General features: G+C 42.0%; 1 protein-coding gene across 2 annotated transcripts; it reads left to right on the forward strand.

Moving 5' to 3' along the window:
• The first annotated feature begins 1621 nt into the window (after positions 1–1621).
• Positions 1622–57596, forward strand: wipf3 (WAS/WASL interacting protein family member 3). 2 transcript variants are annotated; one of them, XM_073024482.1, is made up of 9 exons: positions 1622–1808; positions 32540–32682; positions 34612–34688; positions 38920–39052; positions 40060–40173; positions 41643–42416; positions 49447–49635; positions 52166–52270; positions 56258–57596. In XM_073024482.1, the coding sequence occupies exons 3-9, from the start codon at positions 34620–34622 to the stop codon at positions 56296–56298; spliced, it is 1425 nt and encodes a 474-aa protein (XP_072880583.1). In that variant the 5' UTR covers positions 1622–1808; positions 32540–32682; positions 34612–34619; the 3' UTR covers positions 56299–57596. The 2 variants fall into 2 exon arrangements, with proteins under 2 accessions (XP_072880583.1, XP_072880584.1); XM_073024483.1 differs by lacking the exon at positions 32540–32682.
• Positions 57597–63755: the final 6159 nt, after the last annotated feature.

The following is a 63755-nucleotide window of genomic DNA, read 5'->3' on the forward strand; positions in this document are numbered from 1 at the left end:
GACCATCAGCACTCACCTCAACGCTGAACTGGCTCTGTGGCTGTGGCCTGCGACCATCAGCACTCACCTCAACACTGAACTGGCTCTGTGGCTGTGGCCTGCGACCATCAGCACTCACCTCAACACTGAACTGGCTCTGTGGCTGTGGCCTGCGACCATCAGCACTCACCTCAACACTGAACTGGCTCTGTGGCTGTGGCCTGCGACCATCAGCACTCATCTCAACACTGAACTGGCTCTGTGGCTGTGGCCTGTGACCATCAGCACTCACCTCAACACTGAACTGGCTCTGTGGCTGTGGCCTGTGACCATCAGCACTCACCTCAACACTGAACTGGCTCTGTGGCTGTGGCCTGCGACCATCAGCATTCATCTCAACACTGAACTGGCTCTGTGGCTGTGGCCTGTGACCATCAGCACTCACCTCAACACTGAACTGGCTCTGTGGCTGTGGCCTGCGACCATCAGCATTCATCTCAACACTGAACTGACTCTGTGACTGTGGCCTGCGACCATCAGCACTCACCTCAACACTGAACTGGCTCTGTGGCTGTGGCCTGCGACCATCAGCACTCACCTCAACACTGAACTGGCTCTGTGGCTGTGGCCTGCGACCATCAGCACTCACCTCAACACTGAACTGACTCTGTGGCTGCAGATTCACTTTCAGGGACACTCTGGTTAATATTCTGTGTGTAATTGGTGTTTTATTAAAAAGGTTTGCACGATTTTGTCATTTTTCACACTTCAGATGCCTGATGATCTTTGTAATGTGTTTTTTTAAAAATGGATTCTACTGTGTTTCTTTGTTTTGTGGCTGTTTGCAAGAAGACAATTCTCAAATTGTATGCATTATACTTTCTTTGATAATAAATGTAATTTGTCTTTGATAGGGAGCCTGTAGGTCACTGGTTCGAGCCTCAGCTGAGGCAGCGTGTTGTGTCCTTGAGCAAGGCACTTAACAACACATTGCTCTGTGACGACACCGGTGCCAAGCTGCTTGGGTCCTAGTGCCATCGCCACAACATCGGTGGCGTGGAGAGGGGAAGGCTTGCATCTTGGGCAACTGCCGGTCTCCCATACAACCCTGCCCAGGCCTGTGCCGTGGAAACCTTCCAAGGCGCAAATCCATGGTGTCATGAAACTAACGGATGGCTATTTATTTAGGGAGGCTCTACAATAGATAGTCAAAACTACCAATGCAGCACTGGCACCAGCCTACTGTTATCAAGGAGGTCTATACAGGAAGGTGCTGGATAAAGGCCGGCAATATCATGAAGGGTCCCACCCAGTCTACTCATGGACTGTTTGTCTCACTCCTATCAGTGAGAATGCACGTCGCATCCACGCCAGGACTATATGGCCATACATACAATCAATCTATGTATATAAACTATCCTTATGTGTTTATGTTTATTGTGTTCTTTATTATTGTTTTTTTTTGTGCTGCATCGGATCCGGACTAACAATTATTTCGTTCTCCTTTACACTTGTGTACTGGAAGTGACATTAAAACAATCTTAAATCTTGACAGCTCGGGGAGGCGGAGCCACGCGGTTGCCCCACCTACTTGGTTTGAATGACAGCCGCGGGCGAGCGGCTGTGCTCCGCCTCTCCTGCGTGATTGACAGTTGCGGCTGCCCCGGGGCTTTGGTGGGCAGCTGCGGGGAGGCTGGTCGGTTTCTCAGCGGCATCCAACGTGGTTTTAATCCGCTTTGCCTTTATCTAATTCCCACCTGCCACAGACAGCAGGGACGTGTTTAGTTACTGCGGACAGGCCAAGCGGTGTATCAGACTTCCCTCACTCGGTAAGCGCACTCCCGTCTGTTTCTTTGTGAGTTCATTAATCGTTAATGCCAGCAGGTTCTTTATTGTTGTATATATTGTTACTTAATTTCATACGGTGGCAGTGGAATACTGCGCGCTTGGAGCAGGTCGGTCGTGTTTGCCAAAGCCGTTTTCCTGGTTTGGGGAAAGTTGGAAGGGGGTTTGTCCGTGAATGTGAACGGTAGGACTGTCCGGGGAGGGACTGAGCCAGCGGCCGTGCCGACAGCGGGGAGTTCAGCACCACCACCCCCCGTTATCCACACGTTGCTGAATAGCTGATGTGTTTTTCAAAGTTATTTCAGTGTCTTGAGAGGGAAATCTTAGAAAACTATTCTTGCACATTTTTTAAATGTACCTTACATAATAATTTGATTTTAACATCGACATTTCCAATACCGAAGTGTAAAAGAGAACAAAGTAATTGTTACTCCCGATCCGATACAGCACAAAAAAACCAGATAAAGAACACAATAATTAAAATAAAGCAGAATAAATATAGCTTATATACATTGATTGTGTCTATAAAGTAGAGGACCGTGTGTACAGAAGGCGACTCAGAAAGGAAATGATAAAGTAGAAAATTGATCAACATTTCCCTTATCAAGAAATGCTTCCAGTGGTAATCAGGTAGTTGTGTTGCAGGTACATTTACAGATCTGGGGGATAACGCGGTTATTTCCCGGTCTCTCAATATAAATGTCTTTGTTGCCAGTAGTGGGGTTCCCCGGCCGTTCCCTTCGTCCCAGTAACGCTGGAGATAAGCCAATGGGAATCCAGTGTTACCTGCCATTTCCCGAGGTTTCGGTGGCCTCCCCACCCCATTATCCGGACCCGGGTGTAATTAAAGCGGAGGTTGATAGATTCTTGATCAGAAAGGGCGTTCAGAGTCAAAGTAAATTTGATTATCAAAGTATATGTATGTCTCCTTATATAACCCCGAGATTCGTTTGCTAGTGGGCATACTCAATAAATCCATAGAATACCAACAATAACAAAATCAATGAAAGGCCGTCCAATTAGGGCGTTCGACCAGAGGGCAGAAGACAACAAAATGAGCAAATACAGGAAGTTACGGGTGTCAAAGGTTACGGGGAGAAGGCAGGAGAATGGGGTTGAGAGGGATAATAAATCCGCTATAATGGGTGGCAGAACAGACTCGTTGGGCCGAACGGCGTATATCTTTTATGATCTAAGTCTCACACGGAGAGGGAACAGAATCCTCTAACCTTGCCAACAGAGAGACGTGAATAACTTTAGTATTCCAGTAACAGAGTATCACAGTTAAATCTGGACACTGTTTACTGTCAAACTGATCAGCAATTAATCAGATCGTAAGTAAAGTCATACATTAACTTATCAAGGAGTAAGTAACTTTTTAAGAAATAATAAAACCCAAATTATGAATTTATTAGACAACAGCTATTAATAGAGTCAACCATACCAACAAGAGTCAGATGTTTTTGATATGCTGATTTTTTTTTCTAGCTGGGATAAACATTCTTGAAAATAAGTATGCTGCACATAGGGTGTAAAAATGATGCAATTTCTGAAAAAAAAGAAAATACTTTATAACTGTTTAAAACGTCCAAAGTTATTTAATTGGTCTTGAGTTTGTGTTCATGACAACAGCTGAAAGAAAAGGTTCACAATTGCCAACAGTCCACAGAATGCAGAATGGAGAAAACTCTGAGTGTGGGCCACGGGAACAATCTGTGTAGTCACTGGGGTAGCCTGTGAGAGATCAATGTTTCCCTCGCATGCTTTGGCATCTGAGGTAGATTTCAGTGAAGACAATTGTATGGATTTTTGATTATAATGATTTGAGGAGTTACTTTCCCCAAGCAGTAAGGCTGATCAACACCTCCACCCAGTAACCCACCCCTCTACACCCTCCACCACCACTATTTATCATTTCCTGTCAGAGTCACCTCATGTACAGGCACTACTGTGCCTAGCGTCACATTATGGACATACAATCAATCTATGTACAGTACTGTGCAGAAGTCTTGGGCAGATGTAAAAAAAAAATCTCCAAAATGAAGATGCTTTTAAAATAATGGAACAAGAAGTTTCTAAATATCAAAAATTTACTATAAAGAGCAGTAAACAGTAAAAGACTAAATCATATCAATATTCCGTGCAACCACCCTTCGCTTTTAATACTGCATCAATTCTCATGGTACACCATGGTACAGCTTTATAAGAAAATTGGCTGGTAGATTTTTCCAAGCATCTTGGAGAATTTGCCACGTTTCTTCAGCTGTCTCGCTTGCTCCAGTCTCTTGAGTCAGCCTCGGTAACGTTGAGATCAGGGCTCTGTGGAAACCATCCCATTTGAAACCATATAAAAAATCTAGCGTGCGAAAATTTGTGCACAGTGCTGTATGTGAGTTATCTTGTGTGTTTAAATTTGTGTTCTTTATCATTTTGTGTATTTTTTTTTATTACTTTGGATCATGAGTAACAATGATCTCATTCTCCTTTACACTTGTGTACTGGAAATGACATGAAACAATCTTGAATGGTAACTTTTTTGTTCAGATGGAAAGTGCTGGAACTAGTCACAATGCTGTACTTTGCAAAGAAAATAAGCCAAACCTGAAGTATCTATTCTTAGTAAAGATGTAAACTTTCCTACAGTTGCTCATGAGCTCCCTGAAAAGAATCCTTGATTAAATTAGTGTTGTTTTGCACGTACTGCAAGTAATAGAATCTTAAAGGATCTGCATCTAAAAGGTGAATGCTTAGAAGTTCAAATGTTCAAAAGTAACTTTATTTCAAAGTACATAGATGTCACCATATGCTATCTCATGATTAATTTTAATGTGGGCATTCACAGTAAATACAAAGACAACAGAATCAATGAAAAACTACACTCAAAGATGGACAACAAGCAATATCAAAAGAAAGCAAACTGCAAATACAACAAAAACATAATAATAAAAAATAAGTAATAAATAATATTGCGAAACATAGAAACATAAAAAACCTACAAGATAATACAGGCCCTTCAGTCCACAAAGTTGTGCTGAACATGTCCCTACCTTAACCATAGTCCTCTATTTTTTTAAGCTCCATGTACCTATCCAAAAGTCCCTTAAAAGACCCTATCGTATCTACCTCCACCACCATTAACAGCAGCCCATTCCATGCAATCACCACTCTCTGAGTAAAAAAACTTACCCCTGACATCCTCTCTGTACCTACTACCCAGCACCTTAAACCTGTGTCCTCTTGTGGCAACCATTTCAGCCCTGGGAAAAAGCCTCTGACTATCCACACGATCAATGCCTCTCATCGTCTTATACACGAAGTTGAGTTGTAGAGACGTTGAAGGTGAGTCTATAGGTTGTGGAATTAGTTCAGTGTTGAGGTGAGTGAAGTTATCCACGCAGGTTCAGAATTTAAGCTTTGTGTTTGAATACATAGAGCTGTCAGAAACAATTTCCTTTAAAAGTGCACCATACTGCTGCTACAAAACAACTAATTTCACAACATATGACAGTGATAATAAATATAATAAATAAGATTCTGATTTATGTCAAAACCTCTACTATTTATTTAGGGAATTATCTACTTTCAGTAGCAATTTACACCAGTGCAAGACAAATTGAAAAGTATAAATGTGATAAATTCTGGATGCTGGATATCTAGAGCAACACACACAAAATGGTGGAGGAACTCAGCAGGTCAGGCAGCATCTACGGAAAGGAATAAACAGTTGACATTTTGGGCTGAGACCCTTCTTCAGGGCTGGAAAGGAAGAGGGGAAATGCCAGAATAAAAAGGTGGGGGAAAGGGAAGGAGGATAGTTAGAAGCTGATATGTGAAACCAGGTGGGTGGGAAAGATAAAAGGGCTGGAGAGGAAGAAATCTGATAGGATAGGAGAGTGGACCATGGGAGAAAGGGAAGGAGGAGGGGACACAGGTGAGAAGAGATGTGCAGCATGAGGAATAGAAGAGGGAGATTTTTTAATATATTGGAAGGAGAAATCAATGTTCATGCCATCAGGTTGGAGGTTACCCAGATGGAATATAAGGTGTTGCTTTTCCACCCTGGGGATGGGCCTCATCGTGGCACAAGAGGAGATCATGGACCGACAGGTTGGAACGGGAATGGGAATTAGCTGCTAGGCAGTTCTGCTTTGGCGGATGGAGCGGAGGTGCCCTGCGCAGCAGTGCCCTCAACTTACGATGGGTCTCACCAATAGAGAAGAGACAACAAACGCAATAGACAATCCCAGTAGATTCGTGGTGAAGCGTTGCCCAGCAACCTCTAGCTGCTTTGAAACTTTCACTGGAGACTTCCATCAGGCATTTCAGATAGTGACAGATACTGATCACAGTAAAACATGAGATATGCTAGCTACAGAATGTAGACCATTTGGCCTCCTAAGTCCTTCTTGTCAGTCTATGAGATCTTGACAAATCAGTGACCTAACTCCAAATATTCTTTTCCGAATACTTCATCAAAAACACCATGGATTAACAAAGATCGTGTTCTGTTCACAGAATCTGCCCTTATCCTGAATTTTCAACTGTTCCCCAGCTTTGCAATCCGGAGTACAGAGTATCTGATCCATGCCAATCATGATGGCCACCTGAGCGAGTTGAATTTGCCTATGTTTGGCACATATCCTTCTAAACCAGGGGCTCCCGACCTTTTTAATGCCACAGACTGATACCATTAACCGAGATGACCCTGGACCCCAGGTTGGGAACCCCTGCTCTAACCTATCCTACCTATGTTCTTGTCTAAGTAACTTTCAACTACTGTTAATGTGCCCAGCTCAACCATTTCCTCTGGTGGATAGTTCCATGTATGGAGCATCTTCTGAGGGCTTTTTGAGAGGTTAAACAAAGACAGGATATGCACTGTTAATGGTGGGTCTCTATGGAGTGTTGATAAACAGAGCGGCCTTGGGGTGCAAGTTTGTAGTGGTAGCGCAGGTGAACGAAGTGGTGAGGAATGGATATGCTCTGTTTCTGTTCACTGGCTGTGAATATAAGACCAGAGAACTCGTTACAACATCATTAAACATCGGTTGTTCTGTACCTGGAGTTCTGTATACAGCTTTGGTCATCTAAGGAAGTGATTGTGATGGGGAGAGTGCAGAGAAGATTCATCAGGATGTTGCCGGAATTGAATCATTTCAGTTTAATAAGGAGAAATAGTGCAGGCTGTGTTTGTTTTTCCCTGGAGGAGGCCAAGGCCTGATTTGATGGAGGTGCAAAGATGAGCCAGGTGGATAGTACAAGGGTGAGTTGCCTAAGACACAAGTTTAAGTTCAAAACTTCAAAGTAAAATTTATTATGTGTCTATCACTATATACAACCCTGAGATTCATTTTCTTGTGGATATACTCAATAAATCGATAGAACCATAACTGCCTATTCAACTAGAGTGCAAATACAGCAACCTGTGCAAATACATAAATGAGAAATAATAATAATAAATAAATAAGCAATAAATGTAGTGAACATGAGATGAAGAGTCCTTGAAAGTGAGTGTATTTGTTGTGGGAACATTTCAGTGATGGAACAAGTGAAGTTATGCCCTCTGGTTCAAGAGCCTGATGGCTGAGGGGTAGTAAGGAGAGAGGTTGGAAGTTTAGAGGGAGAGTTTCTTCACACAGGATGGTTGGAATCTGGAGTATGCTGTCCGATGAGTTGTCGGAAGCAGGTACACGCAACGACATTTCAGAACAACCTCGACAAATGCTTGTATTGTCAAGCTATGGAGGCACATCTAGCGTGGTCCAATTCGTGTGAAGTGAGGTTGCTGAATTACTTCAAAACCAAACTGATATGTCCCCCAGCCATTTAAAATTAGGTCCTTTTAATTTTTATTAATATCAGTTAATTTGCAAAAAGATTTTTTAAAAGATTAACTTTGCCACATGCACAGTACATTGAGACATACGGTGAAATGTGAAATGCATCATTTGCGTCAATGACCAACACAGTCTGCACATTGTACTGTAGACGGTCTGAAATTGCCACCATGCTTCCAATGCCAACAAAGACTGCTCACAACTTCCTTTCCCTAACCCAAGTTCTTTGGAATATGGGAGGAAACTGCTGTTCCTGGAGGAAACCCATGTGGCTATGGGGTGAATTTACAAACTGCTTACAGCAGCAACGGGAATTGAAATCAATAGTTGATTGCTGGCACTGTAAAGAGATTGTGCTAACTGTTATGCTATCATCCCATCCATGTTTCACCCCAGTCCTTTAAAAATAGATGATTTTAATTTGTATGAATGTCAGTTAACTTGTAATATAAATTAATGCGGGTAAATGCTGTGCTGAAGTGCAACAGTCATCATAGATGTGATGGGCCAAAGGGCCTATTTCTGTATGACTCAGAGGTTTAGATCATTTGGCAGTGAAGGAATGGCAGTGGTTCCAGGATGGGATGTGACTGCAAGCTCAATCTTTCCCTCTTTGTTTTGCTTCTGCACCTGCTTTGGCATATTTTAAGAAAGAATTCCAGCTTTCTCATTAAAAAAAATTCTTCCGTCTATTTCATTAAGTATGAAGTTACTTCACGGAGGACTGAGCTTGACTGTATAGTTCTGAGTTATTTGGATTGATGATTGACAGAAACAACTGTGCAGAATCTGTGAGGTATTTGAAGGGAAGGTTGCCTTTTGTTGCAGGAATGAAATGCTCTACAGAAATAGTGTTTTAATGCACCAAGACACCCAAATTAAAACTGATGGTTGGTACTTCTCTAATGTGAGGCATCAATGGGCCAGGACAGGATATCTAAACATAGAAACATAGGAAACGTACAGCACAATACAGGCCCTTCGGCCCACAAAGCTGTGCCGAACATGTCCTTTCCTCAGAAATTACTAGGGTTACCCATAGCCCTCTATTTTTCTAAGCTCCATGTACCTATCCAAAAGTCTCTTAAAGGACCCTATTGTATCCACCACCACAACCGTCGCCAGCAGCCCATTCCATACACTCACCATTCTCTGCGTAAAAAAAAAAAACTTACCCCTGACATTTCCTCTCTACCTACTCTCAAGACCCTTAAACCTGAGTCTTCTTGTGGCAGCCATTTCAGCCCTGGGAAAAAGCCTCTGACTATCCACACGATCAATGCCTCTCATCATCTTATACACCTCTATCAGGTCACCTCTCATCCTCCATCGCTCCAAGGAGAAAAGGCCGAGGTCACTCAACCTGTCTTCATAAGGCATGCTCCCCAATCCAGGCAAAATCCTTGTAAATCTCCTCTGAACCCTTTCTATAGTTTCCACATCCTTACTGTAGTGAGGCGACCAGAACTGAGTACAGTACTGACTCAGGGTAGGACCAGGGTCCTATATAGCAGCAACATTACCTCTCAGCTCCTAAATTCAATACCACGATTGATGAAGGCCAATACACCGTATGCCTTCTTAACCACAGCGTCAACCTGCGCAGCTGCTTTGAGCATCCTATGGACTCAGACCCCAAGATCCCTCTGATCCTCCACACTGCCAAGAGTCTTACCATTAATTCTATATTCTGCCATTGTATTTGACCTACCAAAATAACCACTTAACACTTACCTGGGTTGAACTTCATCTGCCATTTCTCAGCCCAGTTTCGCATTCTATCAATGTCCAGCTGTAACCTCTGACAGCCCTCCACACCATCCACAACACCCCAACCTTGGTGTCATAAGCAAACTTACTAACCCATCCCTCCATTCCTCATCCAGGTCATTTATAAAAATCACGAAGAGTAAGGGTCCCAGAACAGATCCCTGAGGCACTAAACTGGTCACCGACCTCCATGCAGAATGTGACCCGTCTACAACCTCTCTTTGCCTTCTATGGGCAAGCCAATGTCCCCATGGATCCCATGCCTCCTTACTTTCTCAATAAGCCTTGCATGGGGTACCTTATCTAATGCCTTGATGAAATCCAAATACACTACATTTACTGCTCTTCCTTCATCAATGTGTTTAGTCACATCCTCAAAAGATCCTCAAACACGAGGAAATCTGTAGATGCTGGAAATTCAAGCAACACACACAAAATGCTGGTGGAACGCAGCAGGCCAGGTAGCATCTATAGGAAGAAGTGCTGTTGATGTTTCGAGCCGAGACCCTTCATCAGGACTAACTGAAAGAAGAGATAGTAAGAGATTTGAAAGTGGGAAGGGGATCCCACTAATGTATAGAAGGGATAAGGTTCTCCATGTCCTCACCTACCACCCCACCAGCCTCCGGGTCCAACATATAATTCTCCATAACTTTCGCCACCTCCAATGGGATCCCACTACCAAGCACATCTTTCCCTCCCCCCCCCTTCTGCTTTCCACAGAGATCACTCCCTATGCAATTCCCTTGTCCATTTGTCCCCCCCCATCCCTTCCCACTGATCTCCCTTCCAGCACTTATCCTTGTAAATGGAACAAGTGCTACACCTGCCCTTACACTTCCTCCCTCACCACCATTCAGGGCCTCAGACAGTCCTTCCAGGTGAGGCGACACTTCACCTGTGAGTCGGCTGGTGTGATATACTGTGTCCGGTGCTCCCGGTGTGGCCTCTATATATTGGTGAGACCTGATGCAGACTGGGAGACCATTTCGCTGAACACCTACACCCTGTCCGCCCGAGAGAGCAGGATCTCCCAGTGGCCACACTTTTTATTCCACGTCCCATTCCCATTCTGATATGTCTATCCATGGCCTCCTCTTCTGTCAAGATGAAGCCACACTGAGGTTGGAGGAACAACACCTTATATTCCGGCTGGGTAGCCTCCAACCTGATGGTATGAACATTGATTTCTCTAACTTCTGTTAATGCCCCTCCTCCCCTTCTTACCCTATCCTTGATTTATTTATTTCTCCCTCTTCCCCCCCTTTTTTCTTTTTCTCTTTTTTTCTCTCTCTGTCCCTCTCACTATCACTCCTTGCCTGCTCTCCATCTCCCACTGGTGCTCCCCTCCCCCTTTCTTTCTTCCTAGGCCTCCCATCCCATGATCCTCTCCAGTTCTGTATCCCTTTTGCCAATCACCTTTCCAGCTCTCAGCTTCACCCCACCCCTCTGGTCTTCTCCTATCATTTCAGATCTCCCGCTCCCCCTCCCACTTTCAAATTTCTTACTATCTCTTCTTTCAGTTAGTCCTGACGAAGGGTCTTGGCCCGAAACGTCGACGGTGCTTCTTATAGGTGCTGCCTGGCCTACTGTGTTCCACCAGCATTTTGTGTTTGTTGTTCAAAAGATCCTAGCTGGCTGTTAGACTAGCTGACCAGTGTGGGTGAGTTCTGGTTGCCCCCCGCCCCAAAAGAGTCAGTGAGTTGTTAGCGGGTTCCAGAGTGGGAGTTCAGCCCATGCAGTAGGAAGGAGACCTGATGGGTTCGCAAATGAGTGAGATTGGAGTTTATGGCTTGATATTCAGGGTCCTGTCATAGGTGAGCCTGGAGTTTGTTTGAGACCTCATGTTCCGCGATGGGTTGGTTCTGGGGTTGATTGCGGGGCCTGAGGGTGAATGGAAATCCAGAAGGTGAGGCTCATTGACCAGAAATCTGAGTCTGTGCATCTCTGCGAGTTCCCTGTGATAATCGAAGGCCCAATGTCTGCGAGCCCATGTCTGCTGGAGGCCAAAGAAAATGGTCTGTCCGGGGTTAGAGGATTGTGTATGTGTGTGGGGACGGGGTGTTGTTGTTCTACCGAGCATTGTGGCCGTGGTATACTGGTGCTGGAATGTGGGCTTGCGGGCTGCCCCCAGCATACTCGCGGGTGTGTTGGTCGTTCATGCAAGCAGCACATTTCTCTATATGCTTTGATGTACATGTTATTAATAAACTTGAATCTGTCGTGATTAGGAAATGTACCTTGATGTACCATATTGCAGTTTAGTATGTGCAGAGTAAATCTGTAATCGTGTTAACAATGTCCCTGTTCTAGAGCTGAGTTTCAGCTTACTGTTAGGGTGAATCATGCTCTCCGTATTTGTATATTTATTTTTAATTTTTTTGTATTTGCATAGATGATCATCTTTTGCACATTGGTTGGTTGTGCGTAGTTTTTCATTGATTCTGTTGTATTTCTTTGTTCTGCTTGAATGTCTGCAATCTCAGGGTGGTATACGATGACATGTATGGATTTTGATAATAAATTTACACTGAACTTGGAGCTCGAAGTATCCGGTCACAGGATCTGATTGCATCAGACACTGCCTGTGGCTGGCAGTTCCCCTCCTGACAGACAGACAGACATGCTTTATTGATCCCCAGGGAAATTGGGTTTCGTTACAGCCGCACCAACCAAGAATAGTGAAGAAATATAGCAATATAAAACCATCAATAATTAAATAATAGTAAGTAAATTATGTCAAGTGGAAATAGGTCCAGGACCAGCCTATTGGCTCAGGGTGTCTGACACTCCGAGGGAGGAGTTGTAAAGTTTGATGGCCACAGACAGGAATGACTTCCTATGACGCTCAGTGTTACATCTCGGTGGAATGAGTCTCTGGCTGAATGTACTCCTGTGCCTAACCAGTACATTATGGAGTGGATGGGAGTCATTGTCCAAGATGGCATGCAACTTGGACAGCATCCTCTTTTCAGACACCACCATCAGAGAGTTCAGTTCCACCCCCACAACATCACTGGCCTTACGAATGAGTTTGTTGATTCTGTTGGTGTCTGCTACCCTCAGCCTGCTGCCCCAGCACACAACAGCAAACATGATAGCACTGTCCACCACAGCCTGACCAGTGTGGTGCAGCAGTGAGAGCCACCTCACGTTACATCCAGCTTGGGTTGTGCCTACAGACCAGCTCAATTTTCATCATCTCCAAGTGTTCGTGATCAGAGACCTTTGGAAACAGTTGAAAAATGTTTACATAATTTTAAAAAATCATTATTGTGCAAATCAACTGACATTAATACAAATTAAAGATTATTTGTAACATGTACATCGTCCTTTGTGTCAATGACCAACACAGTCGAAGGGGGCTGTCTGCAGTTGTCACCATGTTTCTGACGCAAACCTAACACTAACCATCTGCCTTTGGAATATGGGGGGAAGCACATGCAGTCTGGAGGAGAATGTACAAACTCCTTACAGATGGTGGAGGAATTGAACCACTGTAAAACTTTGCTCTAACTGTGCCACCCATATTAAAATGGCCTATCTTTAGGAGAGCAGAGGAATGTATCAGTTCAGTTTTGAAGAAACTTTACAGCCTCATTTCAGAGGAATTGAGCCACGCTGATAACATTGATGGGCTGAATATAGTGTCTGATCCCTCGGGTCATCCCTCAGCTCTGGTGAGACAGGGACTATAAGACATAGGTCATTTGGCCCATTGAGTCTGCTTTGCTATTCCACCATGGCTGTTTTATTATCCTTCTCAACCTCATTCTCCTGCCTTCTCCCTGTAGCATCTGATATCCTTACTAATCGAGAACCTTTCAACCTTGGCTTTAAGTACACACAAAGACTTGGCCTCCACAGCCTTTGTGGCGATGAATTCCACAGAATCATCACTCTCTAGCTAAAGAAATTCCTCCTCAACTCTGTTCTAAAAGGGTGTTATTGCATTCTAAGGCTGTGCCCTCTGGAACTAGACTCCCCCACCATAGGAAACATCTTCTCTTTGTCCACACTTATTCAATAGGTTTCAATGAGATCCCACTCTCATTCTTCTAAACTCCAGCAAGTACAGGCCCAGAGCCATCAAGCACTCCTAATATGTTAACCCTTTCATTCTCAGAATCATTCTCCTGAGCCTCTTCTAGACCCTCTCCAAAATCAGCACCCTTACTTAGATAAGGCACCCAAAGCGGCACACAATACTCCAAGTGCAGTCTGACCAATGTGCTCAGCTCAGTCAGAGTTGCAGTTAGCTTCACTGAGAATCACTAGCTGCCATCTTGCTGTTGGATCTCAAATTTGAAAATTCAGTACAAACATTTGTTATTATAATATTTAACTGTTTGGAACTATGTACTAAGATATACAGAACCTTTCTGAACATTGTCGATTGAAAAACAATAAAAATGGTAAAGGAAAATATCTAATTTACAAGCCATTGAATAAATCCTAAAATTTAATCCTTTCCTTTCTGAAGTAAATTTTCAAAGTGGTAAATGTAATTAAATGTGGGGTCAGATTTTATTTCAGGAGAGTGTGGAACAGGCCATTCTGGCCCAATGAGCCACACCACCCAGCAACCTACTTATTTCACCCTAGCCTAATCACAGAACAATTTACCAGTTAACCTACAAACCAGTACATCTTTGGAATGTGGGAGGAAACCAGATCACCTGGAGGAAACCCACATGGTAATGGGAATGATGTACAAACTCCTTATAGACAGCGTCAGAATTGAACTCTGAACTCTGGTGCACCGAGCTGAAATACTGTCATGTTAACCACTACTCTACAGTGGCATTTTGCTGTGATGTTAATGCTGAAGCTTCTGACTATGATTGGTGATTGTGTGCGGTATGGTACAGGTACACAGTTGAGTTCAGATTTCAATGTTCTATCATTATGTTTAGGAAAATGGTATCTCAGTGCTTCTCTGTAAAACCTGTGAAGATTTCAATGCTGAAGGAAGGACAATATGTTTTTAAATCAAGATGCTGTGTCAGATGAAGTAGAGCTTGCAAATTGTCATGTTCATAAGGGTATGCAGCCTGCAACATTCCCTCTATTTTCTTTAAAGCTGCGTTAACCAACTATTGCTTTGAGCAAGAAATTTTGACATGACATGTAAACAGTGCAGCACTTTAAATGTTTTTATTGTTATATGCAAACTATGAATATTTAGATTGTGAATTGAAACACCACGTACTTTTGATTTTATTTATTAATGACTGGTGTAATGAAATACAGCACAATAAAGAAAATATTTCATGTTCTGTAAACTTTTAAACTTAGCATTGTAGTTGAGTGAGCTTGCAGTTTGTTAACAATGAGCTACTGATTTCCATTCTGTGTTTATTGTTACAATTTGTAATTTACAATGAGGTGCCATCTCATTGGCTCTTCACTCAACCCTGGAATATCTGGGCAGAAAAGATGTGTACATCAGGATGCTCACCATCGACTACAGTTCAGCATTTAATACCTTCATCCCCTCACATCTAACCAATAAGCTCCAGGACCTTGGCCTCAATACCTCCTTGTGAAATTGGATCCTGGATTTCCTCGCTTGTAGTCCCCAGCCAGTTTGGATTGGTAACAACATCTCCTCCATGATCTCCATCAGCACAGGTGCACCACACGGCTGAGTGGTCAGCCCCTACTTGCTTTACACTAGCGACTGTGCGGCTAAGCACAGCTTCTATACCAAGTTTGCTGATGCCACCAATGTTGTGGGCCAAATCAAAGGTGGTGCTGAATCAGCATATTGGAGAGAGATTGAAAATCTGGCTGAATCGTGTCATAACTACAACCTCTCAGTCAATGTCAGAAAGAGCAAGGAACCGGTTATAGATTTCTGGAGAGGGAAACCAGAGGTCCATGAACCAGTCCACATTGGAGGGTCAGAGGTGGAGAGTTTCAGAAACTTTAAATTCTGAGGTGTTTCTATTTCAGAGGACCTGTCCTGGGCCTAGCATGTAAGTGCAATTACGAAGAAAGCATGACTGTGCCTCTACTTCCTTGGGAGTTTGTGGAGATTCAGCATTACATCTAAAAATTTAACAAACTTCAGTAGATGTATAGTGGTGAGTAGGTGCATCACAGCCTCGTATGGAAACACCAATGTCCTTGAATGGAAAATCCTATAAAACACAGTGGATCTGGTCCCGAGCATCATGTATAACGCCCTCTTAAGCATTGAACACACCTACATGAACCACTGTCGTAGAAAAGCAGCATTCGTCATTAGGGATCACTACCACCCAGGTCATACTCTCTTCTCATGGCTGCCATCTGGAAGAAAGTACAAGAGCCTCAGGACTCGCACCACGAGATTCACGAATAGTTATTACCTCTCAGCCATCAGGCTCTTGGACAACAGGTGATAATTTCACTGAACTTTACTTGCCCTATCATTGAAATGTTCCTACAACGTCAATGAACTCATTTTCAAGGACTTTTCATCTCATGTGTTCTTTATTTATTACTATTTATTTAGATTTGCATTTGCACAATTTGTTGTCTTCTGTACTCTGGTTGAATACTCCAGTTGGGTGGTCTTTCACTGATTCTGTTATAGTTGCTATTCTATAGAATTATTGAGTACCTCAGGATTATATACGGTAAAATAAAAATTTTATTATAATAAAGTTTACTTTGAACTTTAAAACACTGAAAATATAAATATGTTAATGTTCCAAAATGTTTCAAAGTAAAGGCTGTACTTGTATTAGAAAAATTATGGAATACATTCATAAACACAATTACAGTATTTAACAAATATATTAACATAGATTTCAAAATTATATTAACATTTCAAAATTATTTTAGCATAATTTCAAGTTATATTAAAATTAAGTATAAGCATCCGCAAAGGAAACAGCATTATGAAGGACCCCATGCACCCCTCATACAATCTCTTCTCCCTCCTGCCGTCTGGGAAAAGGCTCCGAAGCATTCGGGCTCTCACGACCAGAATATGTAACAGTTTCTTCCCCCAAGCTATCAGACTCCTCAATACCCGAAGCCTGGACTGACACCTTGCCCTATTGTCCTGGTTATTATTTATTGTAATGCCTGCACTGTTTTTGTGCACTTTACGCAGTCTAGTGTAGCTTTCTCTGTTTTTTTTTACGTAGTTCAGTCTAGTTTTTGTACTGTGTCATGTAACACCATGGTCCTTTAAAACATTGTCTCATTTTTACTTTGTACTGTACCAGCAGTTATGGTCGAAATGACAACAAAAGTGACTTGAATTGACTTGACTTGAAAATTCTGGCAATGTGGCAACAACGGATATGTGCATGGGAGAAGTTCAGTTACTGTGTGGCCACACACCCGCACAGTTTAGAGGGAACAAGATTAGCCTGAAAACAAGATTATCTTTATCTTTGAAGAATGTAGTAAAGTTGATATTCCCAGAAGTATTTTTGCCTTTGTTGGAGGTAATTAGTCGTCAAATTCCATTGTAATGAACGCACGCGTGTCAAATTAAACTGAGTGAGGAAGCTTTTTTTTATTGAAAGACAGAGAAAAATCGGAACCTACTTTATATATAGAAGTGGATCTGAAATTGGAAAGTTTCTGATGACTGATGATTGTGAACATTTGCTGGTCTCTGAGATGTTTGCTCAAACTTCAAGGTTACCTGGACAGCCTTCTATTCCATTTCAGATTCCGGCTTATTTATCACACGTATCTCAAAACACTCAGTAAAATGTCTCATTTGTATTGACAACTGACACAACCAAGGATGCGCTGGGGGGGGGGGGGGGCAGCTTGCAGGTGTTGCCTCACATTCCAGCACCAACATGACAGGCCCACAATGCTCGGTTGAACAAAACAATAACAGCAAAAACAAAGACACATGAGATTCTGCAGATGCTGGAGAACCGGAGCAACTCACACAAAATGCTGGAGGAACCGGACGGTCAGGCAGCATCTATGGAAATAAATATACATTTGAAGTCTTGGGCTAAGACGTTTCATCAGGACTTCATCAGTCCTTGATAAACGGTCTCAGCCCGAAATGTCAATGGTTTATTAATTTCCGTAGATGGAGCCTGACCTGCTGGGTCCCTCCAGCTTTTTATATGTGTTGAACAGCCAAAACAAGCACCTTTCCCAGCCTTCAGCACCCACCTCCTGATGCACACAGACAGGCTTCTAACCCCATTACCTCCTTCCATTCCAGTCTGTAACTAGAGTGATGTGGAAACCTTTTTGATTTAAGGCCAACGTAACTGATCGGTCAAATGAAGCTTGATTTCCTGGCAGTTGGGCACTGGGATCTTAGTTTCATCCACCACACTGCTGACACTGTGCCTCTGGAGTGTCTAACAGTTCTTGTCAGGAACCAAGGCTGTGCTCAGACCCAACCCTGGCACATGCTGATATTCAGGGATGTTGTGTAAGTATCATGAATAATTAAATCATTATTAATAAGTCATTAAAATTTGAGCTTCATGTAAACACTCAGAAGGGATTGAAAAGACTAAAACATAATGGGGTGCCACAGCAGCGTTGTGGTTAGCGTGACGTTATTACAGCTCTGGATCTTCCAGAGTTCGCAGTTCAATTCCAGCGCCATTCTGTAAGGAATCTGTACATTGTCCCTGTGGAATATGTGGGTTTTCCCTGGAAGCTCCAGTTTTCTCTTTCAGTCCAAAGACATACCGGGTTGGTCAATTGTTCGTTGTAAATTGTCCTGTGATTAGGTTAGGGTTAACTGGGTTTGTTGGTGGTTGCTGGGGCGACGTGACTTGAAAGGCTGAAAGGGCCTACTCCACACCATATTGCTAAATAAACAAGTAAGTAATAGCTCTATTTCTAAACATTTTAAATATGCAATTTCATTGACAAGTGGGCCCAGCTCTTGATTGGGTAGCTTAGCGGTTAGCATGATGCTATTACAGCTCAGAGTGAATTCTAGTGCCTTCTGGAAGGAGTTTGTATGTTCTCCCCGTCAATCACGTGGATTTCCTCGAGGTGCGTTGTTTGTTTCTCACAGTCCAAAGATGTACTGATTAGTAGGTTGATTGGTCATTGTAAATTTTCCTGTGATTAGGCTAGGGTTAAACAGGTGGGTTGCTGGGCAGTCCAGCTCATTGATACAACCTGTTCTGCTCCGTATCTCTAGATTAAAATAATTCATAATTATTGAGGCTCAGTGCAGGAGGGAAGTATTGTGCTATAACCAGTGGCCTCCATCAGAATGCTCTCTGCAACCTTAAATGTCCCACGTCTCTTCTTCCCATTACTAATTCACACTCAATACTGTTCATTCAGTTACCCTACACTTGTTGACTTGCTTCTATTTGAGCCCCGGTTCATTTCTACTTCTGCCTGTAAGGTGTTTGTGTGTTCACATTCCAAACATGTACAGGTTTGTAGTTTAATTGGACGGTAATTGCACAGTGTGGACTCGTTGGACTGGAAAGACCTGTCAACGCGCTCTATCTCTAAATAAAAATAAGTTTTTATTCTTGCTTTCAAGCTCCTTCATAGACACACCTTATGACAGAATCCTCCAGCATTATAAACATCCGTGATATCCCTACTTATCGAAACCGCACATCTCAAATTTTATCAATCCACCTGTGGTGAACTACATATACCTGTCTGGACACCCCCCCCCCCCCCCCCCCCGCTGACTGCTGCTGTGGCTCCTCCCACAGACCCCTGTATAAAGGCGATTGGAGGCACTGCTCCTTCCTCAGTCTCCAGGATGTTGTGTGGTGGTCTCTTGCAGCTAATAAAAGCCTATCGTTCGCCTCCCGTCTCCGAGAGTTATTGATGGTGCATCACCACTACTGGCACTTGTGCTGTAAAGTCTGAAATTTCTTCCCACCTCAGAATGTAAGTTACTGTTCACTGCTGCAGAATTTTATCACTTCTCTTTTTACCAGTGAGGCAGAGAGTGACTTTGAGTAAATCTGATACAAAAGGAAATAGAACATAAATAGGAGCAGGAGTCGGCTATCTGGCCTGTCGAGCCTGCTCCACCATTCAATAAAATCATGGCTTATGGCCATGAGCTCATCTCCACTTTTCCCCACAACCCTTAATTCCCCTACTATGCAAAAATCTATCCAACCTTGTTTTTAATATATTCACTGAGGTAGCTTCCACTGCTTCATTGGGCAGAGAATTCCACAGATTCACCACTCTCTGGGAAAAGCAGCTCCTCATCGCCATCCTAAATCTACTCCCCTGAATCTTGAGGCTATGTCCCTTGGTTCTACTCTCACCGACCAGTCGGAACAACCTTCCTGCCTCTATCTCATCTTTCCCTTTCATAATTTTATATGTTTCTATAAGATCTCATCTCATTCTTCTGAATCCCAGTGAGTACAGTCCCAGGCATCTCAATCGCTTCTCATAGTCTAACCCCTTCATCTCTGGAATCAACCTGGTAAACCTCATCTGCATCGCCTCCAAACCCAGTATATCCTTCCTCAAGTAATGGGTCCAGAACTGCATGCAGTACTCCAGGTGCGGCCTCACCAGTACCCTACATAGTTGCAGCATGACCTCCCTGCTCTTAAATTCAATCCCTCTAGCAATGAAGGCCAATATTCCATTTGTCTTCTTGATAGCCTGCTGCACATGCAAACCGAACTTTTGTGATTCATGTACAAGCACTCCCAAGTCCCTCTGCACAGCAGCATGCTGCAGTATTTTTACTGTTTAAATAATAATCTGATCTTTCATTTTTCCTTCCAAAGTGGATGACCTTACATTTACCAACACTGTACTCCATCTGCCAGAACCTTACCCACTCACTTAACCTATCTATACCTCTCTTCAGACTCTGCACAATTTGCTTTTTTACTCAATGTGGTATCATCAGCAAAGTTAGATACACTACACTCGATCCGCTCTTCCAGGTCCTGCTTGGTAGCTTGATCCAAGGTGATCTAGCTAATTGATTGTTGATTAATTGTTCATTAATTAGTTGATCATTAATTAAGCCATTGATTCATTGATCTTTGATTAGTTGATCTTTGCATTGATTAATCGATCCATGGATTTATTAATTAATTGACCCATTGATCAATTAATTGTGAGGTAGCATGATTGTGTAGCAGTTTGCCTAATGCTTTACAGCGCCAGCTGTAAGATCAGATTTCAATTCCTGCCCACTGTCTAGGAGTTTGTACATTCTCTTCATGATCAGACGCTCCAGTTCCCTCCCATACTCCTAAGACTTACAGGTAGTAAATTGTGGGCATGCTATGTTAACACTGGAAACATGACAACACTTCTGGGCTGCATCCAGCACATTCTTGGTCTGTAGTCGTTGACTCGAACAACACATTTCACTGGATGTCTCGTTGTACATGTGACAAGTAAAGCTAATCAAATCTGAATGCATGATTGGCTTGACAGTAGTGGAATATTGCTTTTCAGGTTAGGGGCATGTACACTGCAGAGATCAGTGTCTCTTCTCCTGTTGTCTGTTATGTATATTTGTGATTTGGATGAGAATGTAGGTTACACGATTAGTAGATTTTCAGATGGCGCCAAAATTGGTGGTAGAGAAGACAGTGAAGAAGACTATCCAAGGGAATAGTGACAGATAGATCAAACAAGAAAGTAGGTTGTATTTGACTCAGATAAATGTGAAGTGATGCATTTTGGGAGGCTAAGAGTATTGATAATGGCTGGGATCTCCCACCTTGTAAAGACACTGTCCAGAAGAAGGCAATGGTAAACCACTTCTGTAGAAAAATTTGTCAAGAACATTCATGGTCCTTTCTGCATTAGATTCAGAGTAACAATCATTTTTTCTCCTTTACACTTGTGTACTGAAGAATGACAATAAACAATCTTGAATCTTGAGATAGTAACCATTAGCTGATTTTCCTATCTCTACTTTAAACAAGATTGAAAGCCCAAGTTCTTTTGCTCTTGCCTTGAACCGTCCTGTAAATCTGTTGTTATTTTCACTTTTACCCCTTTATGTTATTTAAACTGCTCTGTTGAATGCAGAGTATCTGAACTTGGCTGGCCACACCAGCTAGTTTCACTTCAGGCACTGTCTGTTATCCTTTCACAATCGCTTCCATCACCTTTTTCTCAACATGCCAGCCTTATCTCTGCTGAAAGATGTTTATTACTCAGCTGCAAAACCCTTTCCAAAAATCACTCATGTCCATAGCAGATAGACATGAGACTTAGGAGCAGAATTCAAGTATATAGCCCATTGAGTCTACTCCACTATTCCAACATGTCTGATTTATTTTCCCACTTATCGCCATTGATGATTCTACCTATAACCTTTGGTACCCTTATTAAGTTTCAACCTCAGCTTTAAATACACCCAATGACTCATCCTGCACAGCCATCTGTGGCAATGAATTCAATAGATTTACCACCCTCTGGCTAAAGAAATTCCTCTTCTTCTCTGTTCTAAAGGGATGTCCTTCTGTTCTCAGTCTGTGCCCCCTGGTCCGAGACTTCCCCACTATTGAAAATATCCTTTCCATATCCATTCTATCTAGGACTGTGAACATCTTCTAAATTTGCATTTTTCCAATTGTGTTTCCTCAAGCAATGTTTATTTCGCTGTAGGTTTCGATGTGTGTGTTGAATCTGAATTTATTTCTTCTTCCAAACTGAGTAGTTTTAGCTAAAGCTATGTTTCCTGCAGATCATTGGGAAATTCTGGCGGCCTCTACCAAGGATCAGTCAGGCTGATTAGTAACTTCTGAGCATGCAATGTTGGTGCCACGAGTTTGTTGCCCCAGCACATTCAGTACAGTTGAGGGTGCCGGCTTATATACGCCTCTGGAATCCGAATGGATATTGATTAAACATTGTGATCCAATTGGCTGTTTCAAAACAGTATGAACCAGTATATAAGCTGGCATTCTGAGGAGACAACACTCTCAACTACGCACTGATGTTGGCTTCGTGATCGGAGCCCAATATGTCTGCAAGCATTTTGCCAAGCCCTGCGATCAACCAAACTTCCTAATAGCCAACCCAATCTACTAATATTCAGCAATATTTCAAAGGTTACTTTTATCTCTCAGTTTCTTCTTAAATCTCAATGCAGAGCTCTTGCTCAAATTAACTTTGAAATGTCATTATATTTGGAAATCATAGGGAAGATTGGAGTGTATGGAAATACTGATTGTATTGACTGGAATGTTAATACAGTGCCTTGAAAAAGTATTCAGCCCCCAATCTTTCGTTCACATAAATGAGTATTACAACCAGGAATTTTGCTCAATTTAGCTGAGATTTTTTAGTTGCGAATTACATGCTGTATTTTTTTTTTCCACAGTAGAGCCCCAAAAAAAACAGAGAAAATGGCAAAGCATGAAGAACTAAAAATTCTAAATCTGAAATATCAGCAGTTCAAAAGTATTCATCCCCTTTTTCTCAGTACTTAGTTGAACCACCTTTCACAGTAGTATTTTTGGATAAGTCTCTATTAGCTTTGTACAATGTCATGGAACAAGACTTGCCCATTCCTTCTTGCCAGATTACTGAGTCTGTGGTAGGTTAGTTAGGGAGTGGTAGTGGACAGCAATCTTGAGATCTTGCCAGAGATGGTTCATCAGGTTAAGGTCAGGACTCTGTCTGATCTTTACACTATCTTCTAAGTGACATTTTGAAAAGTCTTTCTGGGCAAAGGTATATATTTTTTAAGCAATACATGTGGCACAAAGCTAATATGGCACATCAGGCAGGTAGCACCACCCCCACTGTAAAGAACGGTGGAGGTAGCATCATGTTATGGGGATGCTTTAAAGCAGCAGAGACTGGAAACCTGGGTCTAGATGGATGGAAAGATGAATGATGTTAAACACAGAGAGATCCTGGATAAAAACCTGCCAGCCTCCGCCAGAAAGCTTAAACTGGGGAATTTGTCTCATCTTCCAGCAGGACAACAACCCAGAGCACAGTGCCAGAGCAACCAAGGAGTGGCTTCAAATGGGGGAGAAAAATTGATGTCCTTGAGTACCCCTGTCAGAGTCCTGACCTCGAACATCTTTGGCAAGACCTCAAGCTTGCTGTCCACTGCCGATCCTCAACTAACCTGACACAGCTTGAGCAATTTTGCAAGGAGGAACTAGCAAATATTGCCCCATCATGTTGTGCAAAACTGATGGAGAATTATCCAGAAAGACAACCTGCTATAATAAATGGGAGAGGTGGTTCAACTAAGTACTAATCGGTGGGGGGGGGGGGTCTGAAACAGACATTTCAATCTTTGAAGTTTTAGTATTTCAAGCTTTACAATTTTCCCTATTGTGAAAAAAAGAGCATGTGATTCACAAATAAAAAATCAGTTAAATTGATCAAAGCCCTTGGTTATAATACTCATTTATGTGAACAAAGGGTTGGAGGCGGAATACTTTTTCAATGCACTGTATAATAGAACATTACAGCACAACACCGTCTAATGCAGACCCTTTATCCTACTCTAACTCTTCCCTCTCACAAAGCTGTACCTTTTTCTTTCATCCATGTGCCTATTTAAGAGTCTCTTAAATGCTCTTAATACAGTCTTTGGTAATCCATTCTTTTTGTGTCTCTTAATAATCTTGTACACCTTTATCAAGTTGCCTCTCTTTCTAGCGATGGAGGATTTCAACACTAACCCTAATGGTAGATTGGCAAAATCATGTTGGTGCTGGATCCCAAGAGATTTGTAGAACGCCAATAATGGCTTTTTAGAGCAGCTTGTGATTGAGCCCGCTAAGGGAAAAGCAATTCTGGATTGAGTGTTGAGTGATGAATTTGATTTGATTAGGGAGCTTAAGGTAAAAGAACCACTTGGAAGCAGTGATTATAATAGAATTCCCCCCCTTGCAGTTTGAGAGGGAGAAGATAACATCAGAAGAATCAGTTTTACAATGGAGTAAAGGGAATTACAGAGGTGTGTGAGAGCAGCTGGCCAAGGTTAGATAGATAGATAGATAGATACTTTATTCATCCCCATGGGGAAATTCAACTTTTTTTCCAATGTCCCATACACTTGTTGTAGCAAAACTAATTACATACAATACTTAACTCAGTAAAAAATATGATATGCATCTAAATCACTATCTCAAAAAGCATTAATAATAGCTTTTAAAAAGTTCTTAAGTCCTGGCAGTAGAATTGTAAAGCCTAATGGCATTGGGGAGTATTGACCTCTTCATCCTGTCTGAGGAGCATTGCATCGATAGTAACCTGTCACTGAAACTGCTTCTCTGTCTCTGGATAGTGCTATGTAGAGGATGTTCAGAGTTATCCATAATTGACCGTAGCCTACTCAGCGTCCTTCGCTCAGCTACCGATGTTAAACTCTCCAGTACTTTGCCCACGACAGAGCCCGCCTTCCTTACCAGCTTATTAAGACGTGAGGCGTCCCTCTTCTTAATGCTTCCTCCCCAACACGCCACCACAAAGAAGAGAGCGCTCTCCACAACTGACCTATAGAACATCTTCAGCATCTCACTACAGACATTGAATGACGCCAACCTTCTTAGGAAGTACAGTCGACTCTGTGCCTTCCTGCACAAGGCATCTGTGTTGGCAGTCCAGTCTAGCTTCTCGTCTAACTGTACTCCCAGATACTTGTAGGTCTTAACCTGCTCCACACATTCTCCATTAATGATCACTGGCTCCATATGAGGCCTAGATCTCCTAAAGTCCACCACCATCTCCTTGGTCTTGGTGATATTGAGACGCAGGTAGTTTGAGTTGCACCATATCACAAAGTCCTGTATCAGTTTCCTATACTCCTCCTCCTGTCCATTCCTGACACACCCCACTATGGCCGTGTCATCAGCCAAGGTTGATTGAAAGGAGACACTAGCAGGGATAATGGCAGAACAGCAATGGCTGGAATTTCTGGACAATTCAGAAGGCACAGGATAGATACATCCCAATGATGAAGTAGTATTCTAAATGGAGGATGAGGCAACCATGGCTAGCAAGGGAAGTCAAAGATAGCATAAAAGGATGAAAAGTGGGAAGTTAGAGGTTAGGGAAGCTTTTAAAGAAAATGCAACTAAAAAAAGCTGTAAGGAGCGAAAAGAAGGTAAGCTAGCCATTAATACAGACTATTATATAAAGACTAAAAGAGTAGGTAGTAAGGAAGCAAATGCAATTTTAGCATTCATTTTGAGAGGACTAGTATGCAAAAGAAAGGATGTAATGCTAAGAGCTTTATAAGGCATTAGTTAGACCTCACTTGGAGTATTCTGAGCAGTTTTGGCACTTTGTCTAAGAAAAGCGATTCACGAGAATGATCCTGGGAATTAAAGGATTAACATATGAGGAGCAGATCGCTCTGGGCCTGTACTTGCTGGAGATTAGAAGACTGAGGGGGGTATATCATTGAAACCAAAAGAATATTGAAAGACCTCGATAGAGTGGACATGGCGAGGATGCTTCCTATCACAAACACGAGAAAATCTGCAGATACTAGAAATCCAAAGCAACACACACTGGAGGAACTCAGTAGGCCAGGCAGCATCTATGGAAAAGAGTAAACAGTCGATGTTCTGGGCCAAGAACTTTCATCAGGACTGGAGAAAAAAGATAGGAAATCAGAGTAAGAAGGTGGGGGAGGGGAGGAGAGGAAGAAGTACAAGGTGGTAGGTGATAGTTGAAACTGTGAGGGGGAGGGGTGAGGTAAAGAGCAGGGTTGATGAAAGACATAAAGGGCTAGAAAAAGGGGAATCTGATAGGAGAAGACAGAAGTCCATGGAAGAAAGAAAAGAAAGAGGAGCACCAGAGGGAGTTGATGGGCAGGTAATGAGATGAGGTGAGAGAGGGGAACGGTGAAGGGGGGGGCAGTTATCAGAAGTTCGCGAAATTGATGTTTATACCATCAGGTTGGAGGATACCCAAATGGAATATAAGGTGTTGCTCCTCCAGCCCGAGTGTGGCCTTATTGGGGCAGTAGCGGAGGTCATGGACTGACATGTGTATACATATATCTGTGTGTATATATATATATCTCACAATTTGTCCTCTGCACATTATTTGTCAAGTTTTGTTGATGTATATATTTCATAAATTCTGTTGTTTTTTATTTTCCTGTAAATGCCTGCAAGAAAATGAATCTCAAGATAGTATATAGTGACAAATTTGTACTTTGATAATAAATTTACTTTGATTATACTTTGATTATTTGAATTGTGTAATGAACTGAACTAATTCCACAACCAATGGACTCACTTGCAAGGACTCTACAACTCATGTTCTCAATATTATTTATTATTATTATTTTGTTGTTCTATGTACATACTTTGAATATTTTTATTTGATGGCTACCCAGGACAATCCTCACTGATTTGATTTGACACAAGTGACGCATTTTGCTGCATGTTTCGACATACATGCAACAAACAAAGCTAATCTTATAATATTGAAGCTACTGAAACAATCAGAATTGCTACCATTTTAGTCTAATTCTTGCAATGTTAAATAAAAATCTATGAGAAAGGAACTCTGCTGGTTAATCTCTATTAAAATGGACTGACTTTCCAAATATATCCGCTTGGCTAAAAAATGATGATTGCAGCTCCAAGGGAAACTCTATAGTTCGGCAGTAGCACAATGTTTGGCATGCAGTGTAGTTTTTAAAACAACTGTGCGTTATAAGAAAATAAACTTGCAATATACACATTTGAGTAATGTATCACCTACATCAATTACAAGCATTGACAGAAAGCAGCTGCTTGTCAGCTGTGCCAAATCCAGTTGGTTTATGTAAAACTACCCTCAGAACAACAGGTGCATTTCAGAATTTCAGTGCGTCTTCCTAATTCTTTAAATAAATACATTTTTACTATGACTTTTCATCCTTATTTTCCCACAACTGCTGTTTAATAATCTTCTAAGGAGAATTGGAACTAATGTAAATTATCATTTAAAATGGGTTGTAATAATAACACATTAAACAGTAGTCAGTGGATGACCAGTCTCCACTGGTGATCCTGATTGGAAGAAGCCCTATACACTTTAATTCAAGATTCAAAGTATATTTATTATCGAAGTATGTAAGCAGTATACAGGCCTGAGATTTACCTTCCTACAGACCGAAACCATGGAAACCATTCAAAGAAGATAATCAAACCCCACCCCCATGGACAAAAAAAACCCCAAATCATGCAAACAGCCAAAAAATTAGTGAAAAACACTGAATATAAAACACAAAATCAAAAGAACCCAGGCATATTCAGTTCAATCTAGTGCTGTGTTGTTCGTTATCTGCAGGCCATCCCAATTTTAAAAAAATCACCCAAAATAGCAGGTAGATGGCGCTGAACACCCACTCACCTTGATGATTTCAATCTTCCTCAAAGCTTCAATCAGTGGGAAATAGAGTCAATCATGAAGTTGCACCCCGTCTCTAGGCTTCTTGGCCTCAAGGCTGCACACTTCGCTCAAAACCTCACAGAACATCCTCGGAGACAACAAAGCACCAGATCGTTCAAACAGCCTGAAAATACATTACCAAAATGTAGACCATAAGTTCCGACATTTGAAAGAAAAAGGCATAAAAGACATAGTGTTTCATGAACGTTCTGGTGTCCCTGTTAGTCACGTTGTTTGCTGGAGCCATCTTTTTCCATACAGTGTATCGCATGTAATATATGGATCGATTTCCTTTAGTGCAATGACCACACACCCCAGCACTACATATTGACCTGTTGCCTGTGCATAAGCTGTTGTCTACACATGAGCATTGTCCTCTCTCTCTGCCATGTGAATAGACCAGTTAAAGCTGCTTTAATTTAATTGATATGTAGTCATACACAGATACAACAAATTAGCGATGAGTACGAACCTGAAAGCCAGAAAATATCATGAACTGCACCGACAGCTAAGGGATGAAACAGCGAGAATTAAACAGCATGAGAAAGTAGAAGGACCCGTGTATGAGTCATAGGGAAAGACATGCTGAATTTAATGTGAAAATTACATGGCAATGGCTTCGATCAGGACAGGAAAGCTGATGAATTTGATAGTGCTAATGAAGTCGTGTATTGAGAGGGTTGACCTGTATTGTCATGTGAACAATGTGGAGGAGCAAAGGAAGGCCCCATATGCTTCTTAGCTTAATGGGCGCAGGGACCTCCAGTCTCTAAAGCAACTTAGTAACTCCTGAAAAGCCAGCAAGCAAGACGTTCAATGAAATTGTTATAATCTTACAAAATCACTTGAGCCCTAAACCACTGGCAATAGCTGTGAGACTTAGATTTTACAAAAGAAACCAGTTAAAAGATGAAAGCTTCCCTGAATACTTTGAGAACTGCGCAAACTTTTTCAGTACTGTGAATTTAGAGATGGACTTTTTGATGCATTAGGGGACAAGCTTGTATGTGGCATGCATAATCAAAGCACTTAGAAGAGGCTCCTGCCCGAAAGAGACCCTACAGAACAGGCTTTGACCATTGTAATATCCTTAGAGACTGCAGCAAAGGATACAGCAGAATTACAGAAAGGGAGGTTAGAATGTGAATTATACAAAGTGTCCCTGAATGTTGCAAAAAGCCAAGAATTTTATCAATGTGGCAAATCCTCCCACGATGCAACCGACTGTTAGTTCAAGGAAAAAGTGTGCAGAAAGTGTTGCAAACAAGGTCACATAGAGAGAGAGTGTGCAACACAGACAAAAAGCACAACTCAGTGCAAAGTTTGAAACTCAAAACTAAGAAAATTCATAAAGGTACCGAATGTAAAACAGAATCAGCCAACATAGTCTGACAAAGGTGAATTGTCATGCATAGAACTACATAGTATAACTTAAGCAGATCACAAAATCATCTGGATCACAATAAATGTGTCCAGTGTAAAACTGAAAAGTGATTGGGCCACGGCCTTTGTCCCAATGATCAAGAAAGGGAAGGCCAGAACTGTTCACGTATGTGGGGATTTCAAGATGAGCATCAACCCGGTGTTGCGTACTGCGCAGTATCCCCGCCATGAATAGAAGACATTTTTGCATCTTTGGCATGCGGGGAGAGTATGCCCGCATGTACTAGTATAATCATCTAATCTTTGGCATCACGTCAGAGCAATGGACCTAGTGTTCCAAGATAAATCAGGAACACAATGTTGTCTTGATGACTGGCGAAAATGGGGACGAGCACCTTCTGAACCTTGGTAAAGTGCTTACCAGGCTGAGTGAGTGTGGTCTGAGTGCAAAGAGAGAGAAATGTGAGTTTTTTTTTCTCAAGAATGAAATCTCATATTGTGGACATGTCATTGACAATCATGGGTTACATGAGTCACAAGACAAGATTAAAACAGTGCTTCAGGCACTCAAACTGGAAAATGTGTCACAACTCAGGTCATAATTGGGCCTTGTAAACTACTACCACTAGTTCCTCACAGACATTGCTCCAGTGCTGCATCCATTGAACATACTGTTACAGACAGGAGCAAAGTGGGAATGGTCAGAGAGACCTGAAAGAGCATTCATGGAAACCGAGAGACTAATAACATCAGATAAACTGCTCACTTATTATGACCAACCACTGCCTATCAGACTGGTGTGCAGTACATCCCCTTATGATTTTGGAGCTGTTTTGTCACACTTAATGAAAGATGGATCTGAACGCCTGATTGTGTTTGCTTCAAGATCACTGACGAGCACAGAACACAACTACATGCAAATCGACTGAGAAGTCCTCATTCTAGTATCAGGAATAAAGAAGTTCCACCACTACCTCTATGGACAAAAGTTTATGCTAGTGACAGATGAACAGACCCTTGTGTCCATTTTCAATCCTAGGAAGGGAATTCCAGTGATGACTGCTGCCCAGTTACAGTGTTGAGCACTGTTCCTAGGAGCCCACTCTAATAACATAGCGCTTAAGGGTACCAACAGTGTTAGCTTGTCACATCTTCCAGTATTGGCAACTGAAGAAGAAAAGTCTTCATACTGTGACCCAGCAGAAGTGTTCCACACTGCATTGGTGGACCAGTTGCCGGTAACAAAATCTGAAATACAAAGAGGAACAAGGAATGATCCAACCTTGTCAAAAGTCTATGAAATCAACATGCAAGGATGGCTCATGGTAACCCTATGTTTTCAGAGTTCTCAGCGAGATGAGACCAACTGTCAATGTGTCAAAGGACACTGATGCATGGATCTCATGTTGTGGTTCCCTTTAAACTGCATACCAGAGTGTTAGCAAATCTGCAGGAAGGACACCTGGGTACAGTCAAGATGAAGAGTCTAGTCCAGAGCTATGTGTGGTGGCCAGGAATAGATAAATAGATTGAAAACTTGGCCTAAAGCTGCTCGGGATGCCAAAGGGCTCAAAATGCACCCCTACAGGCACCTACACCCATGGGAGTGGCCGTCATCACCATGGCAAAGAGTACATATTGACTTTGTTGGGCCATTCATGGACTCCATGTTCCTGAATTGCTGTGGATGCTCATTTGAAGAGGCTGAAGTTGACGGTTGATTGAAATCAACCATCTGAGCAAAGACTGTCTCTGCCTTGAGGACCATCTTGGCCAGAAATGGCTTTCCAGAACAAATCGTGAGAGATAACAGATCACAATACATGTTAATAGAATTCCAACAGTTCATGAAGAATAATAGCATCAGGCATTCCACATCACCTCCCCACCACCCAGCAATGGACAGAGAGGACATTCCTCTACAGCACAAGATGGACAACTTCCTTTTTGTGTATTGGAATTCTGTTCATGCAACGACAAATCAAACACCCTCTATGTTGTTCACGAGCAGGAATCTGAGATCTCACATAGATCTCCTAAAATGAGAAGTACAGAATAAACAGTGCAGCCAGATGCCAAGTGAAGCAGCAAGGGGCTTTGAGATTGGACAGGAAGTCTTACCATGTGATTACCAAGAAGACAAATGGACACCTGGTAGGATAGCTACTAGAACTGGACCACTGACATACACATTGGATGTTGGAGATCAGACATGGAGATGTCATGTGGACTGCATCCTGGATGCTCAACCGAAGAACACACCTGAGTTGACTTCATCCAACAAGACGGACACATTACAGTCGCAGGACTTGCCCCTCAATGATGATGTCACTGACAGCAATGTGACACCAGAAACCAAGAGTGTTGTCTTACACAAAACACCTACCAAACCTGATGCCACTCCACAGGTCTGGAGGCTCTATCCTTAAAGAAACAGAGCACCACCCAAAGGACTGAACCTTTAGAACTGTGAAGTTATCTATGGATTGTTATTGTGAAAGCATTTTTTTTGGAATATAGGTTTGTGAAAGCGAAATTGAATGTTATGTACATGTACAGTTTTATGTTGCTTTCATCTAAAGGGGGAGGAAGTCTAATGTATGGATCTAATTCTTTTAGTGTGATGACCCTCCCCCCCACTTAGCACAACGTATTGATCTATTGTCTGCACATGCACTGTTGCCGATGCGTGTGTATTGTTTTCTCTCTCACTGTCTCTTGCTGCAATGTGAATACACCAGTTAAAGCCACCTCCCACTTACATGCTCTTATTTAATTGATATTGTTGTTGTTCACAGACACAACGTGGAAGTTTAAAACTTTACTCTCACAGAACAGTGTAGTCAAAGGTTTGGAGTTGGAAGAGGATCTCTGATATGCAAATATTTGACTTGTAGCTTGGTCTCTAAATGTCTGCCTTCCTGATAATACCTCATTTCACTCTCCAAAGTCAAATCAAAATTCAAAGAAAATTTATTATCAAAGTGCACATGTGTCACCATATGCTACCATGAGATTCATTTTCCAGTAGGTATTTACAGAAAAATAAAGAAAAACAACAGAGTTTATGAAAAAAAACTATTACAAAGACTGACAAGTAACCAATATGCAAAATAAGATAAATCATGCAAACAATAACAAAAAGTAAATAAATAATCCAGAGTTGTGGAGTCCTTGGAAGTGAGTCTGTAGGTTGTAGAGTCAGTTTAGATTTAAGGTAAGTGAAGTTATCCATGTTGGGTCAAGAGCCTGAAGGGATTGTGCTGTATGTGAGGATATGCCAAATTATGACATAACTTGTAGAAATGATGATGCAAATGCCTCAAGGTTTTCATTGCTTAAGCCGGTAGTTTTGCATGTGCTTATTTTTGTCTTTGGCTGTTGTGCAGCAAGTTTCAAGAATCAGGATATTACCCACCGGCACCAAGGAGGAAATGAAGGGACTGCCAACCATACCCTATATATCCTGATTCTCTCAGCTGGTGATTGAAAGACAATTGGCAAAGGCTCCCAGTGAAACCACGAAACAAAGGTAAGAGGAATGCCAAGGAATTATTAGGGTACTGGAAGCAACACGCTGGAAAAGTTTGGGAAAGTTATGTAGATCATGGAATCTACCAAATGCCTAATTACCAACCAGAGATAATTTGGTTAAAATAGCATTCACTGGAATTTATAATGATATTATTATTTTGATTTGTGTCTCTTCTATCAACAGATTTGAGCCTATACTTTTCAGCTGAAAAGTAGGGCAGGCAAAGCGCATGTCTTCCCCCTGGGTCCCCTCCTCCTTCCCTTTCTCCTATGGTCCACTCTCCTCTCCTATCAGATTTCTTCTTCTCCAGTCCATTACGTTTCCCACCCACCTGGCTTCACCTATCACCTTCCAGCCACCCTCCTTCCCCCCTAACCCACCTTTTTATTCTGGCTTCTTCCTTCCTTCGGGTCTCGGCCTGAACCGTTGACTTCCATAAATGGTGCCTGACCTGCTGAGTTTCTCCAGATTTTTGTGTATGTTGCTTTGTCTTTGTAGATTTTGAATCTATGTCCAAGAAAAGATAGAAGAAAGTTCTCTGGGGATGTTTGTTTGGATACCATCATAAACCCTCAATGTCATTTGAAATCCTTCTGTTGTTTTAGATTTGTCGATTGCCAGTTTAATTTAAAACTGTTAATTTTTCTGTCACTTTGGTAAAGCATTATCACAAAATTTTAACATTCTTGATCTGTTGCGATGTCAAATGAAGATCATTAAGGCCAGCATAGTGGTTAGTATAATGCTATTGCAGTGCCAGCAGTCTGGGTTCAGTTCTGCCGCTGTCTGTAAAGAGGTTGTACTCTGTGGGTTTCCTCTGGGTGCTTTAGTTTCCCACAACAATGACATACTGTATGGGTTAGGGTTAGTAAGTTGTGTGCATGCTATGCTAACACTACAAAGTTTGGTGACACTTGCAGTGTCACATGCTCAGCACAATCCTCATATCTGATCTGACACAAACGATGCATTTCACTCTATGTTCCCATGTACATGTGACAAATAAAGTTAACCTTAATCTTTATCGAGTGTTATGGAATCAAGTGAATTCAATTGCTATAAAGGCTCCTGGACTGTTTCAATGACTCTGTGGTTTGACGTTTTATGTTCTGTGTGTTTTTCACTCATTTTTTTGCCATTTGCACGAATTGTTCTTTTGTGCATTGGGTGTTTGACATTTTCTTTAAACGGGTTCCATAGTGTTTCTTTGTTTTGTGGCTGTCTGTGGGCGGACAAGTGTCAGGGTTGTATATTGCTTTCACGCCGCGCTACAGCGTGCCCGACAAGGATCACCAGTTGGAGAAAGAACAGATGGTAAGCTGTAACAGCACGTTAGTGCAAGGGGTTTTATTTACACACTTAACAACACACTTTGTCGTTAACTTTCCGATATAACTATTCACCAACCATCAAACCCAATCTCCACACCCCTCAGCAAAGCTAAACTGAGAGTTTAAATCTGCCTGCGTAGGGTGTAGTGCTGCTTCTCCCACTAAACAAAGCGTTATATTAGGACATCTCGAACTGTCTCTCAGGTCTTTTGTCTCTGTTCTGCTGACTCCAAACCAATGTAACAGTGAGTGGAAATTAATGACATTGTTTGGAATGCCTGTGAATAGAATCTTTATTTTTATGAGTTATAAACCAGTAGAACATTAACTGAAGGGATTGTTTTGATTAGCTAAGCTAGTGATTGTTTTACTGTTGGGGTGTGTAAATGGTGAACTCCCAAGAATTGCAGAACGGGAGGTCAAAGTATGTGAACTGCTTGGGACACTAGACCAGGGACGGAACGAGGATGAGTGACTAACCAGGCAAAGGGGCAATGTTAGCGGGAGAATTAGCATTGCTAACCTGTTCTGTCACAACTGCATACATACTTCGATAATAAATGCACTTTAAATCTTTGAACTCATTTCTTTTCAGACAAGGGTATGCCAGTATCACCACCACCTCCTCCTCCTCCTCCACCTGGGGCTCCTTCGCTGCCATCTTCACTTGCTGTAAGTCATAAATATCTTAACTGGAATATACTAAAGAACTTTTAAAAATGTTTCAAATTTGGTTCTTATGCAGATATTTAATCAGCAAGATTATATAGTGGTACAACTAAGGATTTATACCATTTACCTGATAGTAAACATTTAATTCTCCAGTTGAGTAATTTTTTTTGATTATAAGACGTGTAGGATCCTGATACTTTTGTGATCTAAAGGTTCTCCTAAAGCCTAGAATAAGGCAGAAAACCTTGTTACTTATGATAGCTTTTGAAGTGTTACAAGAGCAAAGAAGAACAAGAAGAAGAAACACTGAGAGAACAAAGAGAAAGGCAAGACTAAAAAGTATTAGTGGTCTTCTCACACTCAGACTAGAGATAACAATATTCTATTGATAACAATCTTAACCAATAAGATTAGCATGACACCTGCTAATGAAGCTAAGAGCCTTTGTAGCATAATGGTTAGGGCGATGCTGTTCCAGCTCAGGACTTCATGGTGTTCAGAGTTCGATTCTGGTACTGCTCTGTAGCAAGTCTCTGTATGTCCTCCCCGTGGAATGAGTGAGTTTCCCCACATGCTCCGGTTTCCTCCCACAGTCCAAAGACACACTGGGTAGGTTAACTGGTCATTGTAAATTGTCCCATGACTAGGCTCGAGTTAAATTGGGGGACTGTGGGTGGCATGGCTCGAAGGGTAGGAAGGGGCATACTCTGCGCTCTACTGCTAAATAAGTATGTTTCTAGAAGAATACAGAAGCAACTTTTCTGCAATTACTGGAGAATTCACTGAATGATTACATGTAAATAGGCTTTTAAACAGCAGTCTAGAGGATGGATGGATGGTGAGAGAGCTAAGTGAAGCAATTAAACACTTAAAATTTTCAAGAACACTTACTTAATCACTCAGGATTTCCACACAGTCACCAATCATTCCAGTGTTGAGAAACCAGCTTTTGAATTTTTATGGTTTCAATTAAACCTTGAACATCCTGAATAACCGCTGTTTAATAACATTTTCAAGCAAAGAACCAATTAATTATAAATTATAGATGAAAGCAAGGAAGATATTGAATAACACTCTCATTTACACAATTAAATTCTCAGCATAGAGCTCTTTCCATTTATTTTCAAAGGACTGTGGCAATTCTAGTTGGATAATTAAATCCAATAATTAAGAGGTTATGTAGCAGTTAGCACAATGCTTTACAGTGCCAGCTGTAATATTTGGCATTTGATTCGCACTGCAGTCCGTCAGAAGTTTGTACATTCTCCCTGCGACCATGTGCTCTGGTTTCCTCCCACGTTCCAGAGATGTTCAGTTAGGGTAAATGATTGTGAGCTGCTCGGCACAATCCCCACTGATTTGATCTGATGCAAACGACACATTGCGCTGTGTGTTTCAATGTATATGTAACAAATAAAGCAACTCTTCATAATGCTTTTTTAAGTTTCTGTTTATGGGAATACTGATTGCAGTAATATTTCAGCTTAAATTTCCAGAACACAGATTTTCCCCAAATTGTAATCATCACTTTTTAATGTGATGATATATTGATGTATATTTCATTCTATAAATTGTAAATTGCCCACGATGAAAGGAAGAGAATCTGGTGACATAAAAGACAGCAGTAGATGTAATCTGGGAAAAAAAAAATCTGCTGGAGGAACTCGGTGGGTTAGCCAGCATCTATAGAGGCTGAGGAATGGTAAAACATTTTAGGTCAGGACTGGCAGTGTAGAGGGGAGACGGCCAGTGTAATGAGATGAGAGGGAGAGCTGGGACTAGGTGCTGAGAGAGATGATCAGCAGATAGAGTTAGCGGGCGGAAGGGAGAAGTGGAGTTGTGCGACAGCAGCTGATTACCTTGATTTCAGTATTGACAGCCTCTTGTGCTTCTACTTGTCACCTCCGAGTCTCTCTTTCTCCTCCATGCTCTCCTTCCCCGTCTTTCTACTTGTCCTCCTCTAGTGTCTTCCACTAGCTGCTTCTAACTGGTTGGTGAAGAGCATTCTAACTGGCTGCATCACCGCCTGGCATGGAGGGGCCATCGTACAAGATTGGAAAAAGCTGCAGAAAGTTGCAAAATTAGTCATCATGGGCACTATGCTCCCAAGCATCGATGACATCTTCAAAAGGCAATGCCTCAAACAGGCTGTATCTATCGTTAAGGACCCCCATCACCTAGGACAGGCCTTCTTCTCATTGCTACCATCAAAGTGGTGGTACAGGAGCCTGAAGACACACGCTCAACATTTAAGGAACTGCTTCTTCCCCTCCACCATGAGATTTCTGAACAGACATTGAACCAATGTACCTCACTATTTTGTCTCTCTTTTTGCATGACTTATTTAATTTAATTTTCTATCTATATTTCTTATTGTAATTTATGTATTGCAATCCACTGCAATATATACATTGCAATTCCACAAAACAACAAATGTCACAATATATTCCAGTGATATTAAACCTGACTCTGATTCCGAATGTCATACCTTTAGTGCTCATCCGTGTTCTGTATCCTTTGTACACACCTGTCCCATTACTCACCACCTGTAGACATTTATCAGAAACTAACCTCCAGACAGCTCCAGATCATTATCCCAAGCTGTACTTGTGAAAATGTCATTGCATGTCGGTGTGTACTCTTAAGGTTCAACTTTATTTGTCATATTCATTTACGTGTAAATATATCCCTTTAGAACAGATATGAGGAGGAATTTCTTTAGCCAGAGGGTGGTGAAACTGTGGAATTCATTGCCACAGCCAGCTGTGGAGGGCATGTCATTGGCTGTTTTTAAAATGGAGGTTAATAGGTTCTTGATTAATAAAGGTTGTGGGGAGAAGTGGGGGGGGGGGGGGGGGGAATGGTGTTGAGAGGGATCGTAAGTCAGCCATGATGGAATGACAGGTCAGGTTTGATGGGCCAAATTCCTTAATTCTGCTCCTAGGTCTTGTGGTCTTGTGTATTGAGAATTTCCTGTGGTTTGTTGGTCAGGGCACAAGGTGCAACAAAAAACAACACTGAAACATTATAAAGAAATATATAAACACTAGCATTATAAGTTAATGTATGGACATGGAATGCAATGTGCATAAAATACTATTGTGTTATTACAATATAAACAGCATTATAAAATTGATTTATAGTGTTTACAGTGTAGTGCAGTGATAATGGCAAGAGATAAAGGGGGTGGGGCTAGCTAGAATGGTTGATCAGATTAACTACCTTGGGGAGGAAACTTTTAAGATGGTGTGAAGTACAGTATTTGTTTTAATAGCCCTATAGCACTTTCCAGAAGGGAGTTTTTGGAAGAGGCAGTTTGCAGGGTGAGCAGAGTCTGCAGTGATTTTTTCCCGGCCTGCGTCTTTGTCCTGGACACATACAAGACCTGCAGTGAGGGTAGTCTGCAGCCAGTGACCTTTCCTGCTGACCTGGCAGTTGCCGCAGGTATTGTGAGAGGATTCTACGCCAAACCAGATAGTAATGGCTGATGGGAGGATGCTCGTTGTGATGGCAGTGTAGAATTGCACCAGTGTGTTCTGGGGAAGACGGTATTTTTCCAATTGCTGCAAGAAGCATGTCCTCTGGGTAATGCTTAAGAGAAATAAGTTATTGTAATGGAGTTGGATGCTGAATTTGGGAAGGCTGTAGGTTAGCCAAGAGAAAGACCTTTCGTGAGGATTCTACTGCTGCAGTCGGTCGAGTGGAAGTTCAGGACTTCTTCCCTTGTTCAATATTTAGAGTGGAAATTGATAACTGGGAACAAGGATAGACATATTATTTTGTAGAAGATTGACTGCTGATTGGAAACATAAAAATAATAGGGAGGAAGAGCCACTAGCTTGTTTTCCTTTCCACACTGCCATCCACTAACACTCAGTAGATTCAAGGGTAGGTACAACATTATAGGCTGAAGATCCAGTACTGTGTTGTACTGTTCTGTTTACCTGACATTCACTACACGTGAGGTATTTAATACTTCCCTGCCTCTGGAATAGAATTTGGTTGGTGGGAGAGAATCTAGGATGGAAAATAAATGTCAGCCTTGTGAACAAGTAAGTTAAAGACCCCGGAACTAAACCTTGTCTGTAAGGCAGTTTACTTCCTGGTTAGAGAAAAGGCAGAGAATCTATAGCTTACATATTTTTACAGTTCGATATTGTTTCTGAAGTTTGAATGTCTTTATTGCGTGAATTTTTAAAAGAATGATGAGAAGATGCTCTATTCCCTTCAGGTTCACGCAGAGCTTCCCAAACACCACAGGGATGAAGCACGAGGGCGATCCGCACTGTTGGAAGATATCCACAAAGGAATACAACTGAAAAAGGTGACGCAGGTCAATGACCGAAGTGGCCCAGTCATCGACAGTAAGTGCCACACCAGTTCTGTACATTGTCATACACAGTTCTGCTTAACAGTAAAACCAACTTAAAATACTCAACCTGTAGTTATTAGTAAAATGTAAAGATTGCAGCATTTTACATAAATGGTTTGATTATTTTAACATAGAACATTACAGCACAACAAAGGCCCTTCAGCCCACAATATTGAACTGACCTTTTAACCTACTTGAAAATTAATCTAACCCTTCTCTCCTATAAAGCCCTTCATTATTCTATCATCCACGTGTCTATTTAAGAATTTTCTTAAATGCCCCTAAAGTATCAGCACCAACCCAGGCAAGGTGATCCATGCACTCTGTGTAAAAACTTACCTCTGACATCTCCCTTATACTTTGACCGAATCACCTTAAAATTATGCCCTTTTTGTATTAGCCAGTTCTGCCCTTGAGAAATGTTTCAGGCTCTCCACTCGATCTATGCCTCTGATCACCTTGTACACCCTCTAACAAGTTACTTCTTATCCTCCTTCACTCTAAAGTAGAATTTCCCAACCTTTTTCATGCCATGGACCAATACCATTAAGCAGGGGGTCTGTCAATCGCAGGTTGGCAAGAGGAGAGCCCCAGCTCACTCAACCTATCTTCATAAAAGATGCTCTCTAATCCAGATCACATCCTGATAAAATTTAGTATGAAAATTAATTGAGGTAAATTTATCCAGCACCAGGGTCAAAAAGAATCAGCAATGTTGACTTCAAACATAAATAGTAGCTTTGTGTTTCCACTAAAGAAGCTGTCCAGCCAACAGAGATCAAAAATTTTAATATATTACATTTTTAATTCAGATGATGTCTATGGCATCTGAAACTGTCTGCATCAGGTTTTAAGGAAATGATTTGAAAATGTTTTCCTTTGGATTGTATTTCTATAAAATTTGGCTAACGATATAAAACTGAAGGAGGTTGACAGGCGTGTCCACTGTAAAATGATCTATTAACTATATTTTGTCCATTTATTTATATTTTCCTATAGAACCAAAGAGTAGAAATGCTGCAGAGTCTGCAGGTGGAATGGCAGCACCTATGGGTGGCTTGTTTCAGGGAGGATTTCCTGTTCTCAGACCTACTGGACAGAAGGATGCTTCAGGTAGTCCTGCAGAGTTCTATGTTTGGGATAATTTTACGGAATTGTCTGGAAATTCACTTGCTAGGAATACATTAAGGTTTTGGATCTTGGCCAGAATAATCTGTTCCTAAGTCTGCTTGGTAGAATTAAGAGTAATTAATTTTTCTGAAAGTAAACCATGGACACCAGAGGTGTACCTTCACATTCAGAAGAGATGTGCACTCAGTGGCCATTTCATTAGATACCTCCTATATCTAAGGAGATACCTTCTATACTCAATAAGGTGGCCACTGAGTGTGTGTCCATGGTTGTCTGCTGCTGTAGCTCATCTGCTTCAAGGCTCGATGTGCTATGCATTCAGGTGTGCTCTTCTGCACACCACCGTTGTAATGTGTGGTGACTTGAATTACTGTCAGCTTGAACCTGTTTGTCCATTCTCCTCTGACCTCTCTCATGAACAAGGCACTTTTTGTTCTTCACACCATTCTCTATAATGTCTAGAGACTGTTGTGGGTGAAAATCCCAGGAGGTCAGCAGTTTATGAGATACTCAGACATCAGCATCTGGCATCAGCAATCATTTCATGGTCAGTCACTTAGATCACATTTCTTCCCCATTCTGATGTTTGGTCTGAACGGCAACCTCTTGACTATGTCAGCATTCTGTTTTTGCTTGAGTTGCTGCCACATGATTGGCTGATTAGCATTTGTATTAACCAGCAAGTCTACTTAATAAAGTGGCCAGTGAGTGAAGAACTTTTCCATCTCATCCATGCACTGATCCCTGGGAAATATTCCCTTTATTGTCAAATTCAAGACGCTTCAGTGGAATTTCTTAAAACAGATATATTGAATATGCAGATCTAGAGATACTAACTACAGTTAATGGTGAAAAAGTTACTTTTCAGCAGATCAGAACTCACACTCAGAAGATAAAGGCTGATGTATTTAAGAACCTGTAAGATCCATTTTGTTTAGGACATAGAACATGTTTGGAATGTGCACACCATTATAATATTTTAGCCAAGTAGGTGTTTAAAAAAAACTGATGTTACCAAATTTTCTTAAATCTTCAATGGACCTTGAACTACAATTTAGATCAGGTGTTTTGTTTTTGGTTAGAATCAGAGTGTCTAGGAAAATGAAAAGTAGTCTTCACAAACTTTGTGTAGCCAGCTGGTTGTGTAGTAGCATTCACACTGTCCTTCAAGGTGAATGGTCCCAGGTTCAAATCCAGCTGGCTCCTCGCATGCTTTCCATCTGCGCTGGGTTAAACACCGAGCTAGTAAATTGGTTACGTAAAAACCAGACAAATGTTAAAGAAATAGCAAGGTTGCTGCCCAATACGTCACAAGGTGTGGAAAGGAACTAAGAAACTTTGTGTGAATTTTTGTGGTATTTTTCAACCTATAATTACATAAAAAGTAATTACTCACACAGTTTAAAAATTAAATGATTATGATTTTGAAACACTAATGTGCGATTTGTTAGTTTCAGAGAGAGTTTCCAAGCCACCTGCTCCCCATTTCGGAATGAAAGCACAAGCACCAAGATACCCAGTCCAGAATAACAGTGGCAGGAATGAGAGAAGCACATCCAACCACTCAAACTATCCAGAACCGACTGATGTATCTAAAGTTCAAAGGGCACTTCAAGGGCGACTTAACGTGCCCACTCTTGCACCTCCTCCCCTTCCTGTCATGCCTCCATGTCAGAGTAGATCACCACTGCCTTCTCCTCCTCCAGTACCCGCTCACTCATTCAATAAACCTGCAAAAACTGCATTGCAAAGCCCTCTACCTCCTCCTCCACCTCCTCCACCTCAAAGTAATAAACCAATTAAATTTCAATACACACAAGCACCACCGTCACCTCCACTACCACCTCCTCCACCTTCCCACAACTTTGAAGACCAAACTTCAGATTTCTTGTTCCCTGCCCCACCTCCTCCTATAACTTGCACAGAAGACTGTACAGATTTCCCTCCCCCTCCACCCCCACTACCACCATCTTCTTCTTCTAGTGTTCCCCATGGACGAGCTGAAAGCCCTCTTCCTCCACCACCTCCACCGCCTCCTTTATTAAGCCATCCAGAAGTTCCCCCACCTCTGCCTCCGAAATTACCAAACTTTTCCAACAGGCCTCCTCTTCCTCCTCCACTGCCAGCAGCCCCTCCCTATGGCCATCCAGGCTCTGTCTCAGCTTCTGGCCAAGCATCGTCCATAATCCAACCGCCTGCAAGGGAAGCCTCATCTAGATCTGCAGGTGAGAGTTGGTTGGTTTTACAGTAACAATGTGTCTCCTGATGGTATTGTACATTGTGTCATAAATCAATATATAACATCTACAACTCAGTAGTAGCAACTAAGGTTAATCGATTAGGCAGAGCAGCTAATGTCACAGAAAAGAATGATTCTTCTATTTTAAGTAGATTGGATAGTTATTTTAATCTCCAAGGTCCTAAAGGCTTTCAATGCTGGGTTATAAATGGGGACTTGTGGAAACTGTGTGGTGATTTCTTTTGAACTTATAGTCCTTTAACATCTTTGGACTATTTTTACTGTGCCCATGGTCTGTTTTTTATCATCAATTATGCTTGTTTGCACTGTTGTAACTATGTGGTTTTGTGCAGGTCTTGTAGCTTTAGTTTTTGGTCTTGTTTGTCTGGTGGATTTGGAGCTCCTTTCCGGGGAACACGCTAAGATGGTAGCGCGATATTAATACGCAGCAGCCTCTCCGGACTCTGGATTGGGGATTGCCAAATGTTACGTTGATTTTCTAGTGTAGTCTGTTTTGTCATATGCTTTTGTGATATCATTCTGGAGGAACATTGTCTCATTTTTTAACTGCATTGCATTTGTGGTTTCTAAATGACAATAATCTGAATCTGAATAATTTAAAAAAAGTTAATTGTTGATGTGTAGTCATGTTCAGAAATGCTCTTAACTCGGGCCATTTTCATCAGATTGAAGAATAGCCAAAAATGCCAATTTCATGTCACTGAGGAGTGCGAGATGCCAACAAGTAAAATGTGGGATGTTAGCCTCACACTAGTTATGAGTAAATTAGCGGCTTCACCTAAGCTGTGCCAGAGCAATTGAATATTTATTCAATTCCCACTGTGTACTGGGATGACTGCAATGTGGACGAGGTGGGTGCCCATCTCTTTGTGGACTGTGAGTTTGCGAAGACAGAGTGGGGAAAGATGCAAGGGCTTGCATCACGATCAGCCGTGTATCAAAGGGTTCTCTAATCTACAGGCTATTTCCAGGGACGCACGCACGCACGCACACACACACACACCCCCCCCCCCCCAACTGTTGCTGGAAGATCACCAACTCAGTGAAAGACGCCCATAGAGAGATGCTGCCGACGGGCACATTCCAGGCAGGAGTACCTGTTGAGGGACGCACTGAAACTTGGTCCAGCCACCACAAGGGCTCTGTGGGAAAGGACCACAGTATACTGGATAGGGAGTGGCCAGGTTGGGTGAGGAAACCCTCACTTATTGTAGTACAGCATCACCCCAGGGGGCCACATGAGTGGCAAGAATCGTCTTGGTTTTAAGGAATGTGATTGAACATGGGTGGCAGGGTGGAGATACATCCCTACCAAAGGAAGTGTAAGGCACTTCTTCCCTCCACTACCCTTGGGCAAGGGGTAGCACCTGTTTAACTCACACCCAACCCCGCACCGTGAAGCCATGGGAGTAGGAGTGCTATCTTCCAGGTAGGCAGTATAACAGTTTGGCATGGTCTAGATGGGCCAAAAGGCCTGTTTCTGTGCTGTGGTACTCTGACTGTGCTAAAAGCTTGTGGTTAAGTACATAACAGCTGCTGGATCACTGGTCTTTCTCTCAAGGTGGGTGGAAAATAAAGGAGTGGGGTTGATACAATGGTATTGAGCTGTAACTGTACCCCATCTGAAGTGAAGGATATGTGGAGAAGAAGGATGCTTATATGAGAATGCTGTTCTTGGACTACAGTGCAGCATTCAACACCATAATTTCCTCCAGGCTCAACAGGAAGCTCAGAGACCTCAGCCTTGACCCTGCCTTGTGCAGCTGGATTCTGGACTTCCTGTCAGATCACTGGCAGGTGGTAAGAGTGAGCTCCCTCACCTCCAACCCTCTGACTCTCAACATAGGAACCCCTCAGGGCTGTGTACGGAGTCCCCTCCTTTACTCCCTGTATACCCATTTCTGTGTCACCACCCACAACTCTGATCTGCTAATTAAATTTGCCGACGACACTACATTGATTGGCCTAATCTCAAGCAATAACAAGGAGGCCTGCAGGGAAGAAGCCATCTCTCTGACACAGTGGTGTCAAGAAAACAACCTCTCTCTCAATGTCACAAAAACAAAAGAGCTGGTTGTGGATTACAGGAGGAATGGAGACGGGCTAACCCCTACTGACATCAATGGATCTGGGGTTGAGAGGGTAAACAGCTCTAAGTTCCTCAGCATCCACATCACCGAGGACCTCACGTGGTCTGTAACACCAGCTGTGTGGTTAAAAAGGCACAACAGCGCCTCTTTCACCTCAGATGGTTGAGGAAGTTTGGTATGGGCCCCCAAATCCCAAGAACTTTCTATAGGGGCACAATTGAGAGCATCCTGACTGGCTGCATCACTGCCTGGTATGGGAACTGTACCTCCCTTAATCGCAGGATTCTGCAGAAAGTGGTGTGGACAGCCCAGCATATCTGTAGTTGTGAACTTCCCATGATTCAGAATATTTACAAAGACAGGTGTGAAAAAAGGGCCCAAAGGCTCATTGAGTACCCGAGTCACCTCAACCAAAATCTATTCTAGCTGCTACCATCTGGAAAATGGTACCGCAGCATAAAAGCCAGGACCAACAGGCTCTGGGACAGCTTCTTCCAATAGGCCATCAGAGTGATGAACTCACGCTGATTTGAGTATATTTCTATGTTACATTGACTGTTCTATTTATTATAAATTACTATGATTGCATATTGCATATTCAGACAGAGACGTAACGTAAAGATTTTTACTCAATAGACAGTAGGTGCAGGAGTAGGCCATTCGGCCCTTCTAGCCAGGACCGCCATTCACTGTGATCATGGCTGATCATACACAATCAGTACCCTGTTTCTGCCCTCTCCCCATATCCCTTGGCCCCGCTATCTATAAGAGCTCTATCTAACTCTCTCGTGAATGCATCCAGAGACTTGACCTCCACTGCCTTCTGGGGCAGAGCATTCCACATATCCACCACTCTCTGGGTGAAAAAGTTTTTCCGCATCTCTGTTCTAAATGGCCTACCCCTTATTCTTAAACTGTGGCCTCTAGTTCTGGACTCACCCATCAGCGGGAACATGCTTCCTGCCTCCAGTGTGTCCAATCCCTTAATAACCTTATATGTTTCAATCAGATCCCCTCTCATCCTTCTAAATTCCAGTGTATACAAGCCCAATCACTCCAATCTTTCAACATATGACATTCCCGCCATTCCGGGAATTAACCTTGTGAACCTACGCTGCGCTCCCTCAACAGCAAGAATGTCCTTCCTCAAATTTGGAGACCAAAACTGCACACAGTACTCCAGGTGTGGTCTCACCAGGGCCCTGTACAGCTGCAGAAGGACCTCTTTACTCCTATACTCAATTCCTCTTGTTATAAAGACCACCATGCCATTAGCTTTCTTCACTGCCTGCTGTACCTGCATGCTTGCTTTCATTGACTGATGTACAAGAACACCTAGATCTCGTTGTACTTTCCCTTTTCTTAACGACTCCATTTAGATAGTAATCTTCAAATACTCATGTATTTGAAGGATATAAGAAATAAAGTCAATTCAATTCAATACTGGGTTCATTCTCTTTGACTAATGAAGATTAAGGGATGATCTAATTGAGGTGCTTGGATAATTATGTCATTTCGCAGAGAAACTACATCCTTTGCCAGGATAATCTAGGGTCTCAAGTTTGAAACGAGAATAAGTTGGTGAAGACGAAAAACAGTTTTTTTCCTGAAGGATAGCATATCTCAAACTCACTTCTGTAAATGTTCTGGCGGCTAGTAGGAAAACTAAAGTTCAAACCACATTTACATTGTACAACCTTGAGATTCGTCTCCTTGCAGGCAGCCACAAAACAAAGAAACCCAGTAGAATCCACTTTAAAAAAAAGACTGTCAAACACCCAATATGCAGAGGGAAAGAAAAACCAACTGTGCAAACAATAAAAATAAGCAAGTAGCATTCAGAACGTTAGTTTATGGAAGAGAGTCCATCCACAGACACGAAGCCACGGCCTCAGTTCAGCGCAGAGTCGAGGAGCAGCAAGCAGAACCGGCCCATCCCTCGCCTCTGGTCCTAACACTCTTGCCTTTTCAATTGGGCCCGATGCTTAATTCACTTAAACCAATTGATAGGTTTTTGGTTGATCTAAGATTAATAATTGAGTAGCCAAGATTCAGATGCAGATTCACTAGGGTCTGATTGATAAATAGTACAGGGTTAAGGGGCTGAATGGATTTCAGTAGTTACATAATTTCTGTGACTGACACTGTTTCTATTTATCTGTACAAATGTGCCATCCAGATGTGCTCTCGAAAGCAAGACTCGTTTTTGTCCAGTTTTTACAGAGTCATTGTTTAAAACACGTTAGGTTTTAAACAATGTTTAGTGCATTGTTTAGTAGCAAAGTGGTCAGTGTAACGCTGTTATAGTGCCAGTGACCACCCATCGGGGTTCAATTCCTGCCATTGCCTGTAAGGAGGGCGTACATTCTCCCTGTGACTGCAGGGCTTTCCTCCCAGTCAGGGGTAGTGAAGTGTGGCAACACTTGGGAGGGCTGCTCAGCCCAATCCTCACTGATCGGATTTGATCCAAATGACATAATTCACTGTATGTCTTGGTGCACGTGTGTCAAAAGTAAACCTGATCTTTAAATCTTAATATTTAAAGTGGAATACTGGGTGGCAGGTGGAGATACATCCCTGCCAAATTATATTACGTGGCCTAAGTGTTTGGAAGTAAGTGTAGAATGGTGAAATTTGACAAAGATGATATATGAGTACAGGTTGGTGTTGGTCAGGTGGTGGGGTGGAGATATGTCTCTACCAAGGAGGTGTAAGGTGCTCCTTCCCTGCAGTTCACCCTTGGGCAAGGAGCGGCACCTACTTAGTCCCCTGATCAGGGTCACGTGAAGCCATGGGAGCAGGTGGTGGATGGTCATATGAGCAGCCGGTGCAGATCACAAGTCCTGGTTATGCAACCACTGACACCAGGCAGACAGTTTCTGAAGAGTATTGATAATGGCTGGGGTCACCCATCTTGTAAAGACACTGCCCAGAAGAAGGCAATGGCAAGCCACTTCTGTAGAAAATTTACCAAGAATAGCCATGGCCATGAGACCATGACTGCCTGCGTCATGTGACACAGCACATGGTGATGAATGGAGAGGAAGTTAGACTGCAAAAAGAGGGAGTGTACCAGAGGCTGAATAGATTGATTCTGGTAATACAGGTTTATTTCATGAGCGGTGATGATGTATTGTAAATCAGACCTACACAACCTCAACATAGAAATCTCATTGAAAGGCACAGAATTCTTAGAACTTGACACGCTATATATGGGAATTTTGTTTCTATGTTATCTAAAATCAGGGACTGCAGTCTCAAAATGTGGAGTTGGGACAGAGATGAGAAAAAAAAACATTTCACTTAGTAGACACTGAGCACTTTCCACTTTAGGGAGTCACTGAGTGTATCCAAGACAGAGCTTAATAAATCTCTAAATGAAGCTGGTGGGGACATAAGCAGAATAGGAAAGTAGCAAAGAGTTAAAAGATCAACCATGTTTCTGTTGAAAGGAAGAGCAAACATGAAGAAATGAGATATCCACTCCAGTATTTGTACATGTAGACCATAGTGAGGACGTGGGAGTCCTTGCACAAGAGTCCCTAAAGGTTAACTTGCAGGTTGAGTCAGTGGTGAGGAAGGCAAATGCAATGTTAGCATTCATTTTGAGAGGACTAGAATATAAAAGCAAGGATGCGATGTGGTGGCTTTATAAGGAATTGGTCAGACCACACTTGGAGTACTGTGAGCAGAATTGGGCCCCTTATCTAAGACAGGATATGCTGGTGTTGGAGAGGGTCCAGAGGAGGTTCAGGAGAATGATCCTGGGAATGAAAGAGTTAACATATGAGGAGCATTTGATGGCTCTGGGCCTGTGCTCACAGGAGTTAAGAAGAATGAGCGGGGGGGGGGTGGGGGGGGGGGAAAGAATCTCATTGAAATCTACCAAATATTGAAAGGCCTAGATAGAGTGGACGTAGAGAGGATGTTTCCTGTAGTGGGGGAGTCTAGGACTAGAGGGCACAGCTTCAGAATACAAGGACGTCCCTTAAGAACAAAAATGGGCAGGAATTTCTTTAGCCAAGTCATTGAGTATATTTGGAGCCAAGATTGATAGGTTCTTGATTAGTAAGGGCTTCAAAGGTTATGGGGAAAAGGCAGGAGAATGGGATTGAGTGGGATAATAAATCAGCCATGATGGAATAGGGAAGTAGACTCGATGGTCCAAATGGCCTAATTCTGCTTTAAACATAGAAACATAGAAAATAGGTGCATGAGTAGGCCATTCGGCCCTTCGAGCCTGCACCGCCATTCAGTATGATCATGGCTGATCATCCAACTCAGAACCCTGTACCTGCTTTCTCTCCATACCCCCTGATCCCTTTAGCCACAAGGGCCATATCTAACTTCCTCTTAAATATAGCCAATGAACTGGCCTCAACTGTTTCCTGTGGCAGAGAATTCCACAGATTCACCACTCTCTGTGTGAAGAAGTTTTTCTTCATCTCGGTCTTAAAAGGCTTCCCCTTTATCCTTAAACTGTGACCCCTCGTTCTGGACTTCGCCAACATAGGAAGCAATCTTCCTGCATCTAGCCTGTCCAATCCCTTTAGAATTTTATACGTTTCAATAAGATCCCCCCTCAATCTTCTAAATTCCAGTGAGTATAAGCCTAGTCGATCCAGTCTTTCTTCATATGAAAGTCCTGCCATCCCAGGAATCAATCTGGTGAACCTTCTCTGTGCTCCCTCTATGGCAAGAATGTCTTTCCTCAGATTAGGGGACCAAAACTGCACACAATATTCTAGATGCAGTCTCACCAAGGCCTTGTACAACTGCAGTAGAACCTCCCTGCTCCTGTACTCAAATCCTTTTGCTATGAACGTCTTATGGTAATGATCATTGACAATTCTGATGTGTTTTATTGATCACTTAAGTTAAAATGCAACCACTTTTATTTCCTAGTGCACAATGGAGGTGGAAAATCAGCATCGCCTCCTCTTCCACCATCCAGGTCATCCAGCACCGAGGTTACAAGCAGAAACCAGCATTCGCCCGGTGCTATTCGGACACCTCTACCCCCACCCCCTCCACCGCCACCATTACCAGTGAAAAATCGGCAAGGGCTTGCCAGTGTGCCGCCACCAGTGTACGGTAATTATCAAAAAATGTGTCTTTAAGCAGTTGTGTTATGATTTAAATGAGCCTTGGCCTAAAATCCCCAACTTCTGTTCACCCATATAATACGTAAAGACAGTCGCTTAACAGCCTCTGTGCAGAGATTCTGAAAACAAAACCCCAATGAGATTGGTACCTCGAAATTAAATCTTAGAGGAAGATTAGCACCTATTATCTGACGGATGTTCCAAACAAATTAACACTTCATTTTTATTTATTTATTGACGTACAGTGTGGAATAGACCTTCCCGGCCCTTCGAGCCATGCCAGAAGCATGGCGATGCTTGCAAGCTGCCTTCAGCACAATCCTTGCTGATAGATTGGATGCAAAATGGCACATTTCACTGTATGCTGTGATGTACATGTGACCAACAAAACTAAATTTTAAAAATCTTTTCAGAGTTTCAGGGCACCTAACAGTAGCAGGACTGAACACAAAGGAAGCTATTGTCAGAAATTGTTAGATTCTTGAAGAGAATCGAGGCGAGCAGCAAGCTGTTTTCCTTCAGTGCTGACTTGCTGACTGCAGGTTCTGGACCTATTTCTACTCACCTGATGGGGGGAATTGGACACATACACTGTATTTTTGGTAGCCAGGTCAAAGGCAGTCACTAACCATTCTGTGTTTAACCAATTCTATTAATGGAAAGTCCAAGTCCAATCTGGATTTCTCGTTATTAATTGTGTACCCTTAAAAAGGATAATAAAATAAAGGTTTAGAATAGAACTTTGTAAAAGTTACATTGAACAGTAAAGCACAATACAGCAAAGTAGAAATTTAGTTTCTAAAATATTTCCTTTCATGATTCAAGATCATCAAATCAAATTCAAGTTTAATTATCCTTCAAGCATGCATGAATACAGCTGAATGAAACAGCTCTTGAAACTTGAGAAGAAATATTTCAGGATTGTTTAATGTCATAAGTTAATGTTATTATAATTATAGGAAAGATGTCAACAAAATAGAGAAAGTACAGAGGAGATTTACTAGAATGCTACCTGGGTTTCAGCACCTAAGTTACAGAGAAAGGTTGAACAAGTTAGGTCTTTATTCTTTGGAGCGTAGAAGGTTTGGAGAGGGGGACTTGATAGAGGTATTTAAAATTATGAGGGGGATAGATAGAGTTGATGTGGATAGGCTTTTTCCATTGAGAGTAGGGGAGATTCAAACAAGAGGACACGAGTTGAAAGTTAAGGGGCAAAAGTTTAGGGGTAACACGAGGGAGAGCTTCTTTACTCAGAGAGTGGTAGCTGTGTGGAACAAGCTTCCAGTAGAAGTGGTAGAAGCAGGTTTGATATTGTCATTAAAAAAAAAAATTGGATAGGTATATGGACAGGAAAGGAATGGAGGGTTATGGGCTGAGTGCAGGTCGGTGGGACTAGGTGAGAGTAAGCGTTCGGCACAGATTAGAAGGGCCGAGATGGCCTGTTTCTGTTCTGTAATTGTTATATGTTGTAAGTACACAAGTGTAAAGGAGAACAAAATAATTGTTACTGCAGATCTGATGCAGCACAAAAACACACAATAATGTAAAGAAAACAACAATAAAATACACAATAAATATAAATACGTAAGATAGCTTCTACATTGATTTTAGGTCCATAAAGTGACACTAGGCTCAGGAGGTTCTGACAGGAAATGGTGAAATAATAAAGTAGAGTCTGATTTCAATGTGAAAATGTCAATTCCACTTTACACAGGAGATGGCTAAGCTCTCTCTCACCTGCGGCTTCAAGTAGCTGTTTGCATGTGACAGCAACCGCACCCCGGTGCACTGCTTCGACGGGTGGGCTAAACCAGGTGAGGGTAGCTGTCAGGCCTCGTACTCTGGTGAGATTAGGGACATGCCTGTCCTAGCACGTGAAGTCAGCTCCTGTTAACCGGGCAGAACTGATCTACAATGAGATCCAATGGACAGAAAGGTGGTTCTGCAACACTCCATGGAGAGCCATGAAGATGTTATGGTCATCCACTGCAACCAGGGAAGACCCCAGTTTTGACACTTGGTCGTACCACTGGACCCAGATCTCCAAGTGGAACTGCCCCAATGCAATGGCTTTTCCACTTTTTCAAAACTCTCCCACATGGATTTCATGTCATTGTTCGACACAGTGGACAACCACCACATGCTTATTACAAGTAGAAAATTATAAATATGAGCATTTCAGAGATGGTACAGGAAAAAAATTGATTCTACACATCTTAATATTGAAGAACATAGAGTGACCATGTATATAGAGAGACAATATTAAATAAAAATAAATAATGTTAATTCTCCCCCCCCCCACCCCCCCCACCACTCCACTAAAGAAATTTTAGTCTGGTTGCTTTGTCTTCTCTGGCTCTTTGCTGAAGTTGCTGGAGCTGATAGCAAAGCCATAGAAATAGCATCATACACATTTCATAATTAGAACTAACCTTTCACCGAAATGCTGTCTGAAAAATAAGTTTTTCAACGATCATTAATAGTGTGATTTGTTTCCTCCATTGTGTCTTTATATTCAGCTGATGACTTTGAGGCCAAATATAATTTTCATTCAGTTGAAGATCTTCCACCTCCAGACGAATACAAATCATTTCCCAGGATATATCCCAGTAAACAGCCCAGAGGTGAGCCTTTTCTTCTGTTCCTTTTATGTACTTTTATCAGTAGGGGTAATTTTAATCAAATGGACTTGTCAGGAAGATACATGTGTATGGAGACTCTGACAGGAAACGGTAAAGTAGTGAAGTAGAGCCCGAGGTCAATATGAAAATGTCAACTCCACTTTGTACAGGAAATGGCTAAGCTCTCTATATTTGGCTCAACTATCATTGCAATAGCAAATTATAAATATGAACATTTTGAAGATGGTATTTCAGAAAGAAAAAACATTATCTTTGCATGTTTTAACACTGAAGAATATGGAGTGACCATATGCATAGAGATGCCTCGTTAATAAAAAATAAATAATACTGTTGATTGCCCCTCGGTTAAAGATATGTTGGCTTGTAGAAAGTCAAGAGAAAGCTTTTCAGTGGCACATCACTGAAACAATGATAAAGATCATATAAAATGACAGCTCAGTATAGGCTCTTCAGCCCGTGATGTTGTGCCAACCTTTCAACCTACTCTAAGATCAAGCTAATTCTTCCCTCCTTGACGCTGTGAAATTTGGTAATTGACCCATCTTCCACCTTGTCCCTTCTCAGTCTTACAATAAATAGGAATTTACACTCAGTAACCTGTACACCTGCTAAGTAATGCAAGTAATTAATCAGCCAATCATGTGGCAGCAACTCAGCGAATAAAAGCATGCAGACACGGTCAAGAGGTTCAGCTGTTGTTCAGACTAAACATCAGAATGAGGAAGAAATGTGACCTAAGTGACTCTGACCGTGGAATAATTGTTGGTGCCAGATGGGATAGTTTGAGTATCTCAGAAACTGCTGAACTCCTGGGATTTTCACACGCAACAGTCTTTAGAGTTTACAGAGAATGGTTGGAAAACCAAAAGAGAGACGTCCAGTGAGTGGCAGTTCTGTGGGAAAAAACCCCTCGTTAATGAGAGAGGTCGGAGGAGAATGGCTAGAGTGAAGATGACAGGAAAGCGACAGTAACTCAAATACTTTGACTGCCAAGGTAGTGTAGTGTTTAGCACAATGCTATAACAGCTCAGGGTATTCCAGAGTTCAGAGTTCTGTAATGATTCTCTGTTGAATGCAGGGGTTTTCTCCCATGGTCCTAGGACATACCAGATAGGTTAACTGGTCACTGTGAATTGTCCCGTGATTAGGTTAGGGTTAGTTGGGTTTGTCGGGGGTTGCTAGGGTGGCGTGGATTGAAGTTATCGCCAAATAAATAAATAACCACGCGTTCCAACAGTGGTATGCAGAAGAGCATCTCTGAATGCGCAACACATCGAACCTTGAAGTGAATGGGCTACAGCAGCAGGAGATCAGAAACATACACTCAGTGGCCACTCGATTAGGTACAGGAGGAATTTAATAAAGGGGCCACTTAGTATGTTTATCTATTTATTTTTCCACACGATGAAAAAGGCAGAAGTTGGGAGTGGTTTAAACTAATATGGCAGGGGGATGGGAACCAGTATGAGGATGAGCCTGCAGGTTTACAAGTAGACGATGGGTGTAACATGAACATAAGGAAGGACAAGCCAATGATTGGGTACAAATGCAGACAGAGTAAAGAGTTAAATTATATCACAGAGGCAAAATTCGAAAGGGTGAAGTATGCAGGACTGAAGGTGCTGTATTTACATACTCTTAGCATTCGGAATAATGTGGACAAACTCCTGACGCAATTAGAGATTGGTCGGTGTGATATTGTGGGCATCACTGAGTCATGGCAGAAAAAAGGCCTAGTTGGGAGCTTAACATCCAATACTTTGTACAATGAATGACATCTTTAGAAAGAGGTGACATAGGGTCAGAGAATGTTGAATCTTCGTGGGTGGAGTTAAGAAACTTCAAGGGTAAAAAAATGATTATGGGAATCATATATGGTGTGGGATTGAGATTGCAAAGGGAGCTGGAAAAGGTATGTAATAAGGGTAATGACACAATTGTAATGGGGTACTTCAATATGGAAGGGGATTGGGAAAATCAGGTTGGTGTTGGATCGCAAGAGAGGGAATTTGTTGAATGCCTACAAGATGGGTTTGTAGGGCCTATCTTGGGAAAAGCTATCTCAGGTTGAGTGTTGTGTAATAACCCAGATCTTATTAAGGAGCTTAACGGAAAGGAACCCTTTAAAGCAGTGATCATAATATGATTGAATTCATACTGCAATTTGAGAGGAGACAATCATAAGTCACATATATCACTATCGCAATGGAATAAAGGGAATTCCAGAGGCATGAGAGAGGAGCTTGCCCAGGTGGATTGGAGGAGGATACTGGCGGGGATGACGGCAGAGCAGAGATGGCTGAAGTTTCTGGGAATAGTTCACAAGATGCAGGATAGATATGTCCCACAGAGGAAGAAGTTTTCAAATGGCAGGGCTAGGGAACGTTGGCTGACAAAGGCAGTTAAGGACTGTATAAAAACCAAATAAAGTGCATATAAAGTAGCAAAAGTGAGTGGAAAGTTGGGTGATTGGGAAACCTTTAAAATCCAATAAAAGTAGGATACCAAAAGCTTTTTCAGTTATATAAGGGGTAAAAGGGAGGTGAGAGTTGATATTGGACCACTGGAAAATTATGCTAGTCAGGTAGTAAGGGGGGGGGGGGGGGAAACAAAGAAACGGCAGATGAATTTAATGGGTATTTTGCATCTGTCTTCACTGTGGAGGACACTAGCACTGTTAGTGTTCTTTGAGGGAGTAACAAGCAGGGCGGGCAAAGGAGAGGCAGTGGATGTCACTTGCTTGGATTTTCAGAAGGCATTTGATAAGGTACCAAACACTAAGCTGCTTAACAAGGTAAAATCCTTTGGCATTACAGGAAAGATACTGGCATGGATAGCAGAATGGCTGACAGGCAGGAGGCAGCGAGTGGGAATAAAGGGGGCCTTTTCTGGTTGGCTGCTGGTGACATAGTGGTGTTCCTCAGGGATCAGTATTGGGACTGCTACTTTTCACATTGTTTGTCAATGATTTGGATAATGGAATTGATGGCTTTGTGGCAAATTTTGTGGATGATATGGAGATGAGTGGAGGGGTAGGTAGAGCTGAGGAAGAAATACAATTGCAGCAGGACCTAGACAAATTGGAAGAATGGGCAAAAAAGTGATAGATGGAGTACAGTGTTGGGAAATGTGTGATTTTGCATTTTGGTAAAAGGAACAATATTGCAGACTATTATCTAAATGGGGAGCAAGTTCAAACATCAGAGATGCAGAGGGTCTTGGGAGTCCTCATGCAAGACACCCAGAAGGTTAATTTACAGGTTGAGTCTGTGGTAAAGAAGGCAAATGCAATGTTGGCATTTATTTCAAGGGGAATAGAACATAAAAGCAAGGAGATAATGCTGAGCCTTTCAGACACTAGTCAGGCCGTGCAGAGTATTGTGTACAGTTTTGGGCCCCATATCTCAGAAAAGATGTGCTGTCATTGGAGAGTCCAGAGGATGTTCATGAGGATGATTCTGGGAATGAAGGGGTTAACATATGAGGAGCGTTTGGCAGCCTTGGGCCTATTCTCACTGGAATTTAGAAGAATGCGGTGGTGGGGGGAGGGGGAAATCTCATTGAAACCTACCAAATGTTGATAGGGTGGATGTGGAGAGGATGTTTCCTACGTGGTGGTATCCGGAACTAGAGGGTACAGCCTCAAAACTGAGGGGTGACTCTTTAGAACAGATGTAAGGAGGATTTTTTTTTTAGCCGGAGTGTAGTAAATCTGTGGAATGCTCTGCCACAGACTGGTGAAGGCCAAGTCCAGGGGTATATTTAAGGTGAAAGTTGATAGTTTCCTGATCGGTCAGGGCATCAAAGGATATGGCGAGAAGGCAGGAGAATGGGGTTGAGTGGGATTCAGGACTAGCCGTGATGGAATGGCGGAGCAGACTCGATGGGCTGAATGGCCTAATTCTGCTCCTACTTCTTATGGAGACCAATGAACTTGATTTCTGACTTCTGTCTTTTCCTCCCCATCAGCTAGCCAAAGAGGTCACCGGACTACAACTCCATTAAGATGAGTGTTTGATTCTGGGTTCAGCTCTATCATCAGCTTGATGATGACATGGAACAGCACTGGAGGAAGAGTTTTTATTTCCTTCTCACTTAGACTAAAGTTTTCTCAGATGTTCAAATGTTTTCCTCCTTAACAAAATGGCAAACTTGTTAACATGGTCAACTAACTTTAACTCCCTATTTTCCTGGCAATGACTTTTATAATAAGTAATTCCAAGATATTGTGCCTCTGTAAATTTCAATTCTGTCGCAGCCATGTGCTGTTACGAAAAGATAACTTTGTAGCTTTTGTACCTTTAACTTCAATAGCAGGCTGGGAAATCTGAACACTTGGTATTGAAGAGAAGAAAAAAGTGGAAAATTTAAAACGTTTCAATAGATAAAACATTTTGCTCATGTAACGCATTAGGAACAGGATCAGGTTCCGCTCTGCCTTTCCATTATGGCTGATTTATTATCCCTCTCAACCCCATTCTCCTGCCTTTTCCCCATAACCTTTGATACCCTGCCTAACCCAGAGCCTATAATCTTTAAATATACCCAGTAACCTGGCCTCCACAGCTGAATTCTACAGATTCACCAACCTCTTGCTAAAGAAATTTCTTCTCCTCTCTGTTCTAAAGGGACATCCCTCTACTCCAGGGGTTCCCAACCTTGGTTCACAGGCCTCTTGCCTAATGATATTGGTCCATGGCATAAAACCCCTGCTCTAATCTGTGGCTGTGCCCTCTGATCCTAGACTCACCCACTATAGGACACATACTCTCTATCATCCACTCTGTCTAGGCCTTTCAATATGTTTCAATGAAATCCTCCCCCCATTCTTCTAAACTCCAGCGAGTACACACCCAGAGCCATCACGTGCTCCTCGTAAGCTAACCCTTTCATTCTCAGAATAATTCTTGTGAAGCTCCTTCTGAACCTCTCCAATCCCAGTGCATCTTTTCTTAGGTAAGGAGCCCAAAGCTCCAAGTGTGGTTTGGCACTAACACATTGTTAGTAATTATGATGAGAGCACTTAAAAATAGTTTGGTCTCAGCCCAAGGTTAAACAATCCTTTCTGTTTAATTAAGTCAAGATCACAATTATAATTTATATGTATGTGTTCTCTAACGCTTTTATTTTTCTTGTGTATTTACATGGCACATTAATGATTGTCTGTCTACACTAGCAGACTACCATTGTACCATAATTAAATATTAAATGTCAAACTTCTGATATCACATTGTGATCTGGTAAAGACTAAAAATTAACTTATGTCTTATAATCTTTGACTTTAAATCATTAAACGCTGATTATGGTATTCTGTTTGCCTTGCTCTGTTAAATATTACCAAGTAACTAAAGGTTGCAAAGGAATGGCAGGGTGGAGATGCGTCTCTACCAAAGGAGGTGTAAGGTGCTCCTTCCCTCCACTAGCCTGCAGGTCACCCTTGGGCAAGGTGTAGCATCTGTTTAGCACCACATGCCCCCCCTCCCCCCCCCCCGATCAGGTTCATGTGAAGCCATGGGAGAAGGTGGTGGATGGTTGTACGAGCAGCTGGTGCATATCAGCAGTCCTGGTTATGTGACCACTGATGCCGGACAGACAATCTCTGAAGAGAATTGACAATGGCTGGGGTCACCCGCCCTGTAAAGACACTGTCTGGAAGAAGGCAATGGCAAACCACTTCTGTATAAAGAAAATTGTGAAGAGCAATCATGGTGTTAGAAAGATCATGATCACCCGTGTCTTACAACACAGTACATAATGATGATGACAGCAAAACATACAGTGAAGTGCATGTTTGCCTCAAAGCAAATTGGCGAGAATTGTGCCGGAGGCAACCTGCAAGTTTCTCCACGCTCACAACTTATGAACCCAAAGTATGTCTTTGGAATGTGGGAGGAATCTGGAGGGATATGTTCGTGGTGATGGGGAGAACGTACAAACTCCTTGCAGACAGCGGCACAAACCCGACCCTGACTGGTGATCACTGGAAAACGACTGCACTAACCATAACACTACTGTGCCACTCAGTCATTCTCATCTGAAACTAAACTTTTATATTCAAGGAACAAAACTGAAATAAGATCCAACAGGGGTTCCCAACCTTTTTTATGCCATGGTCCCCTACAGTTATCCGAGGGGTCCGTGGACCCCAGGTTTGGAACTCCTGAACCTAGTGGTCCAATGGACAGATCAAGGCTAAAAGGGCAGTAATTAGAGGAAATACCCATTTCTTAACCTTAGCATATTTACAAGAGCCCACGTGGTTTCTTCACTCCAAAAAGTGCTGCTTAACTCAAACTTTTTACTCCTGCATGTGGTCCACAGCCCTGCAGGTATGGAATGTTGCTATGATCCCCTCATGCATACATAGTTCCTCATCACCCTTCTTTCAAAGAATTTTTACAGATTAGCTGTATTTAAACAGTGAGACACTGAAACACGCACCGAAATGCCTTGTTTGCACCAATGACCAACATCGATCCGAGGATGTGCTGGGGACAATACTCGAGTGTCGCCAGGCTTCTGGTGCCAACATTACCATGCACACAACCCCCTTACTAACCCTGTACATCATTGGACTGTGAGAGAAAAAAGAACCATAGCACCCAAAGGAAACCCACACAGTCACAGCGAGAATGTACAAATTTCTTACAGTCAGTTGCAGGAATTGAACCCCGCTCGATTTTAATCGCTGGTACTGTAAAGTGTTATGCTAGCTGGTACACTATGGTGCCCACTATTCAATATGCACCAATCACTTTAAACCTATCCTATAGATTTTTGACACATTTGCTAAAGGAAATAGATTATTTTCACTTATTTTAGGTAGAATCAGTTTACACATCAGTTAAATATATTCTCCACCATTAAAATCCCTAGCTGCAATTTTCTTGTCATGGGAACAATTGTGCCAGTCTCCACTGTACCCTATTTCCTCTGATGCCGAGATCAAACCTTTACAAAATATTAATGTTGAGACATAACTGGCATTATACACAGTTGTAACAATCAGATGCTCAAAGGAGCAGAAATCAATAGAATAAACATCTTATCAAAAAGAAATCTTTAAAGAGTACCTTATGACTGGCAAAGGCTGCACACATCACTGGTCTCATCATGTTCAAAATATTCAAGCTTCAAGTCGTCTGCCATACATGAAATGTTCTTGGATTCACAGATGAACCAGAATACAGAGATTATATGCAATAAAACTGTATTTGATGACAGATAAAATGACACTTGGAATCAAAAGATTTAAACCAGCCATTGAGTTTAACAACATCTGTAAATGGAGAAAATGTTTTCAACTGACAGGTTGAAGATTTGCTCATAAAAGTATTTAGAATCAACTTTATAAACACAAGACATTCTGCACTCATCCAGAGAAGTTGATTTTTAAACAAAGCACAAAAATGCCTGAGGCAACTCATGCAGCGTCGATAGAGGGGAATAAACAGTTGACATTTTGGGCTGTGACCCTTTAAACCAAGAACCCTCATTTGTCTTAAAGGGTCCCATGTCAAGACAAGTTCATTGCCATTTAACTGTATAGCATCAAATGAGATAATGGTTTTCCAGACCAGGATATAAAGCACAGTAGTACACACACATAATATACAATAACTTAGGAAGGTAAGAATCAAACCTACAAATGAATTACGCATAAATAAAGTGCAAAAATTGAATATTGTAGGGTACAGTACAAATTAACTGGCGACACCTCGAATGGGATGCAGCAGAGAGTTCAGAAGCCTAACAGCCTGAGGGAAGAAACTGTTTCCCATCCTGACCGTTCTTGTGTTTATGCATTGGGGTCTCCTGCTGATGGTAGAAAGTCAAAAAGGATGCTGGATAGCCTAAAATATGCGATCTCATAGAACATAGAATAGTACAGCGCAGTACAGGCCCTTCAGCCCACAATGTTGTGCCAACCCTTAAACCCTGCCTCCTATATAACCCTCCACTTTAAATTCCTCCATATACTTGTCTAGTAGCCTTTTAAATTTCTCTAGTGTATCTGCCTCCACCACTGACCTCTTGTATTGAGCAGTGGTGCCTTGGGGAAGAGGCACTGGCTGTCCGCTCTATCTGTTCCTCTTAATATCTTGTATACCTCTATCATGTCTCCTCTCATCCTCCTCTCCAAAGAGTAAAGCCCTAGCTCCCTTAATCTCTGATCATAATGCATACTCTCTAAACCAGGCAGCATCCTGGTAAATCTCCTCTGTACCCTTTCCAATGCCTCCACATCCTTCCTATAGTGAGTACAAAGATTCTTGAGTACAAAGATTTCAGATATCAAAAATAAAGACAGGCAACATCTGTGGAGGGGTATAAACAGTCAGTATTTCCATGGATGTTGCCTGACCTGTTGATTTCCTCCAGCATTGTGTGTGTATTGATTATCTGGATGAGTGTGTAAATGAACTCTGGGAAATATTCATTCCCCTTTCCTGTACACAATCTAGCCAAAGGGATTACTTTAGTCAGGAAAACCCACATTTAATGATATAAATAGATGGTAGAATTTCAGTTGGGCAGACAGACAGTCTGTTTTGTGCAGAAGTTATGTACAGTAGATTTTATAAATAGTCCATTTATCAATATTCTTAACAATAAACCATTTATGACAAGTGACTCACCCATCGTGTTCGTTTTGCACACAACAATCCCTGGATGGAATATGGATTTGGATTTTCCCTTCAATACTGTGCAGTATGGGAGGCCGGGTGGAGATACGTCTCTACCAAAGGAGGTGTAAGGTGCTCCTTCCCTCCACTAGCCTGAGTGTCACTCTTGGGCAAGGTGTAGAACCTGCTTAGCACCCTTGATTATGGTCTCGTAAAGCCACGGGAGCAGGTGGATGGTCGTATGAGCAGCTGGTGCACATCACAAGATCACTGATGCCAGGCAATCTCTGAAGAGTATTGATAATGGCTGGAGCCACCCATCTTGTAAAGACACTGCCCAGAAGAAGGCAATGGCAAGCCACTTCTGTAGAAAAACTGCCAGGAACAATCTTGGCAAGACCACAATCACCCCACATCATACGACACGGCATATAATGAATGAACAAACTGTGCAATCAAAATACATTGATAAATCTGTATTGTGGTTTCAAAGCAATATTGAAATCACATTCTATTTTAAACGTCTCATCTACATGTTCATGTCACACATAGCAAACAGTTTAGATTTATAAATTATATAAGTAATTGTAAATAAGCGGGCAGTTAAAAATGTGGCTTCTAACCCAGTGCTGGCCTAGATTATCACAATGAACTCACAACAAGATTCAGTGCCAAGATAGCCAAGTGCTGGAGCTGAGAATTTCAGACCGAACACAAACTTGATTTAGAGGGTTGAACATGCCCCCCTAAAACAAGTTACTAACTAATTTAGGCAAGCTACTGATGTAGAACTTTTAGCCCCAGATTATACATCATCTCAGGTGCTGGGGCAAGAAGATTTCTTACCACCATGGATTTAAAATCCTACACTTCAACTGCTTAAGGCATGCTCCCTTCTTACTGCTGCCATCAGGAAGAAGGTAAAGAAGCCTCAGGTGGTGTGGTCTTTTTGTCTTGGTTAATGGATTTACCAAGTATGCCTGCAAGAAAATGAATTGGTGTATTGTATAAGGCGATACTATAGAGGCTAGTACCCAAGATGCAACTAATTTTTATCATTTATATATATATATATATGTGTGTGTGTGTGTGTGTGTGTGTGTGTGTGTGTGTGTGTGTGTGTGTGTATATATATATATATATATATATATATATATATATATATATATATATATAGTGGCTAATGTAACCCCACTTTTTAAAAAAGGAGGGAGAGAGAAACCGGGGAATTATAGACCGGTTAGTCTGACATCAGTGGTGGGGAAAATGCTAGAGTCGGTTATCAAAGATGTGATAACAGCACATTTGGAAAGAGGTGAAATCATCGGACAAAGTCAGCATGGATTTGTGAAAGGAAAATCATGTCTGACGAATCTTATAGAATTTTTTGAAGATGTAACTAGTAGAGTGGACAGGGGAGAGCCAGTGGATGTGGTATATTTAGATTTTCAAAAGTCTTTTGACAAGGTCCCACACAGGAGATTAGTGTGCAAACTTAAAGCACACGGTATTGGGGGTACGGTATTGATGTGGATAGAGAATTGGTTGGCAGACAGGAAGCAAAGAGTGGGAGTAAACGAGACCTTTTCAGAATGGTAGGCAGTGACTAGTGGGGTACCGCAAGGCTCAGTGCTGGGACCCTAGTTGTTTACAATATATATTAATGAATTAGACGAGGGAATTAAATGCAGCATCTCCAAGTTTGCGGATGACACGAAGCTGGGCGGCGGTGTTAGCTGTGAGGAGGATGCTAAGAGGATGCAGGGTGATTTGGATAGGTTAGGTGAGTGGGCAATTTCATGGCAGATGCAATTTAATGTGGATAAATGTGAGGTTATCCACTTTGGTTGCAAGAACAGGAAAACAGATTATTATCTGAAGGGTGGCCGATTAGGAAAAGGGGAGGTGCAACGAGACCTGGGTGTCATTGTACACCAGTCATTGAAGGTGAGCATGCAGGTACAGCAGGCGGTGAAAAAGGCAAATGGTATGTTGGCATTCATAGCAAAAGGATTTGAGTACAGGAGCAGGGAGGTTCTACTGCAGTTGTACAAGGCCTTGGTGAGACCGCACCTAGAGTATTGTGTGCAGTTTTGGTCCCCTAATCTGAGGAAAGACATTCTTGCCATAGAGGGAGTACAAAGAAGGTTCACCAGATTGATTCCTGGGATGGCAGGACTTTCATATGAAGAAAGACTGGATCGACTAGGCTTATACTCACTGGAATTTAGAAGATTGAGGGGGGATCTTATTGAAACGTATAAAATTCTAAAGGGATTGGACAGGCTAGATGCAGGAAGATTGTTTCCGATGTTGGGGAAGTCCAGAACGAGGGGTCACAGTTTAAGGATAAAGGGGATGCCTTTTAGGACAGAGATGAGGAAAAACTTCTTCACACAGAGAGTGGTGAATCTGGGGAATTCTCTGCCACAGGAAACAGTTGAGGCTGGTTCATTGGCTATATTTAAGAGGAAGTTAGATATGGCCCTTGTGGCTAAAGGGATCAGGGGGTATGGAGAGAAAGCAGATACAGGGTTCTGAGTTGGATGATCAGCCATGATCATACTGAATGGTGGTGCAGGCTCGAAGGGCTGAATGGCCTACTCCTGCACCTATTTTCTATGTTTCTATATGCACACACATATTATATATATATTCTGATAATAAATTTACTTTGAACTTTGAGGTTCAAAAAGCTCAAAGTAAATTTTTGAAATGCTTTAGAGGTTGATCATGACTAGACTGAACTCTTACCTCAGCAAGGACCTGGACCCACTGCAATTTGCCTATTGCCACAATAGGTCTATAGCAGACGCCATGTCAATGGCTCTTCACACGGC

The sequence above is a fragment of the Hemitrygon akajei genome, chromosome 20 (assembly GCF_048418815.1).
Source record: "Hemitrygon akajei chromosome 20, sHemAka1.3, whole genome shotgun sequence".
Classification (NCBI taxonomy): domain Eukaryota; kingdom Metazoa; phylum Chordata; class Chondrichthyes; order Myliobatiformes; family Dasyatidae; genus Hemitrygon; species Hemitrygon akajei.

Coding starts and splice junctions, on each gene's coding strand:
- wipf3 (XM_073024482.1), top strand. CDS start 34,620: ATGCCAGTATCACCACCACCTCCTCCTCCTCCTCCACCTGGGGCTCCT. Junction 40,174..41,642: donor TGGACAGAAGGATGCTTCAG/GTAGTCCTGCAG, acceptor GCGATTTGTTAG/TTTCAGAGAGAGTTTCCAAG. Junction 52,271..56,257: donor TCCCAGTAAACAGCCCAGAG/GTGAGCCTTTTC, acceptor CCTCCCCATCAG/CTAGCCAAAGAGGTCACCGG.